Source organism: Myzus persicae, unplaced genomic scaffold (genome assembly GCF_001856785.1).
Source record: "Myzus persicae strain clone G006 unplaced genomic scaffold, MPER_G0061.0, whole genome shotgun sequence".
Taxonomy (NCBI): domain Eukaryota; kingdom Metazoa; phylum Arthropoda; class Insecta; order Hemiptera; family Aphididae; genus Myzus; species Myzus persicae.
The window spans coordinates 964-73,052 of NW_019102121.1; the positions used below are offsets into that span (position 1 = coordinate 964).

General features: G+C 27.7%; 8 protein-coding genes across 19 annotated transcripts; 4 read left to right on the forward strand and 4 right to left on the reverse strand.

Moving 5' to 3' along the window:
- Nucleotides 1–3,396: 3,396 nt before the first annotated feature.
- On the reverse strand, nucleotides 3,397–9,492 carry LOC111031346 (putative RNA polymerase II subunit B1 CTD phosphatase RPAP2 homolog). Its single transcript, XM_022311251.1, has 9 exons — nucleotides 9,124–9,492; nucleotides 8,838–9,004; nucleotides 8,186–8,709; nucleotides 8,010–8,127; nucleotides 6,481–6,645; nucleotides 5,775–5,887; nucleotides 4,523–4,628; nucleotides 3,515–3,616; nucleotides 3,397–3,410 (listed from the first exon to the last, which is right to left on the reverse strand). The coding sequence occupies exons 3-8, from the start codon at nucleotides 8,230–8,232 to the stop codon at nucleotides 3,563–3,565; spliced, it is 603 nt and encodes a 200-aa protein (XP_022166943.1). The 5' UTR covers nucleotides 8,233–8,709; nucleotides 8,838–9,004; nucleotides 9,124–9,492; the 3' UTR covers nucleotides 3,397–3,410; nucleotides 3,515–3,562.
- An 8,377-nt stretch (nucleotides 9,493–17,869) lies between these two features.
- LOC111031338 (putative fatty acyl-CoA reductase CG8306) lies at nucleotides 17,870–22,297 on the forward strand. 5 transcript variants are annotated; one of them, XM_022311231.1, is made up of 10 exons: nucleotides 17,871–17,997; nucleotides 18,732–18,822; nucleotides 18,985–19,230; nucleotides 19,303–19,557; nucleotides 19,632–19,777; nucleotides 20,350–20,459; nucleotides 21,044–21,242; nucleotides 21,431–21,682; nucleotides 21,829–22,086; nucleotides 22,144–22,297. In XM_022311231.1, the coding sequence occupies exons 3-10, from the start codon at nucleotides 19,036–19,038 to the stop codon at nucleotides 22,280–22,282; spliced, it is 1,554 nt and encodes a 517-aa protein (XP_022166923.1). In that variant the 5' UTR covers nucleotides 17,871–17,997; nucleotides 18,732–18,822; nucleotides 18,985–19,035; the 3' UTR covers nucleotides 22,283–22,297. The 5 variants fall into 5 exon arrangements, with proteins under 5 accessions (XP_022166927.1, XP_022166923.1, XP_022166925.1 ...); XM_022311233.1 differs by having other exon boundaries at nucleotides 17,878–17,997; nucleotides 18,727–18,822; XM_022311234.1 differs by lacking the exon at nucleotides 17,871–17,997 and adding an exon at nucleotides 18,015–18,535.
- A 1,732-nt stretch (nucleotides 22,298–24,029) lies between these two features.
- On the reverse strand, nucleotides 24,030–26,012 carry LOC111031348 (putative riboflavin kinase). The gene is made up of 5 exons (XM_022311252.1): nucleotides 25,817–26,012; nucleotides 25,604–25,711; nucleotides 25,105–25,256; nucleotides 24,819–24,921; nucleotides 24,030–24,749 (listed from the first exon to the last, which is right to left on the reverse strand). Exons 2-5 carry the CDS (start codon nucleotides 25,707–25,709, stop codon nucleotides 24,658–24,660), a joined length of 453 nt encoding a protein of 150 aa, XP_022166944.1. The 5' UTR covers nucleotides 25,710–25,711; nucleotides 25,817–26,012; the 3' UTR covers nucleotides 24,030–24,657.
- Nucleotides 26,013–26,281: 269 nt separating this feature from the next.
- LOC111031345 (protoporphyrinogen oxidase) lies at nucleotides 26,282–28,198 on the forward strand. Its single transcript, XM_022311250.1, has one exon. The coding sequence runs from the start codon at nucleotides 26,490–26,492 to the stop codon at nucleotides 27,951–27,953; it is 1,464 nt and encodes a 487-aa protein (XP_022166942.1). The 5' UTR covers nucleotides 26,282–26,489; the 3' UTR covers nucleotides 27,954–28,198.
- Nucleotides 28,199–32,569: 4,371 nt separating this feature from the next.
- On the reverse strand, nucleotides 32,570–36,155 carry LOC111031326 (zinc finger MYM-type protein 1-like). The gene is made up of 5 exons (XM_022311215.1): nucleotides 36,080–36,155; nucleotides 35,544–35,615; nucleotides 35,320–35,391; nucleotides 33,945–35,202; nucleotides 32,570–33,845 (listed from the first exon to the last, which is right to left on the reverse strand). Exons 1-5 carry the CDS (start codon nucleotides 36,153–36,155, stop codon nucleotides 32,948–32,950), a joined length of 2,376 nt encoding a protein of 791 aa, XP_022166907.1. The 3' UTR covers nucleotides 32,570–32,947.
- Nucleotides 36,156–39,257: 3,102 nt separating this feature from the next.
- LOC111031336 lies at nucleotides 39,258–46,491 on the forward strand. Its single transcript, XM_022311226.1, has 2 exons — nucleotides 39,258–39,411; nucleotides 45,513–46,491. Exons 1-2 carry the CDS (start codon nucleotides 39,352–39,354, stop codon nucleotides 46,257–46,259), a joined length of 807 nt encoding a protein of 268 aa, XP_022166918.1. The 5' UTR covers nucleotides 39,258–39,351; the 3' UTR covers nucleotides 46,260–46,491.
- A 7,100-nt stretch (nucleotides 46,492–53,591) lies between these two features.
- Nucleotides 53,592–65,206, reverse strand: LOC111031324 (synaptosomal-associated protein 25). 8 transcript variants are annotated; one of them, XM_022311210.1, is made up of 9 exons: nucleotides 65,100–65,197; nucleotides 64,972–65,042; nucleotides 59,345–59,509; nucleotides 59,206–59,247; nucleotides 57,423–57,471; nucleotides 54,707–54,824; nucleotides 54,498–54,626; nucleotides 54,046–54,190; nucleotides 53,630–53,720 (listed from the first exon to the last, which is right to left on the reverse strand). In XM_022311210.1, the coding sequence occupies exons 3-9, from the start codon at nucleotides 59,462–59,464 to the stop codon at nucleotides 53,658–53,660; spliced, it is 666 nt and encodes a 221-aa protein (XP_022166902.1). In that variant the 5' UTR covers nucleotides 59,465–59,509; nucleotides 64,972–65,042; nucleotides 65,100–65,197; the 3' UTR covers nucleotides 53,630–53,657. The 8 variants fall into 8 exon arrangements, with proteins under 8 accessions (XP_022166897.1, XP_022166902.1, XP_022166898.1 ...); XM_022311206.1 differs by having other exon boundaries at nucleotides 64,968–65,042; nucleotides 65,100–65,196; XM_022311205.1 differs by having other exon boundaries at nucleotides 53,592–53,720; nucleotides 64,968–65,206.
- A 1,080-nt stretch (nucleotides 65,207–66,286) lies between these two features.
- Nucleotides 66,287–69,395, forward strand: LOC111031323 (uncharacterized protein DDB_G0271670-like). The gene is made up of 6 exons (XM_022311204.1): nucleotides 66,287–66,730; nucleotides 67,062–67,259; nucleotides 67,361–67,555; nucleotides 67,679–68,320; nucleotides 68,957–69,110; nucleotides 69,194–69,395. The coding sequence occupies exons 1-6, from the start codon at nucleotides 66,649–66,651 to the stop codon at nucleotides 69,330–69,332; spliced, it is 1,410 nt and encodes a 469-aa protein (XP_022166896.1). The 5' UTR covers nucleotides 66,287–66,648; the 3' UTR covers nucleotides 69,333–69,395.
- Nucleotides 69,396–72,089: the final 2,694 nt, after the last annotated feature.

Here is a 72,089-nt window from a genome sequence, read left to right on the forward strand (position 1 = left end):
ATGATACAATTTTCAAAATATTTAGTCTCTTTTTAAATTACCTATGCAGATCAATTTTCAATTATTTTTTTTAGTTTTTTTCTAAATATATTACTTAAACAATTTTCGCTTATTCAGAAAGTTTGAAAATTTAATACCTACTTAGTTCATTATCAGTTTTTATTACATCAATTTAAAAATATTAAATTCTACATGAGCATAATTATTTTTATACTTATAACTGAAAGCATTAATTCATAGCATTTGTTATTATTTCAAATTCAAATTTTTACTAAATTATTTTTAACTACCTATTTTGTTCAATTTATACACCTAAAGTTTGAAAAATGAATACAATCGGTTCCTCATAAGTAGGGCAGAAGAATCGTAGCTCTAAAAATCACCAAATATGAACTTAAATACACAAAATATGCATTTTATAATGAATATCTTTGAACAAAAACAAAAGAATTTTTCTGTAGGTACTTATAATTTTAATGAATACATTTTATTTACAACTTTATTTAACAACTTACAAGTTGTAAATAAAATGTATTCATTAAAATTATAAGTACCTACAGAAAAATTCTTTTGTTTTTGTTCAAAAATATTCATTATAAAATTTATTTAACAACTTACAAGTTATAATAAATTATTTGAATTATTTGGGTTTATTTTATAGATTTTCTTATCTGGATACTTCTCAACTACTAAAAAACAATTGACAAAATATTTTATTTTCAAATATTTAAGATTAACACACATTTCTACTTCGGAAGTTGCATTAAACAATAAGTTGTTTTTTCAAATTTTAAAACTGAAAACTTTTTCTATCGTCAGCTAACAATAATTTAAACATTTAAAGAGAATGTTTAACATCAACAGAATTTATAGAATCATACTCAAAATATGCTAAATCGCCAAGGCTCAAATTTTCAGGTATTCTGACCATTGAAATTTCTTCTCCAGATTAAATTTTTGTAATTTAAACTTATGTTTGGTAACCTTTATTTTCCTATAAAACATCATTCCTCTTTTCTTGAAACAATTTTCTCATTGTACTGGGTAGGTACTTGATTCAATTTTAAAGTCATTACGTCGGGGATAAATCCAAAATTAGATTTTATAAACACTCAATTTGTGGCTAGGCTAAGATTTGAAGTGAATTTTTCCAACTTCCAAGTACTGGTTTATTATAACAACAATATCTTTTTAACAGAAATTGTTATTTGTAGAAAACAATATAAATAATAATGGTTGTGTTCCTACATAATATTATATATTGATTCATGGTTTATATATAATAATAGTATAATACATTAATTATACCCATATGATAATTAATGAGTATTTCAGTTTTCTACGTATTAATTTAATATTATATTATTATGCATAAGAGCATAATATCTGCAGACTATTATTTACTATTACGATTTATAAAAGTTCAAAGCAAAAAAAAAATATTAAAATATTAGGTATTAGGTATAATGAAATCAAAATCAGTATAATATCTTGAGAATTGGTATAAAATGCTGACAGAAAATTACAGTTACCGAAATTAGTCTTTAAGGGTGAATTTTATGTTACATATATTTGCATATTTCAAACTGTTTTACTAAAAACAATATTTTGGTTAAAATTGCAAATTTAATATATTTTAGCTTATTTTGTATTATATGTAACATGAAATATACATTAAGCTAAGTAAAGACAAATACATTTTAGGTAAATTAATTTAATACAATTTTTTATTATTAGTTAATACAATGTATATTGACCATATTTTTTGCAATTTTTAATTATTTAATTTGTAATGATATGACTTTGATACATACTTTCATTTCATGAGAATCATTAAATTTAAATATTCTAAATTACTTATATATGTTAGCACATACCATGATGTTTTATAATCATAATTAAAACATAAAATTTAATTTTATAAGGAATGTTTTTAGACATATTTAAACACTATAAAAAGCATATCGTTGTTGACATACAAAAATCTTCCAATCAGTAAACCAAATTGTTCAAAAATTTACTAAAAAAACACATTTGTAGAATTAATATTATATGAATTTTCAATGTTATGCCACATTGAAGGTTTTATTATAGATTATATTTTTGTAAAGCGTACAAAGGTGGTTTTTTGAATAACATTTGGTGTCATATTATAAATGTTTAATCACACAGAAGGTATTTCATAGATAAATTATAAAAGGTAACACTTAGAAGGTTTTATTCAGATTTATATGTATTAATAGCTCAAACTAATGCCCTGCAACATTCTGCTCCATCTAAATTTTGAATAGTTATAAGGACAAATGCAAGTTCTCTTGATTTTCATGACATATAAGCTTACCCAATGGTAAATTCTCTAAGGTCTACTCCAGTATTACCTGAAGAGAACATGTAAACTTTCCAGAGTCTATAATAACTTTGTTTATACATTTTAATGTAGTATTTAAAGTAATATAAACAATGCCCATTTTTAAAATTTAATATACATTAGAATTTCATTAAAAAAAAAAAGTAAATTATTTAAATTATAATAAGTACAAAAAATAATGATAAATTGAATCAATTTCAAATTAAATTAAAATATCAATTTAATTTTTAGAATTATAATATGAATATTCAACATATACATAAAAAATGTAAGGTATCTAGTTTATGGTTTGTAAGTTTCCGATTTGCTTGTGACATGATATTAAAACAACTAGGGAAAATTTACATATTTCCTTCAGACAAACATAATGTTTACTGAGAGAATTAACTAGTTTTAAAAATTCAGGAGTTAACAACCGCCCGTGTATAAATTAATTACTACTTGTACAAAATTTGATTTTTATAAATTAAAATACTACAAATAATAGTTTTCTTCAGAATATAAAATTAAAAATGTATGTTTTCATTCAAAAGAGTAAATTATTAAAAAAATTATAACTAACAATAGTAAAAATTATAATTTTTTTTCCAAAAATGTCTTTTTTGAAATAATGAAAGTTTTACGTAAAATAGAGTATCCCGTTAAACTTTTTCATTTTAGACTTACTAAATTAATTAGTCAATTATAAAATGATTTATAAAGATGAAAATATGTTAACAATGTATATTCCAAAAATATAAGTTATAAAAAAATCAGTAATGTATTTTTAAACTTTCAATATATACAGCATTAAATTAAATACTATGATTTATGAGTTAGAAGTGCCTTTCAACTGTGTTATATTTTAAGTCGTACACAAATAAAAAATTATATTACATGCATAAAAAATAAGTGCAATAATATTGCAATTTATAAAAAAAAAAATACATTTTAAATATCACAAAGACTTTCTGATACATTTAAACTTTTGTTATTTTTTGATGTAAGTATTGTAATTTTGTAGAGATCACAGTCATATTTTCTTTTTCTTCAGTTTTTCATGCTGAAATGTTTAATTTACATGTTATTATATCCTGAAAATTGCATATTCTGAGACAATAAAATAAAATATAATAAAAAGAGTTATTTTATTTTTAATATACATACCAATGTAATTCATAGTTGGAGTTCATATTCGTATCCCGTAATCGATTTTTAACTATTAGTTTTTAATGTTAAAAGAGCTTCAAGTTGTTCTTCAAGATCAGTCTATAAATATAACAATTATAGTTTATACATTTTTAATGTTGACATGGTAAATTATATAAAAAAATCTTAACTTATTAAATTAAAATTCATAGACTAAATTTCAAAATTTTAATTTTGGTACACTTAGTTTATTTGTTATTTATTATTTACTATTAAAATAATAAATTTTATTTTATTATAGATAAATTATTAGCAATGATATACATATGACTACATTAATATTACATAACATATTTTGTACAACTTTTAATACTATTATTTAATTGATTCAAAAATATAATAAACTAAAAGTGATATGACAATATTGTTTAGTTTACTATCTAAGTATGAATTTTCTAAGAAATAAGATTCTTATGCAATTTGTTTATTTTTAAATAAAATCAATATAGAATTGGATGTTTTAATTTTAAAAAATCAAAGATTTAGACAAGATAAAAATGTTATTCTGAGTTAATTAAATCAATCACCTAATTTCTTTTATATGAAATATTTAGGAAGCATTATGACTTTTCATCAACCACACTTCATTTTCTTGTTAATTTATCATAGTATTTGCAGAAGATAATTAAGAATTTATATTCAAACCCACGAGAGAACCCTATTGTTTTTTTAGCCCATGCAGACTGACAGCTGCAACCTTTCCGAGCTACTGTTTCCCCACTTTGTTTATTGTATACAGTTATTGATGGTTAACGACCATAATCAAACATGTTGTTATCACAGCAAATTGGTGGGAGATCAACTTTGATGGAGTTTGGTCGCTGCCAGTTTCTCTTGTGACCGGAGTAAATTTAAAAAAAAAATAAATAAAAATGTCAAAAATGTACCATCATAAACCAAAACCAATAATCAAAATAGTATCTAATATAAATCATTTTTTAATTAAAAAATATTTTGTTAAATTACCTCGGTATCGCTAGGTGTAGGAACAGTAATTAACGGTGTTGATGATTTTGTCTGACCATCAGGCATGGTGTGCAAATTGTATGGAATATTCTTTTCTGTATGTATGCTACAATAAAACAATTTTATTTTTATTTTAATTAATTCTGAATACATTCTTTTCTCAGTTTTAAATCCCATTTACTTGATATTAAATAAAAATCGTATAAATCATATGTATTTATAATTTCTAATTGTACATACAATTTGTAATTAATTAACATAAAAGTACATACAATTGTGTTTTGCTTCTTAATTCATTATAAGTTTGAATATTGTTAGTTAATTTGTTCCCCTTTGTAATAACTAATAATATTTATCATCTTTTAATACGGACAGACCATACACAGTCACGTGTCTTTTAAAATTATTATTTAATTTAAGTTTAGTTTCATATGCTGAGTGAATTGACAACATTGACTGCGTGCCACTCGACTGTAGTGAAGTTATTTATTTTGTTTGCATTGAATATTGTTATTAATTCTGAATTGCCATTGCGACCTTTTTTTTTTATTATATATAATTTTTATAGTAGCTCTTTAATATCAACATCCTGGTAATTATTTCGAGTGTAATACATATGAGCCACCAGATCTTACTATTATACTAGGCTACTAGACTATGAGAATCAATTATGTGACATAGAATATTTAGATTTCATATTAATATTTAATACTTAAAGTTCTATTGTCTTAAGAATTACATAAAGAATGAATTTAATTTTGAAACATTAAATTAAGGTTATTCACCTTAAAAATGCATTAAGTTAGATCAAAGTTTTTATTTTATATTATGCATATTAAAACTACACGAGTAAGGGATGGTTATTTTTTGATTATTTTATTTAAGTGCTTTCCTTTAGTATATACATTAAAGAAAAAAAATTAAATTCTATTCTTTGTTTTAATAAGATAACTTCTAATTCACAAATCAATAGAATAATGTGACTTTTCAGCTCAGTTGATTTAGAGTAAAAACCCATTTCTTATTTGTATGTATCTTTTTATATCATACATTTTAATATTGAACTTTATTTTTTATCAAACTATGGTAAAATTATTAGGTATTATTGTTATTTTATTGTATGTACTATCCGACACCACTACTATTGCAGAGACCAGTCATAATATATGGGCTATGTTCATTGTTCATGTACTTTCTCGGTTTAAAATACAAAAAATTAACAAATATATCTAAAAAATAATTGTTAACATACTTAAATAATTTAAATTTTGGTACTGAATCTTTGTCACGCAACCACAACGGTGTGGTAAGTAGTTGATTTTGTAAATATTTTGAACTTTTATAACATATATTGGAGCAAAATTTCTGAAACAAACAAAATGATTATTCTAGTAGACTTACTTTTATCATAAGTCTAGGTAAAAATGCAGGTTCAAAAAACTTATCATAATTTTGATTATTCCCATGTCACAATTGCCAGGTAAGTTAATTTTTTCATACACACAATAAATTGCAGCGAAGTATTAAAAATATGATGTGATAAAATCAAATGGAAAAAAACCATTGGCTTATTTTTTTAAGACTCAAATCATATAATATTTCATCGTATTATAATATAGACAATCTAAAATCAGAATAGGCATTGGAACTTCCAAATCAAGTCCAGATGATAGTTTGTTGTGGAGAACAAACTGTCTACTGTCACTGGACAACAGACAAAAATTTTGCATTGCACAATATGCAACCAAAAATATGTCTTACACAATTCATAGACTGATCATAAATATGTTCCACAAAATAATAAACAACAAATCGCAAACTACTACCACTTCTATACAGATGCTTCCAAAACAACAAATGAAACCGATTTCTCAGTTCCCACAAAATCGCCTCTTTTCCAGCATGTACACTAATAATAAAAATAAGCAACTGTTAAAAAGTAAATATTGTATAAATACCTTTCTTTCTGTGATATCATACACCTTTTTGAGGGTTAGTGATATCTTATATTTTTGATTTGGTATGTTTTCCAACGTCTTTTCACACATAACGTATCCACAATGTTTTAATATAAATCTTTCTTCTACTACATCTTCATAGTGACAAGCATTAATTGAATGCAACTAAAAAAAATGAATTATAAACAAGATAATATATAAGAGATTAATTTGTTAAGAAATATAAAAATAAGCAATTGTACATAAATAAAAATAATTCAGAAGTTTTAGTAAATCTCAAAAACTTGTTGACAGTATTGTTTTTATTCAATTAAATAAACCTTGGAAGTTTAAGTACTTACTCAACTTGAAATTTTAATGTAAGAATAATCATAATAATAATAATATTAATTTAATATAATACTAATCATAACAATAATAATATTAATTAAAAATAATACCTATATTTCCTGGTACTTTTCTGCTATATGAGACTACAGATGTTACCACGACTACCACACAAGACTACTAAAAATGGTACTTTCCTATTATATGAGACTACCTTATTTTTCTTTTCTTCTTTGATACATTTTTTAATAATATATATTGTGGGGATCGCCATTGGCCACATTTGAATTATTTAAAAAAAAAAAGATAAAATAAAGAAAATATTTTAAAACATAGTAATTATGCATGATGTATTTTACAAGGTACAAGCCAAAGTGCCAAATTTGCCGAGGCATATGGAAAACAATAAAATAATAATAATAAAAAAAAAGTAAAAGTTTCCTAATATAGACCTTCAAAAATCCACTGTGGTGCAAGAATTCTACCTGCATTATTTTTGCGCTTGGGAAATAAGCTTTCATCATTTCCACAATTTTATCGGGTCCTCCAATTTGTCCTTATTTCCTTGCCTCAATATTTAGAACACAAACTTCCTGCAAATAGTTATTCCAATCTATTACTATATTTTTATTTGTTTTCAAATTTTGTTCACACCATTTTATTGAAGTTAACTCTTAACTCCAAGAAAAAATAAACCGTAATATAGAAACAAATGGAAGAGGACTGTGTTCAAACCCGAGACAGACATGACGACTAAAGCAAAAACAACATATGTAATATAAAGGAAACACCAATTACAAAAACTAATAGTATAGGTAATGATAGCTAGTAAATATAATCCCAGTTTATGGATATCGCTCAACTATATTGTGGTAATCGCGATAATAGCTGAAGTCTCGTATAACAGGAAAGTACCAATTTCCCTACTAAGAAACAAATTTTACTTAAATGCTAGTTTTACACATTTTTTTAAGCAAAAATGCTGTAACTATTATTATTTATCTTTACTTTTGGAATTTAACCTTATAAGAAAAAAAGATTTTCTTATGTTTAGCAAAAATATCGTAATCACAATTTGATAAGAAAAATGTCCATGTTTTATTTCAAATATGGTTACTCTCACCAAAGTAAAATTACTTTAACAAATATTAGATACAACATAAATTAACTTTCAATGTTGTTATATAATATTCTAACTCTACCTTATTTAACAGGTCTGCTTCTTCCAATCCACCATCAATTAACTCAACCACAATTTCTAATGCTTTTTTCTCACATTCCTTTTTTATTTTTAAAGTTTCAAGTATATTTTTTGATGACCTAGAAATATAAGAAAACAAAATAATAAATCTTTAAAATTAACATTTAACAAACTTACCGTTCTTTTTTCTTTTTTGTAATATTTGGTTTTTTTAAATTATCCATATCGAAAAAAAGTATCGTTGATACCTTGGTGATACTGATGTATGTAACAAGAAATAACAACCTTATCTTCAGTTGACCACTTTATGTGTAAATAATTTGTAATAATTTTCTTACAAACTTATATTGCAATAGTATCTAATACATTTTACTTTTAGTTTTCTGAAATTTCGTAATTAATATACCAGACACTAGTCTCAAATACAATTTCAAACGGCATAACTCATAAAAGTACAATAGACATAATTACTAGTAAATAGTTATATACTTATATACATATTATACAAACATCTATAATTCGAAAAAAATTATACGGATTAATAATAGCTATGATGTCTATTTAAATTACATTATTTATACAATTATATCAATAAGCTTAGAATAATTTGTTCATTAGATAAAGATATGATGTGTTATCAAAAAATAATATGATTACTGATTAGACTATCCATGCCGGTGGCGGTTGTACCACAGAATAACCTAGTTAAAAAAAAATAATAATTACAAATTACTTAATTTTTACTTTCTAATTAGGTAGTGACCAGCTTTGCACAACGCTAGCCAGTGTACACTAGGTATACAAGTAAACAATGAATAATGATGCTTACCTTTAAACAACGTTGGTATTGCGTTAATTGAGAGCCTTGACTTTTCAGCATTTATATACATTTTATCCTCAAAATGTAAGGAACATATTCTATAGTTTTTGTACAAAACTATAGGTTCAATAGAAGGTAAATTTATTGGACCACATTTTTCAATCCAAACGTCACATCTAAATTTGGTTAAAACAAATATATGTATAATATTAAATATAATACACATAGAAATAAAATAGCATTTGATGAATTTGCTTTTTGATTTAACTTCCAATAACTAATTAATATTGCTTACCTTGCAAGATCCTTCGGAAATCTATGGAATTTTGTTCCTTCAATTTTTGAGGAAGAAATGCTGGTGCAGTACAGCAAGCAACATCTATTTCCTCCCGAATACATTTAAAAAACAAAAATTACGATTAATTTGATTTAATTTCTTAATTAATAAAATAATTAAAACATTAATTTCAAATAAGAGCGCAAAAGTAAAACTGATGTTTTGTAAACAATCGCAGATATATGGACAGCTGATGTCGAAAGTTAGTAAACAAACCCTTATCAGTGTGACCAGACAGAAAGAATTTTACATTTTTATTATATACATGGATACACTGATATTCCACAAAGTTGAACAGATTTTTGAGTGCTCAGCGTGTGTCCATTCTGGTTATTCTGTGGTTGTACACCGAGCCCCTCCACAGTGGCACACTACCACACTGGCATACTTCGGCACACTGGCACAGTTCGGCACTTGGCACTTATGATCAGTTCGGCGGCGCTAAGAGGCCAAGAGGGCTCCTGCGACCCGCTCCGAATTTCGATGATCGACGATGCTAGGCTAAGCGAGAAACGAAAATGTATTGCCATTTGCCGGGCACCGGCAATTGCCACTGAGGTATCAATATTATAATACGATAATAAAAAAAATCGTGAATATAGGTACTTATGAATATTATAAATCCAATGTCTTATAAATCGGTCTTAAAAAATGGGTCTAAGCCATAGGTATGATGAGGTTTCCTTTTTTTCTAATTTCCAGTAATATAACTTGTGAAGAACCATGTATTTATTTTGGTAACCGTAGATGTTATAATAAAACATTTTATGAATTTAAACCTACAACATTATTTGCAAATGTTCGTTTTTTTGAAGAATTTCGTACAAATTTGAAATTAAGCTGATAAAAATAAAAATAGTGTGCCAAGTATTTCAATATTTTTTAATGACGATAAGCATAACATAATATAATATAATAAGAACCTTGTATAACATTTACTAGTTTTTTGGCCGAGCGAAACATTTTTTATCATCATAAGTTTAAAAAAACAAATAATAATCGAAAGTTTTATACGCCTACAAATAGTTCAACACAATCCTAAATATTTTGAAAATTGTATGGTGTATACTATATGATAAACGCTAACACAAATAATTAGTGAACATTTCACGTACCAACGGTCATTTTTTTTAGAGTTACACTAAAAACCAAAATCTATTTTTTGAAAACTGGTTCTGTCTAAAAATTCCCGTTTTTCTTTCATATTTTTCTTTATTTTTCCTGTTATTTTTGAAAAATATTGGGAATTTTACATTTTGACCTAGCGAATGCACCAACTAGATTCACTTTCCTACCAGAAAAAGTTGCTGTTGAAGAAAATCGAAGAACTTTTATAAGAAACTGGGATGATAGACACAAAACAAAAAAATAGATATAAAAACATGCATCATTGTAAAATCAATACATTAATCGCTCCTCTCAGAATCTAAAATGATAGCATAGGTATACATATAAATCAAAATAAACTAAAAAATAAAAGTCCAACATTCAATACAATATACAACTTTATATAGTAATAGCACAAAAAGAACCAAAATATTTTTTAAACTATTCTTATCTAGTAAAAACTACTATGAATATTAGAAATTCTTAAAGGTTTTAATTTTTTGATCGCATCAAAAAAAAATCGGATTTTTCAAAATTTAGTTTTTGTAAAAATTATTCCTTAATCCTTTTGCTTTTTTTTTTTATTATTATTATCTCGATTATTATTAAAATACAAAAGTCTTAGCTTTGACTCTCTTATAGTTACTGGATAATTTTTGTTACCAGGAAGCACCTTCGAAATTGATGATCAAAGTATTTTTTCTATACTATAAAACATGTATATATAAACGTCGTATCCACACAAAAAAACACAACATTATTGCTAAGATCTATACTTACGTAATACCTCATTTCCCTATAAGAATCTAAATTAAAACGAAAATTAATACAAACCTATATATTGTATAACGATATACTTTCATTTCTGAACTGTCGATTGATTTGTGATAGTATCAATCTAAATCTATTTAAATGTAATTTTACAAAACTTTTTTAAAATTATTATTTACCTATATATTAGAACATTGAAATAATTTGAGCAGCATATTTTCGTTTGTCATCGTCTTCACATTATATTTTACATTTTGAATCGATACCTATTTTAAGTTTTATTTCTGTATATAATATCTCACATAGTCGCATCCTATAATAATGTCGATTTTGGGGAACTTTTCATAATATCATATAACCATGAATATTATGTATTAATTTAATTAATATTAGTAATGTATTGGTATGGTAAAACTTTTATAAATATAAAAGTGCCTCTTTATCAAAAAGAGTTTATTATGCACCATGTGATGGAGATGTTAAAAAATAAATCTTATTGTATTGGTTTTACAATGATGTGTGTTTTTAGGTGTGAAAGTTCTATGGTGGAAAAAATAATAATCGGGAAAAAACAAATAAAAATGGACAATGGCGATAAATGGGAATTTGTATGCAAATCCAGTTTTCAACGAATTCGATTTTATTTTTTTGTTGTAATTAAAAAATAAATAACCATAAACACTTAAAAATGACACCAGAAATATTCATATCAGCAAATGTCAAATGATAATACTTGACATACTATAATTTTCAAAATATTTTGGCTCGTTTTGGGCTAAAGATATTTTTATTTTTATCTAGATTTTTTAATTTTTTATTTATGATCAAAATCTGTTTGTGGGAAAAAGTTATTGGAAATTTAGAACAAGGCTCCTCGTAAGTTATTCTCACAGAAAATAGAAAATAGAAAATTCAATTTTACTTAATTTTATTCAAATATAGGTATATTAAATATATATCAAAAAGTAAAATTTATTTTAACATACCCATTTTCACATGACTCTGTCGTAAACTCGTATAGGTACATCTTAAAATTATAAATTGATATGAATATTCTATCTGAATAATATTATGAAACGAATGTTACATTTTTTGTGTAATTATATTTCAGATAATTTTGTTCTTAAAGATGATTGATAATATTCATTGCTCCGCTGAGAATCTAAAAATACTATTTTAATAATTTTTAACTACAATAATGGGTTAAAATAGTTTAATATTCATATTATTTTCGCAATGTTGAGGAATTTTATCAACATTTTAATTTCGAACGCTTTTGTAAAATGTATTTTTTAATTGCCGTGCGAGGCCCTTATGAGGGATATTGTACTAAATAAGTCGAACAAACTAAAATAAGTCAAATTATCAAATATCTATAAGACTATAAATAGCTCTAAAATAGACAAATATTTAAAAAATGTTAACATGTATAGAGAACTCAAATTTAAATGTCTGAAAATTTTTTACTTTTGACCTAATCTAAAATAAACTTCATCTAAGCTTAAGAGAGGTTTGAAAGGAGCTAATTAATTACCCACTCTTGATTTTCAACAGAGAAGTTTTGTTCTTATTAAAGTGCTGTAATTATAGTGTTTCATTACATAATCTGTACCCTAAGTACAATGATTTTATTGCACACACAATAAAAAAAATCAAATTAAAAATAATCAACATATAATATTCAAAAATGTAGAACAAAAATTGTGTTACTCCCTTATTTGATTCCTTACATTGCATATAATTATATATTTTTACCTAAGCGGGAAGCTATTGTACTTACGACCAACTTACTGTTTTTGAAACACTGTGGAATATTTTTTTTTTTCATAATTTTATTCAATATTAAATTTCTTTTGATATAAATATATTTTATTTAATATTTTTTATTTAATTTGATATCAAAAGATAATCGAATCTCACTGAGGAGATATAGGTTGAAACTGTATAGTACCCACTACCTATTAGTATAATATACCTATAACGTATTTATTATATTTACTCCCCACCCATTTTAACTCTTTATTGTATTATTGCCTTAAATGTGTACGGGTTTAGAGTACTTGTCTCGGACAAGAGAATGAAGCCCAATTAAGAGGACGACACACCCGCATGTGCTGTCTCCGTCTTACAAATGTACAACATAGCAAAAACTGTTTCTCGCACCATATTTGCTGTAAAATTACCAAATTTTCACAACACGTAAAGAAGAACTTTATCTGTGCAACAGCGTGCTTTTTTTTAAATTACACTTTCCAATCATTTTTTATAAGCAAATGAAAAAAACAAAAACAAAATGTTTAGAAGCAAATAACTTTTATTGTATTTATGTTATCAAAAATATTTAGACGGTGTTGCATAGATAATTTTCTACTCGATATGTTCAGAAATTTTGGAGCCACTACTACAAACACAGAAAGATAAAAGTTGTCCCGCGCAAAACAGTTTTTGCTATGTTGTTCCTTTGTAAGACGGAGACAACACATGCGGGTGTGGCGTCCTCTTAATGATTATTATCTTTATACAAGCCTTGTAGGCTACAGCTTATACACTTATCTGAGTAGATAATATAGATAGTATCAAGGAAAATTGCAATCCACTTTGAATAATACAGTACAGAATAATTTTAATGTTAACAACACTGTACGAGTATATGAAATTTCTAAAAAATGTAGTTTATTCTATGAAAGTTCTCACAGTTTTAAATATTATTTTAGACACGTTTAATTTTTGCAACTGTTGTATTTTTTTTACAAATAAATAATAATATATATGTCCTTGCATTTAAAAAAAAGATGAGTAAGTATTTCATAATTACTAAGAAGTGAGAAATAATCAGTAGGCTAGGTAATGATTATGACTTGTATGAGTTATTACACTTACCTTGGGTAAATAATAGTTAATATATTATATTATATGCCACATGCGTTACCTAATTTTGACATTTAGTCATAATAAAATTAAATAATGATGTGGACAAGAAGATTAGGTACCTACTTAAATCACGATAATATGCTATAATTATTTGAGTTTCTTAAATTTAATTTGGATTGTGTAAGTGAAAGGTAATTAACTATTAATGTAATTTCATAATTAAAATTATGAACATGCTCAAGTCAACATCTAGTATCTATAAAGTAAAACTTGTAAAAACACCTAATATAATAAATTTAATTGTATATTTATTTTGAACAGTGAAAATAGATTGGTTTTTTATGTAATGATTCATTAAATGGTTTGATTTAAAATTGAAATACGATATAATATTCATTAAATGATAAGAATACCTACCTATATATTTTTAATTGAATATTAATGATGTGATAATTATAGTGTTCAAAAAATATTTGTTCAATCATTTTTAAGTGGTTGTGAATAATATTCATGAGGATTCTGAAGTCGGGGATTTTTATTCCGCAGTTTAAATGTATCACATTAGAAAAACAAATTTAATAATTTGTACTTTTCAAATAATGTTAATTTTTCGTTAATTTCTATGATAATGGTCAATTATACTGACTACCGAGAACGCAGAACCACCGTTGGGCGTTAGTATAATAGCCGTCGGTCACTATAAAAACTACCAACGGGTTACGGCTATCTTTATTCAGGCTATATTAGTATATTACCCACTATATAATATTATGTATATTGTATCTTTAGGTCTTAGGTGACAATAGCTCTAAGCCTGAAACAAATTATGAGTCTAATTTTTTGAATGTATGTATTAATATTTGTATAATTTAATACTTTGAAGTTTGAATAACTAATTAAGATAGAACCTTTCTATCTTAAACCGTGTTTTATATACTATAAATTAATATAATTTATTATTATTATCTTTTACGTTATCTGTTTTCTTACTTGTATTGACTATTGGATATTTTAAATTGACGATTAACCGTTGCTGTATTTAATGGGTACGCCGTTTGGTGTGTCGTGTACTTGTGTGTACGATAATGTGCAATTATTTTAGCATTAGGTTGCCAATTACTAATTTATATGCAGGCAGGCAGTCTGCATAATGCAGATGTAGGAACCTAGGTGATTAAATAGGAAGTTAATTTGTAGATGATGCGATTTGTTATATTTATATTAGTTATACGATCTGTTCTCTCAGTTCTTGTAGTTAGGATTTATTTTTATAGAAAGTAATGGAAACATTGATTAGTATTTTGCAAGCTTTTCGCATAGTCTATCAACATTCCCACCCATCACAATAACATTTAACAATAGAATATACATTAAACCTCAATAAATACTATTTTTACTAAGTCTCAATGTCTCATATTTATAAATATTTTCATTTTCATTTATAAAAACATAGGTATAATTTTTTTTTTAATTTTCAGGCATTGGTATAACATTTGCAAGAACTTTTCTACGAGATTATTAACCAATTCTCCGTGTATAGCCAACTACAAAGTTAAGACACATAGAAATAGTTCTAAAAAAAAAAACGTCATATTAGTAAATTTACTCCTTACTTCAATTATTGTACTTCTATGTGGTTCTATATTAGATGTGCAATAAATAATAATATAACACATTTACACCCAAGGGCTGCTCAAGAAACATCGTTGGGGGGGGGGGGCAAGTCATAATTTTACTGTCGATGTCATAACATGTTTTTTCGTAATTTTGTTTTTAACAACAAACAATTTTTTAGAAATACGGGCTTGGGGGTGACCATGGCCCCTAGACCCCCCTGAAGCCACCAAAACTTAAAAGTATTTTTCACCTGCTAGGCTATAATTCTTTACAGGCGTCGCTGAAAGCCACATAGTGTAACATACCTATACTCACGTGTCAGAACAGATGATTTGTAACCAAGAAATTATATGTGGTACCTACATCAAATATAACATAACTAATTTCTACAGACTACAAGGCTACCTACGACTAAATACCTATTACAGGAAAAACTGTGTTATGGTACCTTATGATTATCATTTATGAGTTACGGTCTTACCTAATGCATGAGGTAGAGGAATTTGAGGTCATAATAATCAGCATTGATATTAATATTTTTTATTCTCAAAAATATCAACACCTTGAAACTTAAAAGTGAATATTATAAAATTATTATTAGGTACCTAATAGGATATTTTTTTTTTTAAACCTCATTATAACAAATTAAAATATCACAAAAATAAGAAAGAAATAGACAAATCACACAGCCAGTATTCCCACTAAACGTAGGTATTTACCTATATTTTTTTAATTATTGCCATGCCACTTACCAGCAGTACGTATTACATCAACAACCGATGAGAAGTAAAAAATATTAAAAATATAATAAACATTAATTTGTATTTTATAATATTTGTAAAATTAATATAACCACGAATACGATGTTGATGTATCTTAGACCTTAGTTTTATACAATTACATGCAGGCATGCATGGCGTATAGCCATATGATAAATTAAAATATTTGAATAGAACACGCTGAACGACCAGAACACTTTTGTCTTCAAATCGGCACATCCATACATCAAGTAGGTACCTTATGTAACTCAATAAAAGTCTTTGCAGACATCGTCAATACATTATAGAGTTTAACACATTTGCCTATTTGTTTCCGTTTTTTTAATCATAATAGATTGGCATTAAAATGTCAATAATATGTGAGTTAAAACAGGTGGGTGACGCAATGCTGTACCTACAGTAGGTTACAAGTGGGTCACTGTAATAGATGTGTTAAATTTAAATTAAATGATATAGGTAACATTTTTCTATACGAAAAACGAATCTGAGCGATGACAATTTATCGGCTTAGGATGTCTTATATTTTTATTTTTATTTTTAAAATTTCTGCTGTAGCCGGTGCCCGGTAGGTTGAATCAATATTATTTGAGTATTATCATTTTTGTTTTTTGAATATAATATTTACTTTAGAAGTTTCAAGTACCCACGGGCCACAAATATTCTATACTTACGTGAAACCTTGTTTTAAATTTACAATTCTTAGCTATAAAAGTGGAATATTTTATAAATGTTAAGCTACAAAATAATTTGTATGCTTTCAATTCAATGAATTTTGTCAAAACTTGAACTTTAAATGAAAAAAAATCATGAGAATGTATTTTTAATAGTTTTCAATAAATGTTGTAACATATACCAGAAACCTTGCATTACATCTCCAAGCTTTTTGACCCAACGAATACAATTTTATTGGCATTTACAGAAAAAAAATTTAAAGCTGAGAATCGTAAACAGCTCAAAACGAGTCAAAATATTTTGAAAATTGTATCAAGTATAGAATTGAAAAAATAAACATATGGTGTAAATTTCAAGTATTTACAGCTATTCGTTTTTGAATTACAACAAATGAAGAAATTTGCTACTTGAGAAATCAAGGAGCTAATACAATTTTTATTTGATTTTAATAAGGTGGACATTTTTTTGTGATAGATATAGAAAAACTTATAATGAATGTTGAATTGAATTTTAAAAACCCTAGATTAAAAAAAAACACTTTTACTATATAATAATATACATAACTTCTAAACAAAATTTTACACAAAATTTTACACTTTTTTGGAAAGCATCATCATATAAAAAATTCCCGAAAATCGGTTGAGAGCTTAACTGCTTAGTGCTTACTGCAAACTGCTAAACCGCATTCGGCCCTATAGTTTATATTCCTAATAATAAAATAAATATACATTATGTTACGCATTTACGGTATATTATAGGCTGTATAGGAATACCATAAAATCAATTATGCACGCAGCGAGCGTGTGCGATTTCACTCAATTTCTCCAGAGAAACTTTACCGGTGTCTTATCGGTTTAGTTTTTGTTAACGTTATCGTAGAGACGTTATCATTGCGGACTTCGTGTATCGTGTATCGTTGATTCGATTTTATGTATGTACCCCGAATTCACTTGTTTGATGTTACTTGTAAACTCTGTACTTCGTATTTGTTATTCTACACGCAGCCCGCTGCCATGTAAGTAAAATCCATCTTTCCATCAGTTTCCATCTCGTCTCTCTCTTAATGTATATAAATTATCTACTTGTGTAGTTGTGTGTATTCCACCAGTAAACCGTAACCCGTATGCACACTGGTACTTGGTCGATTTACGAACCGGGATTAAACCGGTCCACGCAATGCGGAAATGTAGGCGTGTTCGGCGTTTCCAAAATTTCATTAAAACTCGGTGCAGAACACGAGCTGTTATCAAAATAATATGTCTGATGTCATAAAACTGTACCCGTTGGTCCCGTTGAAATATTATATTATAATCGCGATTGTACCTTTATGAATTTTGCCAATGCTTTCGATGCGAACGCCATATTATGCACATTTCGTGGCTTCGTGCTTTTGGGTTGGCTTCCATAGTTGATAATCATAATAATGACTAACGGGTGCCTAATAACTACATGGTCCGCAAACCGCATCCTACCTTTACCGCTCTTCCACCGCCCCTCCTCCAAACGCCCGACGACGACTACACACGTTTTCCCGTAGCAATAGGCAGATGAAAGTACGATTTATGTTTTGACGGTGATGTTCTTATTACATTAGAAATACCGGATACGAGTTGTATGACCCCATACCACACGGAATCCAAACCTGTTTTTTTTTGTTTTTGTTTTTTATTGTCCGTCATTATTCAGCCACTATAATAATATTCTTCATTTTTTCATATTTTACTTGGTTAATGATTTCGCTCAGAACAGATAAATCACATCTACATCCATTACTATTGACTTGTGTTCAATCTTCTACCGACACTCTAGTGTCCAATTGCTGATATTGTGCTATACATCTGTAAGTAGTTTACCATGTACATTTTTATCTACTTACAGGCTAAAATCAATTTTGTGTTTTATGTCTGACGGTTGTAGAAATCATAAATATATTGCTAACATAATTTAACCATGCGTAAAACACTTAATATATTCATGTTGATATCAGTATTTTTTTTTATAGTAATTTTTGCACTTCATATTTCATTAGAAGAAATATTTCCAACCAAGCAAAATGACGTACGAGACAGTTAAAACATTTTATACAAATAAAAACATATTTCTAACGGGTGGTTCTGGTTTTGTTGGGGTTTCTTATATTGAAAAAGTACTCAGGAGCATGCCAAATGTTGGAAGTATATTTGTTTTACTTCGGCCACGGAAGGGACAAGGCATCCAAGAAAGATTGGATACTATGAAAAACAATTCGGTAAAGTTGAATTTATAAATAAAATTTTTTAATAGTATCAGGTATAATTTTCATTTGTCATTACTTTGATAGGTATTTGATGTTATTAAAACTTCCGATGGTTTTGATGAATTATTAAGTAAAATAAAACCTGTATGTGGAGATATATCTGAGGAAAATTTAGGATTATCAGATGACGATTTCAAAATGCTTTGTGACAATGTTAATATTGTAGTTCATTGTGCAGCCACATTAGATTTTGAAACTGATCTCAAGACAGCTGTAACTGTCAACTTATTGGGTACCAAACGTATAGTAGAGCTGAGCAAAAAAATAAAAAACCTTCAAGTAAAGATGCATTATATTTTTATTATCTATTACTAAAATGCAATATTAAAAATAATTTCTACTCTTTTTTTTAGTGTTTATTGCATGTGTCTAGTGCCTATGTTAATAGTAATAAAAATTATGCAATGGAAAAAATTTATGATGCACCAGCGAATTATAATGATATTATTAATTATACTCAAACTACAGACACTGAGAAATTAAACAGCGGTGCTGAAAAGTTAGTAATTAAGTTAATATTCTACATAGTTAAAGTTAAGCACATTTAAATAAATATTCAACAGTTTTAAAACTAACTATTGTATATTGGCATCTAAATGCTAACCATGATTTTCGAAAAAAATTAAGATACAATGATTTACAGTTATATGACTATATAAAATGTTTGAAAATACAATACAGTATTATATAAATAACATTTATGATTGATTTCACTTTCAGAAAAACGTATAGCTGTCTTCTAAAAATAATTCTATGCAAAGTATATACATAAGCAAAATGACTATAAATTTCTTTCAAATTAGTTATCAGCATTTTTTCAGTGTCCAAAGTTATTTTTTTTCATATAAATATGAATGTTATGCACATTATAATTATGGGATTTACTTGTACACTAATTATTTATGTTAATTATTATTTTAAGAAAATTATTTTTTCAAACTGGGCCACCTATATATTATTTTTTTTCAGTATAACTGATAGTAGAGGAGGCTTTGTCTGAACAAAACTACTCCTCTGCTACCACCGATTATTGACCTATGTATTACTTATGTATGATTTTTCTTTCTTTAGGATCATGGGAGATCACATTAATACTTACACGTTCACTAAAGCTTTGGCTGAACATGTTGTTAATGATGCCAGAAATATTATTCGTACCTGTATAGTACGACCAAGCATGAGTATGTAAAATATTTATTAATAACTTAACTGAAGAAAATTGATATTATAGTTATTTCACAGATTTAAGGGGTCAACATTTTAAGATTTTTTTATTGTAAATTGTAAAGTATTTAAAAAAAAAATTAAATATATTGATATTTATTATGAAATTATGGTTGCTCACAATTCAATAACAAGCGCCCGAAAAGCTCATTTTTCTTAAAATTCAATGATTTATCTTTTTGTTGCATTTAAATGCATGTTAAAACATTACTATGTTCTCTAGAACATTTAGAAAATTAGAGTCCAACAAGAAATAACTTCGAAAAATTAATTTTGTTCAGTCCATATTATAACTATTATGAACAATGATCATCAAAATACTGCTGTGTATGATTAAGGTCAAATATTGTATGTCGTGTTTGTATGAAATAGAAATATTTAGTGCTAAATCTTACTTTGGGAATAGTTAATACTATCACTAAATTTCTAGTTAAATTAATTTGTATTGTGATTGAAAAAAAGTACAATAGTTGTGTGGATTACGCTATACAAAATACCTACTAATTATTCAGTTAAATAATAAAAATATTGTGCTTCATAGTTGTTGCTGCATGGAAAGAGCCTGTTGAAGGCTGGACAGTATCAAAAAATGGTCCTCAAGGATTCATAATGGGTGCTTCAAAAGGAGTAGTAAGGCGTTTACCAGTGAACAAGTCTTTAATATATGATTATATACCAGTAGATGTGGTGATAAATACAATGATTGCTAGTACATGGTTTAGTGCTCAATTGCCAGATAGGTAAATGTGTATATAATAACAATATAAATAATATATGTATTTTAAATTAATATTGTTTTGTACAAATTATAATTTAATTATCTATTTGATAAAAAAAATGTATTATATTATTTTGTTTTATGATTAACATGAGTGAAATTTAAAAATTCCATTTTCATTTTATGATATTATTATCTTATTCAATTTAGTACACCAACCGTAGATGGGCAAACACCAATATTTCATTGTACAACAAGCACATGCAATCCATTCCGTTGGAATGATATTTCATCGATACTGACAACTACTTTACATAATTATCCCATTCGTGGAGCTGTGTGGTATCCAAATATAAAATTTTTACCCAATTTATTCATGTATTGGATTTCTTCAGCCATTTTTCATTTTATTCCAGCTTACATATTAGATTTTGTTACCAAAATCTCTGGCGGAAGACCAATGTGAGTATATTTTATTGAATACACTGAAATTTATCATAATATAAACATTATCCATCATATACATGGCTGTTTTATATTTATTGAAATATATGCAAATACTTCATAATTTTAAATGGTTATAATATTTTGATGTTATAATTTACCAGCCTTGTACGATTACATAAAAATGTGAACCGATCACTCAGTAAACTTGCACCATTTATATTTAATGAATGGAAATTTGATAACGCTCGTACGCTTCGCCTACAAGAAGAACTGAGCGTGGATGACCAATCTGTATTTTACATCGATCCTACATCCCTAAATTGGACTCCATATTTTATAAACCTTACATTGGGAGTACGGAAATATTTACACAAAGAAAGTGATAAAACAATGAAACAAGCTTTGAAAAAAAATTTTTTGTAAGTGCTTGAAATTTTAAATTTTATTTTATTTTAATTTAACATATAATTTTACAGTTTGATGTTGGCAAATACTGGTGTACAGTTATTGGCAGTGACTGGAATTTGGTATTTATCTTCATTCATAACCGGTACACCATTCTTATCCAACTATTGGGCTGCATTAATAGTAATTATTTTTGGATATATTTTTTAAGTTCACTAATTAAAATAGTAATTAATAGTTTTTAATATGGATTTGGCTTTGGTTTGTAATTTCAAAATTTTACTATTGAAGTAATTAGAGAATTTTTTATAAAGGTATTTATTTAAAGTTGTATTAATTCAGTATTATATTATTAATTTTTTTTTTTTATAGCACTAATATTTAAAATTTTATAATATATTCTTTTTATACTCGTAATTCTTAAAGTATTAAATTTAAGTTGGTTTTTGTTAATTTTTTTTTAATTTCTAAATATAATAAATATTTATGAAGACCAATGTTTTGTATTGTATATTTATTATTTTCCCTTTTCATCTCCTTATATTTCAGCGTTAACTTTTGATTTATAATATTATATGTGTGGTTAAGATATTTTCACTGACATAAATCAAAATGTTAAGTTAAGACTTAAAAAAAAACACAATTTAAGATCAATATTTTTGTTAATCATTTAATATTATAAAATTGATTCTTTTTAAACATCTTTGTAATTTTACATAACTATTAAATACTCTATCATCAATTAAAATTTAAAAAAAAAATTGTTTTATATATTATAACCAATTCTAGAGTTGGACGAGTGCTTGACTTTGAGAAAAATGCTTGAGTTCCTTTGGAATACTTGACTAATACAAGCTTTTTATTGCCTACAATTTTACAGATGCTAATAGAGCAGGCAACTTAGAGTCTCTTGGTATTCTGTAGAGCCAATGGCCAATCCCTGCTAAACTGTTTTATTGAAAAAATAAACATAACTATAAATATCTCGGAATCCCAATATTTCCAGTATTCTTACCAATCGATAAAAGTTTAATAGTTTGAATTTACAAAAATAAAAAAATTTTATTTTCATTATTTAATTTTTTTCCTGTACTTACTAAATACTTAATAAACTAGCATTTCAACAGTGTTGGGTAATGACATAACATTAGCATTATTTATTAGAATTATTTCTTAATAATAAAGACAAAATGGAAATTACTTTTAATAAGTAAAAGTTGTTTTTCTCTAGTTGACTGGTGGCTAGGATTTCAAAACATTAAATTTAGGAAAAATGTTGAAAGTAGTTTGAAAATATACTAAATGCTATCCCACCACAGCAGAGAACACTTATGTTGATTTGTCCTGTGTACCTCAGTACACTTAAACCGAGATATACCTAAATGGCTATATTTTGCAGTAGTTTATGTTTGTTTTTTGCTCCCAGGCATAGTTGGCTTATACACCTAGTATCAGTGGTTTAAGTAAGGGGAGGAATCCCCTTTTTTATTTAAGGCAATATATGCTTCCTCTTCAATTTAAGTCTCCCGAGTTCGAGAGGACCCCTAACAAGAAATTTATTATTAAATATGATATTAAATATAAATAAGTAGTATCTTAGGTAGGATCATTTCTCTTGGGAGGAAATTTGTTTTTACATCCTATTAACATGAACAAATTGGTGTGTGAAAGAAAAAAATGATTGCGGTATAGACATTGTGGGCTTCTTACAACTGTTTGGTTAGATATAGACTTTGGTGAGAACTTGGGAATCCTCTATAATTTTTGGTGACGTTAGTCCCTCTTCAACATTTTGCCCACTTTAATTATTGGCTAGTAACTAATTTATACTTAATAAATAAAGAATATCCTTACTCAGAAAACATGCATTTTTATTTAAAATAATAATAATAAAGTTTATTGAGTGATTACCAATATTATTTTACAAATAATTTTAATCTTGTTACTAAAAAAATGATTTAACAATAATTATGTATTTATTATACATATCAACAAAATAATGTGATGATACAACCTTATAATACACGAAGGAATATATTTTATGTCATATACTTATCATAGGTGTACGCAGAGAGAAAGTCAGTGCAGCAAACAATTTTACCAGCCTATTTTTTCGTATAAGCGGTCTTGGGGGATGGTGGTAATGAAATTTATATTAGTGTACACTGTACCTACTGGCTACTGCAACGTTATGATGGGACAAGGAAAACCCTTAGTATTTTTGTTTTTGATCAATTACATTAGATATATATGTATATAAATCATATCATATAAGTCTTTAATGAATGTTAGAAATAATAATAATATACTGTAGTATGTTTTAAAGATAGACTTATTTAAACACAGAAAAGATTAGCTTGATAATTCAATACACTTTTTGGATAACTAACTTATTTTTTATTCAGTATAATATGGTGACTCAGCTTGAACAGTTGGATCTGTTTGGTCCTAACAAATGAATTCAAACTGTTCGGGGGGTAGCAAGAGCACACTGCCTTGGCCCTACCTGCACGCGCCTATGATACTTATACTCATTACAATATGGAATAATAAATTTAAATTGCCTTACAATTTATAGTTTTAGTTTATAAATCAAAGTATACGTCCGTTTTATCATTTTCATCTAATTTTTGTTTTGCATGTTCAATATCAGAATGAATAGTATTGACTAGTTCATCTATAAAAAAAAAATGTAATTTAAATATAATTTAGGTTTTATGATTTCAATAATAATAGTTGAACTTACCAACAGAGTTGAAATTTAATTCTGGTCGAATAAAACCAATAACCTTAACTTTTAAATTAGATCCATAAAAATCTTCATCAAATTGTTTAAGTATATGGATTTCCTATAAAAAAGTAATTAAAATGTATGAGCTACTTTCAAAAAGACAAATTTGGTCTGTATTACAAGTTGTTAACTACAGAATTGCAATTTTTAATTTTTTTTTTTTTGGATTTTCAAAATAATGTTTTATTTATATGATACTAGATTACTATATTTAGTGGTCAAATAATAGATTTTAACCTACCATAGACTTTTCAACATTTTGATAAAATGGATTCCAACCAATACTCATAACCATCATGTAAACTGGTGATTTGTCAACTTGTGCCCATCCAAAATATACTCCAGTGCTTATGTTTTCAGGTAAATCTTTGATTACATCACGACTAAAATTAGCTATAAAACAAAAAGGTAGGTACTTAATTTAAACATACTTAGGTACTTACCTATAATACCTAAAATGTAATTATTATTGTTTAACAATAACAATGTTTTTTAAATTTAAATTTTAAACTTATTATAGGCAATCAAAGTATGAATAATGGTATGTCTAATAAATATTTTGAAATATTAAATCCATTTCATAATTGTATGTAGGTATACCTAGCTATATTTTTGTTTTATATAGAATTATTAAAATCAACATCACATTTAAAAACCCCCTTTGTACAGATATAAAAATTAAACTATGATGAATAATGAATACTATCTATTTTTTAAATTATGATTCAATTTATACTGACCAGTAGGAATACCCAAATCCTTTGATCCTCGGCCAAATCCTTTAACAACTATACCACTTGCATAAAATGGTAATCCATTTACATTTGTTGGTTCTGTATGACTCATGGCTTGTGAGTAAATTTAATTAATTAAATATTATAAAAATTATCACAAAAAAAAATATGCCACATACATATACAATAAATATGATGAAAATAAAATCAAATGCATACCTAATGAAGTTTTAAATTAGGTATTATCTAAGTTTATTTGATAGATTAAGAAATAAGAATACATAAGGAGATAGTACCTATATCGAGTATATAAACTCAATAGTCATTAGTCAACTATGTAACATTTCAATAACTATTACACAACACATTATATTATATAAATGATATGATGTTCACATACACATATTTTAAGTAGTTACTTAATTATGCATAGTTTATTGTAAAATTAAAAAAAAAAAATGTTTATGATAATTAAAATTAAATGAACGACCAATAGGCAATGGCTAATAATTACTAAATAATAATTCTAGCATAATCGAAACGAAATTATAATTTATAATAATTTATACACAATCATATGCGATAGAGTGATAATAAATACACAACTGTTATCATGTTATCACGTTATTAAAAAAAAAATATTGTTATCTAGTTATAATGTAAAAAACCTACATTTTTGATTAATAAATGTAAATAGCAATATTAAAACACACATAAGATGCATTTAAAAATTAATAACATTGTTTTTAAATTTCTATTTTGATGTCAACATAATAGATCTCAAAAATCATATTAATTTTATATTTTGTTTGCTCATACTATTATTTCTATGTACCTGCTGGTACTAATATTGTAATTGGTATTTATTTTTAAGTAAATCATAATTTTAATCATGACCATAGCCATTTTAGGTGGTGGACTCGCTGGTCTAAGTGCTGCATATTACCTGAAACGAGAAGGAGGAATTGAAAAAAACCAATCAATACAAATTATTGAAGCCAGCAATCAAACGGGTGGCTGGATCCAGTCTTGGAAAGACGAAAACACCAATGTTATTAGTGAGCTTGGTCCGCGAACAATTAGAGGTCGCGGAAAATCAGCCAACAATACTTACAGCTTAATAAAAGATTTAGGTATTGAGGATCTAGTGCGCAATGTAGGTATTGATGCTTCTGCTAGATACATATTCGCAAATGGAAATATACATCAATTACCTATGAGTGTCTGGAAAGCTCTGTTCACAGTAAATCAACCATTCACTAAACCATGGATTTATTATGTCTTACGTGAGTGTTTGTCATTAAATAATAGCAAAGCTAAATTACCAGATGTTCAAAATGATGATGAAAGTGCTTACAACTTTTTTTGTCGTACATACGGACAAGAATTTGCTGACTACTTAATTTCACCTTTATTGTGTGGAGTATGTGGTGGAAATGCTAAGCAAATGAGTGTTAAGTTTATGTTTGGTGCCTTATATGAAGCAGAGCGTAAACATGGAACAGTTGGACTAGGGTTATTAAAAGAACAGATAAGTTCCATTTGGAATCGTGAGAAAGTAAAAGATACAAAGGGAACCAATATTGTTAAACCTCCGCCATCAGTTTATTATTTAGATGGAGGCCTACAACGTTTAATCCATGCTTTAGATATTGATAATGAGTCTCAAGGAATTCATACAAATCTAAACACTCAGTGTACAGAGATACATTTTCACGAAAACGGAAATGGTGCCAGAATTGAGCTTTCGAATGGCAAACAGTTGGAATGTTCACATGTTATTAGTGCATTACCTGCACATAAATTAGCTTCACTCTTTCATGTTAAATCTCAACATTCAACATTTATACAGCTATTAACATCTATACCCATGGTATCTATAGCAACAGTTAATTTAACATATGATGATCCTAAAGTGATGGGTCCTTACAAAGGTTTTGGAGTTCTTTCTTCGCCACTTGAAAAATTGTCTCTTTTGGGTATAATATTTAATAATTATATTTATGGACATAGCGATCGTGTTGATCTTACAGTCATGATGGGTGGGTATGGATTTGAAGAACATTTTGTCAAAAACTCTAAATGTTTGTCTGAAGAAAAACTTGCTGACACAGCTGTAGGTCATGTCAAACGTGTGCTTGATATTCAATCAAAACCTAATACATATAGCACACAAATATTAAATGATTGCATTCCACAATATACAGTTGGACATTATGAACGTGTAACAAAAATTCAAGAATATATTAATGTTAGGCGTTTACCGTTGACATTAGTTGGTTCTTCATATGCTGGAATTAGTGTTAATGATGTTATATTTGCGTCAATGACTGCAATGCGAAAATTATGTAAATAACAAATTGAAGATGTATTCTTAAATGATTCTAGAAATGTATTACTTGGAGATAATATTTTATTACTGTTTTTGTTTTAATTTACAGATAATTATTTATTTCATTTGAGACAGTTGTTAATTATTTTTTTCAGTATTAAATCTTAATCCTAATTTAGTTATTATGGTTATATAACTCATTAACTACTTAACAATACAATTTCAGGAAATCCATGACAGCAAATATTTTGTGATATAAATTAATTTATCATTATTTTAATAAATTGTTATCCAATAATTTGTTTATATTTTCTGGGTGTCTAACATTGGCCAAGGACTTATGTATATTTTTAAAAGATTAGCTTATGATACAGTCAGTGTTGGGTAGAAATGCAAATTACAAATTACTTAAAAGTAATTTCTATGGAATAACATGTTTTTTCCCCCTTATTAAAATGAGTTATGAATGTAGAATATATGACAAAACCTAGGGGCTATTATATTCGAGAATCAAAATTACAGAATTAAAAAGTGGGTAACGCTCTTCTGTACAATGAAATTAGGTTTCTAGAGGGTCATTGTAATGGATGTGTTAAATTTGAGTTCATTGACATAAAATCATTGTAGATAAAAATCAATTCTGAGTAAAGACTCAGCTTATAATATTACTCTAGGTCTCTAAGTATATTTTATGATATTAATGTGATTAAAGTATTTTTTTTTACTATTAATCATTAGAACACTAGGTCAAATAAATTTTTGCCAAAAACGTAACATTTGAAAATGTCATTGTGTATATTAGGTATAATAATATATTCTGAAAGTTTCAAGTACTCGCGAATAATATTTTTAAGTTATAACAAAATAACTAAAATTGTTATTGCTGGTTTTAATAAGAAATTCAACCAAATTTTGAACTTGATAAGTCTATAACAAATAATCATTTTAATATATTTTATTTATGAAAATCTTTGTTTAAAATTTACAATTTAAGCTATAAAAATTGAACATTTTAAAATTGTTTAACTACAAAATAACTTGAACATTAAAGCGATTTTGATAAATTTTATCAAAATTTGAACTTTGAATAATTTAAAAAAAAAATTGTGCCAATGGATCTGTTATATTTGTTAACTGCTATTATAATAACTAATAAAGAATCTTGTATTACGTTTACAAGCTATTTGACCCAACGACTAAAATTAAATTGGTATTTATTTTATAGAATAAAAAACTAAACAATTTTCAAATTTTATAAATAACCCAAAACGAATCAAATGATTTAAAAAATTTAATCATGTATACAAAAAGGTTAAAATAAACATTTGATGACAATTTCAATGAGGTGCCTATGGTCAATAGTTTTTGAATAAAAACAAAATGAGGAAATTTACTAGAATTTGATAATTTACGGGTGAATCCAATGTCTAGTATTAAATGCTATCAAATCTTAAATACATAATACAATGTTTATAAATTTATTCTAACTCGAATTACTTTGCCAATTTTCGTGATTTTGTTGAATTTTGTCAACATTTTAACTTCAGACGCTCATAAAAAATCGTTGTGGATTTACTCTCAATTTTTTTTTAATTTCCACTAACAAAATCTTACGAGAAACGTTGTTTTGTATTTTTAAAATTTTTGAACAAGTAAAAATGTTTACGTACCTACAATAATTTTTTAAAAAAACAATTAACTTGACATTTTGTTCTGCCTTTAAAAGTATAAATAGCTCAAAATAAATTGCAATATTTCAAAAATTGTATGATTCACATTCAGTAAAAATGTCATATATCTATATAGTTATTTATTTTTTTTAGTCATGAAAACAAAATCGATTTTTTCGAAAACTTGTCTTGCGTAATTCTCAGTTTTTCCTTAGTTTTTTGTAGGTTTATTCTGAGGCTTTTGAAAACTATAGGGAATTTTTTACTTTTGACTCCCCAAAGTATAATACCTAACAAGATTTAATTTCTTACCAGAAAAGAATAAAATAGATGCTGTTAATTGTTAAAGAAAGTCAAAGTATTTTTACTGTCCTAAAAGGTGAGTAAAGGTGCAAACCAACCACATCATTGTAAAAGGTGTACATTACTCTAAGAATTTAAATTAAATAACATTTGTTTACGATTAAGTCTACTTTTTGAACGAAAAAATAACGAAACGTGATAGGCGTCTGGTTTATACGAATGGAATTTTTACTCAAAACCAGTAGGTATTTGACAAAATTGATTTTGCTTTTTTGGTGTAACTCAAAAACAAATGACTTTAAATACTAGGTTTCCTCATAAGTTGTCCATAATCAGATTTAAAAAAATATTGAAAATACATTGTGAACAATTTCAAATTATTTTGTAATTAATTATTCATAAAAACTTTACTTTTCATATCGTAGATTTAAAAATTTAATACAAGGTATTCCTTCCTGGCTTCCTCATAAGTTTTTCTATCAGTAACAAAAAAAAAGTTAAGGGAAAAGTTATATTCATTTTTATAGATTCTATATAGAATAATTTATTAGCGTTTGAAATTGAAATTGCCAATTGGTATGAATTTGAATAGGTATTCATGCGCGTAAAATATCGATTTATCATATACCTATATACGATATACCCAACGATTTCCGTAGACTAACTTTCACCAAATGTGTATGTGATCAATTTCTTCCATGGTACTAATACAAGTAATTTTTAAAAAAATTTTTGAAACTCTTTTTAAGTTTTTATAGACAATTGCAATTTTCAAAATTGTTAAGTTTTTTCTTGTAAGGTTGTTAATGTCGATAAAAAATGTCAGTGTCAAAAACTTGAAAAAAGAATACAACGTTAATCATAAATTGTTATCATAACTATTTTAAGATATTAAGGTCTAAGGATGGTACATGTTGTCATAGAGGTAGGTATGCATGATTTTTTTTATAATCATTTCAATTTTCAATTTCGACAACATTTATGAATATCACGAAAATGTTTACAAATAACTGAGTAGGTAGGTAGTTAAAATTTTATGAAATGTTCAACTTTTAAAGCTTAGGATTAAAAGTAATGAATTTTTACAGAAATATTTCTATGTACCTATTGAATTTCTATATATTATTTTTTATTGAATTAATTGCATACATATTTAAGACAATTACATATAACATATATATTTGGTATATAGATATGTACCTATGTCATATTATGTAATAGGTATCACACCAGGTTAGGTTTTTTACTATGCGTCTATGCTTACCACTGAAACATTTATCATGTTTAAAAGCTAAAGTTTCTTTTGGTGAGCAATAATTATGAAAGAACAAACCCGTCTCGTCTATATTCAAAATATCATTTGGATCGAATTGTTCAATAGGTAAAATATTTTAATAATTTTAGGACAGTCCTCTTCCAGAATATCAGCACTCTTGTCAGTCATCAAGCATGACTTTTAAAACACAAACTGTTATGCCTTGATTTAAATTTATCTAACCATTCAGGAGTAGCTCAACAATCTTCAAACAAAAGTTTCTGAGCCAAATTAATTACTTTTTCTCTGATTAACTTCTCGATTTTTTTATAATATAATTTCGTATACCCACCTATAAAGTTACATATTAAGTCCATTTAAGAACGAGTTTTATCAACATCTTAATCAATCCACGTTTTCATTCTTCCATATTTCTGTGTTCCCCGAGGAGATTATTTGATCATACTTGCTTAATTTTTTTTTCATCAATTTTTTAATATGGCTGAAAAATAACTTTCCTAATTACCATGTCTTCCGGAAACACCTTCTTTTTTACACCTTTACCGATTTCAAAAATTTCAAATTCGTTGACAATCAATAAACATTTCACAATCTTTGCATTCAAAAACCAAGAAAACAGTCTAGCCTCTCTCCGAGTACTTATGTTTAACATATAAATCAAAAAATATAGGTAGTGAGGTAGCAAAAAAATACTTCGTTAAATTATTTAAATGGAACTTTATATAAAAATAATTTTTCTAACAATTTACAATTATTATTGATCTGAATTTGTAATAAGAACTAATGCCTAATAAATTATATAAATTTGGTTTTTTTCTGTTTACACCCATGTCAATATTTGAACTGCTGTAGTAAATTATAAACCAGCTTAATATTTTCTTCTTCATTCCTAACCTTATCTACATTAACATGTCATAACATTGTATTTTAGAAACATTAGTTATTTTTAATTAATTATTTAATATTCGATCCCTTATTACACAGTATAACATAGAATATAAATATGTTTGTTATCGAATGCTTTATATGGAGATAAGTTTACACATAATTATTAATTAACAATAAATGTTTTGGTTTCTAAAAACTAATTCGTTCAATGGATGTTTGTTTTGAAGAAGTTTCACTGTATAATTAGGCCGATTGGTATAAGTCGTATCACTCGTATAGCATAGGTATGTGTACTAGTGTACTAGCCACTAGGTAATAATAATAATTGGGCATATTAAAAAGTACTATAAAAAACCTATCCTTGTTTAACTGATTTTCTCAGAATCTAAAACAATAGTAACACATAAATATTATGTTAAGCTATTAATGTACTTTTTGTAAGTATTTCGGAATATTTTCGGTAATTTTTTGTAGATATACAATAGAACCTATAGTATACAGTGCCGCAACTAGGTTTTATAGGGCCCTGATGCTAAAAACTTTATGGGGCCCCTGTACTTGCATTATACAGTATAATGAAAAAAAGTCAGTGCACAGATAACCTTTGGCAGATCCCTAATACTAGACAAAATGTATGGCCCTAAATTTTTAAAACTTTTAAAGCTCTATACTGCTTGACAAGCAGTATAGTAATGTGGCTATATTAAGTTCATCATATTTTTAAACACATCTCCAACAATACATCAGTTATCAGTAGTCAAATAGTCAAATAATTAATAAAAAGTAATTCATTTATTAAACAATATTATATTCAAATTTAAATAACAAAAAATAAACAATCAATAGGTACTATTATAATTTATAGGTATTATACAAAGATTTTACTTTAAAAAGTTTTTTTTTCTTGACTTCAAATTAGCAAAGTCATTTATCAATTTTTCAATATCTAGTTCTTTTGTCCTTGATTTTTCTATGTTAAGTATACTTATGCCAGTTAATCTATCTTGCGAAATAGAATTCCGAAGATAATTTTTTAGGAGTTTTAATTTGGAAAATGACCTTTCGGCCGTAGCTACAGTAACTGGGAGACTTAAATATATAATACAAGCTGTGAGAATTTCACTGTAAAGAGATGAAAGATCATATTCAATTATAAAAGATGTCAATTCTTGAATAGTTTGAATTTTTGTATTTTTAATAAATTCTTTTAATGAAATTAGTTGTCTTATTAAATCTGATGTCACATCGTTATTGTAAAATGATATGAAATCATAACAAGATTTAACTATTTCTGACTCTTTCATAGTAACTATATTTTGTGGAAGTAAAAATTCAAAATTTCTTGAAACGGAATGAAGTCCTTTAAATCGATCACGTAACTGAAATAAAGCTGTATCAATGAGAGGATAAAAAATTGCTATACGAAATTTTTCTTCAGGCACATCTAATCGTTTATCTCCTTGAATTTCTCCACAGTATTGTTTTGAATATATTTTACGGGTTGTAGGTTTTGTTATAGATATACCCCATTTATGGCATAATCCAGTAGCTGATACAACAAGTTCATCATAACCATCTCTCATTTTTTCAATTGACAAAATTGTTCCTTGCAATAAATCACATGCCTTGTGAAGATTGGTTTGTGGTGATTGTAATACCTTTGATACAATTGATAAAGGTTTTAAAATATTTTCCCATATGGTCATTAACATAACAAATTCAAATGATTCCATTTTTTTTTTCAGTGATTTGGCTCTATTTTTTTCATCAGTTTTGTCACTTGTTAATAATATATTAGTTAACGATTTTAAAACATTTATAAAATTAAATTTTAGTGAATGCACCGCGTTGTGTCTTGCTTCCCATCGAGTGGCACACACTTTTTTTAATACTTTATTTCTTATTTGATCTGCGGTCTTCTCACCAAAAGCCAATGATGTCCATCTAGGTGCACTCTTGCTAAAGAACAGAAATATATCTTGTACAATATCAAAGAATAAAGCTACTTTTTGAGAGCTTTTAGCAATATCAGAAATAACCAAATTGAGGTTATGAGCTGTGCAATGAATGTAGGAAGCACTTGGTACAATATCTGAAATCCTTTTTTGGACACCAGTATATGCACCACTCATAACTGATGCCCCATCATACCCTTGACCTCTACATCTTTTTATGTCCAATTTACAATTGTTCAATATTTCATAAATTAAATTAACGTGATCTTCAGCACCATGCTTGATTAATGGATAAAATCCCAAAAAAGATTCCATTATTTTAAAAGATTTTTCTTCATAATCAACTATAACATATCTTATAATTAAACTAACCTGGTCTACTTTTGTGATATCTTGGGTTGAGTCCATTATTATAGTAAAGCATTGAGTATTTCGAATCTCGTCACAGATTATTTTTTTAACATTTGATGCCAAAAGTTCTATGAGCTCATTCTGTATTTTCCAACTAAGATATTTTATTTTCATCTCTTCATTGTAAAGTAACTTGTTCAATACAGGATCATATTCAGCAATAAGTTTAACGGTGCGTAGAAAATTTCCTTCTGAATCAGTATTTTTTTTCCCTTCATTTCCTCTTAATGCACAGTTTCCAGCAGTAAGACTTAGAATAATTTTTATTAATCTGGTCAAAACATCTTTCCAAAATTGAGCTTCAATCGATATTTGTTTTTCTACATTTTTTTCAATTGTTTCATTTTTAATCCAAAGTAATCGTATTTGAACAGCTTCTAAGTGTTGATGGGATTTTTCATGTTTCATTATTTTAGTACTCAAATTTTGCCAGTCACATATACCATGAATCCAGTTATACTTGAAATTTGCGTTTAATCTGTTGGCAAAGAGCCAACAAGTTTCACAGTATACCTTACTCATTATAACTGAAAAACATAACCATTGCCTTGGAATTTTCATTCCAGTTATAGTAGTCAAGTGATAATAATCAATTGAAAAAGAACGACCAGAATTTTTCAAACTGACATTTTTCAAAAGATATTTGTTTGTTGGCTTACATGGACCATATGCGATGATTTGTTTCTTTAAGTTAGAATCAGTAATGTTGTCAGAGAATTTACCTCTATCAGTAGGGTATTCTGAATTCAAATCAAGTGTAGTATTTGCCACTAAAAAAACAAAAACAATTGATTAAAATAAACAATAATAAATAAGTTTAATAAAACAAGTCAGTAAAATAAAAATAAATAGGTAACACAATAATAATAAAATCAATTATTAAGTACCATTTATTGCAGATGATTCAGTGTCCAATATAATATCTGATTCAACCCCATGTCCTAGATGGTTATTTTCATCTAAAATAAATTTTAAAAATATTAAGGATTATTTACTGTTATTTGCTTAAATTGTTATATTATAACCAACAATGTTAAGTTAAAAAATGTAAAACTTTTTTGGAAGAAAAAAGAATACACAATAATAATAAAATCAATTAATTATTAAGTACCATTTATTGCAGGTGATTCAGTGTCCAATATAATATCTGATTCAACCCCATGTTCTAGATGGTCATTTTCATCTAGAATACATTTTAAAAACCTTATGGATTATTTACTGTTATTTACTTAAATTGTTATATAAATCAATGTAACATATTATAAATGCTTAGTTAAAAAATGTAAGACTATTGAAAATAAATGTTTGAAAAACATATACCAACTATTCATTATATTTTTTTATAAATTAACATAACATAAAATATAAAAACACAGTATTTTACAATATTTGAGTATTGGTAATGCAATATTTTTTTAATAAGGAGTTATAATATGAATATAGTTAGAAATGCTGCTAGTAGCTACTAAAATTACAATATTCGCAGTAATTTATTGTATTGGTTTACTATATTATATCTAGTTATGTGTATGCTTTGCAATTTGTAATATAATAAAAATAATTAAACTAAAAAAATGAAATATTTCTAATAAAACTTACTTTGTTCAAGTTGATCCGGTTTAAAATAATTTTTAATTTTTTTATTACTTTTTAAAATAATTTCTTTTTGCTCTTTATTTTTCTTCCTTTTAGCCGCACCACTAAGGACTTTTGGTTTCATCATTCTTCACAGAAGTTTAAATAAAACAATAACGATTAACAATAAACTTGACTCAGTTACAAAAGTTAAAAATTAAGTATAACACACAAAAATGATCAAATTCAACGAGTATCACCGCAATATTATCATTAAAGTATTACTAGATTTCTTTATTCCATCGTGCTGAGGTGCTCAATGCTCATGAAGTATTCGAGAATTTATGTAATAATAATAATCATAAAGATAAACGATTAACGAATTACAATTTTAGTAGGCATTAAGTATACCTACTGATTACTGATATTATATCATAATAAATGTGTTGTGTGTCCATGGCCCGAGCGTTTGTTTGTGTGTGTCTATGTTGAGAGTTATAAATAAACCTATTTTTAATTTTCAAATGTGAATTACCATCGTACATGTAAACAAAGATTATCAGTTATCAGTGGTCACAAAATTATCGGATATTTATTCAACATTTGGCGGTTGATTGTGACATTAATCTATTATAGAAATATAGAATGTACATTTTCCATTTTTTTTTTTTTAAATAATAACTTGCTTAATTTTTCGCTTTGATGATGGGCCCCTCACCATAACATAAAACCTGGCCAGGGAATGCATTGCATACCTTGCCTCCCCTATTGTTGCGGCACTGATAGTATAGTATACCGATGTAGACGAATGTGTGTTAAAATCATTTGAATAAGTGGGTATGTACCTATTCGGGATGTGCTCGTAGTTATATGTTAAAACAAATTATTATCATAATACGATGTTGAAAGAGTGGCTATATATGACGTAAGCGTCAAAGGTGTAAAAATTGCATATATTATTGCTCCAAAATTAGTAGGACCAATATAAAATTATATCAACTTACCCAATATTGTCAAAAGCGCCAATGATACAAAAAAATTGATACAATTTTTACCAACATTCTAAATAATAATTGATATAAATCATTATGGTTGATTTTTTTAATTATTATAATTAATATTTGAAAACATTAATTATCAATATAAAGTTAAATTATAATCATGATGATAAAATAATATGTAGGTAAAAATCTAATAGAACTAAAAAGAAATTACCATAGTAATATTTTTATAGTAAAATTGTCTACTTAAACGGGTCGATTTGTTAGTCCTATATTTTCTGCTTATTTCTTCCATTGTACAATTATTCTCACATGAGATGTCCTTAATTTCAAATTTGAAGAAGAAGAATTCATAAATAAATAAGTATTCACTTTGTAATTTTAGCAAGACACCAATAATTACTAAATTAATATGAAGTATGATTGTATGAACTGAGCAATGGCCAATGAACAACATCAAATTATAATATTCATTATTAGGAATTTCACCTCGAAGGATAGCCTGCAGGATAAGTACTATACAATCTAGAACCAATGTGTATTTCTAAAATGTAACCACTAGCCATTTCTCTTAAATATCTATATTTTTGTTTAAAATGTCTTTATTTGTAATTGATTTTGAAAAATTAATTTTTGGTATACCTTACGCAAAATGCGAAAGCTCATTAAGTCCATACAAAAAATATAATGAAGTTATAAGTTATTACTGACACTCTATCATAATCAGATAATACATTTGACAGGTAAGTATCTGGGATTTTGCACACTACGATTTACTTTTTGATTATCTTGTTTTAGTGCTTATAACTTTTGTTAAAAAATCTACGATAGATGTACCTATACTATATTACAAATTATTATAATTTATTACACGCAGTGCCTGATTTGAAGGGGGCGTGAGGGGACGGAGTCAATCTTCTGTTTAGAAAATATTCATGCTTACCCCTTCTATTTATATCCTTATCAATAAAACATTTAAATATGCAGGGACTCACATTTTTTTACACTTTTGCGCCCCCCCCCCCCCCCCCGCTAATTTTCTCTCAATTTAAGCTCTTATTAAATGGATATAATTAGTATTATTTAGCCAGTTATGATCAACATTGCATATCAATTATAATATAATTCATTTAATATGATTTTAGATTAGCATGGAATAAATCTCAAAATGAATTTATATTATATCTGAATTGCGTTTAAAATTAACATGATTTTCCTATTTTAAAGCATTTTAACTGGTAATTTAGTTGGAATGGGCAATTAGCCCATAATAAATTCCATTAATAGAAATTGTATATAAAATTATACTTGTAATTATTTTTTCTTTTAATTAACAAGTTTTACTAAATTATATTGAGTATATACCTATTTACTACTTATGACAATATGGCATAAATAAAAATTATAGGTACTGTCTATGTTTTGTCTTTTTCATGTATAATTATCGTAATTTCAAAAGGCTAATTTTAATTATATTATTTGGTAGGGACCAGCTTGTTACAAAGCGAGGAAATATAGTATTTTTTATATTAAATTACTGTTATATCATCAATAAATTATACCCAGTTGATAAGTTGATAAAGATGTTTCATTAATTTTTATTCCAAAATAAATACGATTTAGATTTTAATGTAATTTGGTTAACAGAAATTTTAATTCTAGTCTCTAGGTGCCTATATATATGTGTGTTTTAATATTTAATACATAATATAAAATTAAATTTTAGGTTGATGTTTTATTATTTTGTCTTAAAATAATTCATTATTTAATGCGGTCAGCAGAATGCAGATACAAAATTTAATTTTAATAATGGGTAGGTATTAGCATTGATTGGTTTTTCTAGAATTAGTAGAATTTTAATTTATACTAATGAACATGTGAATAAAATGTGATATTTATTTAATCGTTGTATACCTAGGTACCTACTTACCTTGTTTTTATTATGTGAATACTGACAAAAAGTGCACAGTTTTTAAAAATATACTTTTCTAGAATATAAATTTATTTAGTTATTTGTATAATTGTGGTTACCAGATGGCATTCTGTATTTTCTATTAAAAAAACATGGGTAATTATCGGTGTATAACAAATGCCTAAAGTAATGCATTGGGTATGTCAATATATGAACTATTATTCTAATATATTAAAAAAAAAAAAAAAACAATGAAAAAATAAGAACGTGCACATATTTTTTGGAACATTTATTTTCATGCAATTATCTTCATGTATGAGGAACACATATAAAAGTATGTGTTGTTGATGAAACGAAAATATTGTGTCAAGAGTTTTTGTTTTAGTGAGTAAACATATAATATATTTCAAACGTTCACCTGACTTGTCAAAATGAAATTTAACACATCAATTTTTATATGTTTATTTTTTTCTGCTATAATTGCCATTAAGGTAAATATTAATACGTTGACATTGTTTATATAAAAATATAGATTTAAATATAATACGTCTAGTAGGTATATATTGTACCTACAGTGCATTATCTACATATAATATTTTATTCGTCTGTAAGTAATATGGACCATTAAAATTAAAATAGGCACTTTAAATATAAAGATGCCTATAGGTTCAAGTAGGCTGAGAGTAATATACCATATTATACTAGGTACTTACTACTTAATGTACCTACGTTATCCGTTTATATTAATTTGACATAAAATTATATCATAGGTGCCTAATTTATTTATACATACAAAAAAAAATGTTTTTAGATTTTAGAATATTTAGGTTAATTTTATAATACATAATGATATCTGTACATTTTACATAGGTTAATTACGTATAATCTATATAGGTAAATCGTATATACCTATCGTAAACGTTACTGTGAATGTTCGCAGTTGGTAAATGCAGACAGTCACTGATAAATGTCATTGTACATCAAAATCAATAATGAATGTTGCAGTGCTATATACCTATAGGCGCAACTAGACCTCTAAAATTTGGATAAGAAGTAACAACCCAAGTAAAACCCCATACCTCTTATTACTAAAAATATCATAATCTTACAAGTTACAAATCTACAATAACCAATAATTGAAAACTTTTAACCACGCTTTCAACTTTGTATACACATTTTAACACGCTTCTTATTAGGTAATGATAACAACAAAATAAAAACAATAGGTACTCTCTTTATTAATTTATTAAGATTTAACCGATACCTAAAACATTAATATAAAATTTATAGGGGGCTATAAATAATAAACAGTCACCACGGCTTAAATCTATTTAGTGCTTTTTGATGTGACCTATTGCCTAAAAATAGTTTGTAACTCTTAAGCAATCATTTATTCGTAATGTGTATCTTAATGTTAACCGTCTATCAATTATAGGATGTGTAATAATTTTTAACGAATTAATATTATAACTTTAACTCATAATTATGATCAAAGTACCTAGTTTTAATATTTTTTCAGTAAGTATTTCATAATTTAAAAACATAAAATTGATGGTATTTCAATATAGTAATAACAGTTAAACCTCAAAAACCAAGGGGTGCTGAATAAGAACTTATTAAAGTTGTGAAGACCATTTTGCAATCCCTTGTTGGGTCAATGGTGTATTGATTACACTTTTACTGTTTGTAAGAATTCACATATCACTACCTAGTGATGTCGTCATGACGTCATATACTCATGTCGACATTTATATGTTCAGAATTTCTTTTCTTCAAACGTGCTTTCAGGGATAATGGGAAAGTCACAATAATAATAAGTGGTGGCCGGTGGACAAGGGTATAGACGATGCAAATATACAAAAACAAAATAAAGTGCACCACAAAAGTGCAAGAGTAGAACTGAATTTCTGTCAGTGTCAGTGCCATGTTTGTTTTTTATTACATTATTTTCCCCATTTTTTTTTTTAAATAATTGTTTTTATTAAATAAAATAAAGTAAGAATAAAAATAAATCCAACAATAATAGTTGAATGATTAAATTAAACATATTTTAGGAACATATTTTACGTATTATTATTTATAGTCTCTATTATATTATGTGCCTATAAAGTATAAGTATATGTCAACATTAGCTAAAACTGTATTGTGTATTAATGTATGCCAACATTGACCAAAATCATCATATAAATTCACTAATACCTACCTACAAGAACACAATTTTTAATTTGTCAACATTTGATAATTTGAAATGTACCTAATCTACATAATATAGTGTGCGTAGAATGTGTAGTAAACATTCACTGGATGACTGTTAGCATTTACCGACATTCACGGTAACGTATGTAAAAATATTTAGATATAAATAAATCACAAAATACTTAGAAATTCAAAATTGGTCATCAAATGTTGGACTTTTGAATAAACACCTACTAAATATATTTTATAGTACTATCAAAGTTAGGTACCTTCCTAATTTATAAATTAATTAAAAGTTTACTAAAAAGTAAACGAGGACAATTTTTTGTTTTATTCATCACTTTACAATGTGGTCCTCTTTTTATAGTGATTTAATAAAAAATGAGTTATTAATGATAATTTAAAATACTATTGATGATTCTAATTTTTTGGCTGTAGTATTTTTTATTAAATTTTTATATTATAGCTGTGTTTTTTTATAAACAAAATAAACAACGCGTAGTATTATTTAAGTTTTACTGCACATTTAAGTATATAAGTATTATGTTTAAAGTTGCAATATATTATAAATGTATAATTTTACTTAGGTAGGTATATAACTATATAAGTATATTGGTTAAAAGTAATATCCTTCAATTTAGTGTACCACAGTATCTATATCGATACCTATGACTACAATACTGCATATATATAGCTATATACTTACTCCAGTAATTGTCCCGTAAAACTGAAGATGATAAAGTTCTGTATACCAGCGGTTCCCAAACTTTTACGACCACGGCACCCTTAAAAAATTGTGTGTGTTTCGCGGAACCCTAATGTCTATTCCAACTCAACTACAATTTTTCTAAATAAAAAAAGGAAAATCAATTCTCTAAACTCTCAAGTCTAAATAATATTTTAATGATACTGTTAATGACTTTTCATTATTAAACTTAGTTTAAAAAAAAATTTTCAATCAAAAATATTTTTAATAACAAACATTAAATAAACATAATTTTCTCAATATGCATCTGGAGGAACCCTTGACATAGTCCCGCGGAACACACTTTGGGAAACGCTGCTGTATACTATACTTTATTATGTTTATTTGTGTCTTTAAGATATTATAATTTATTAAGTAGGTAGATTAGGTAATGAGGAGTCATCGAGAACGGTAAAGCGGGAGTCACCTCCACACTTTTTTAAAATTGTCTTAGCCTCTATATACACAGGCGTAATGTGGGGTAAATTCTTGAGGGGGGGGGGGGTCTGAGGTTAAACTATAAATCTGTAAGGTAAAAAACACTATTACCCATTCGGTTAAATATATGAAGGGACAGGGTCTCCTTTGACACTCCCCCCCCTCAGATTACGACTATGATATTATAATGAATTTTCCTGTAACTAAACTGTTTCTGATTACATCAATATTATATTTTATTATTCTATGTGGTTAAAATTGAAAATAACTTGTTAAGAGGGTGGTAATCGTATACCCGTATTAAAAATAACAGAGTAAAAGGATTATTATGAACCTGCAATTTGCTAAATTATGCGTTAGTTAGACTGAGAAAACATAAATTACGACGTCATCCTACATAGGTTTCCACCCAATCCCCCCCCAGCCAAAATAATTCTATCTTTAAGGATTATCCTATCTTTATAGGTATATATAAGTCTAATGAAAATTCCTATACACAAGTATAATGTATAAGCTGCTGTACCTATTAGAATCCTATGATTAACGCTGTAAAATTAAGTGGACAAAAGCCGAAACCTACCAAACCAACATAGGTGAAACTTGTGTTTAAAATTTTGGGTAGGGGAGGATTGTAGCTCAGGTCTATACTGGATACTCTTAAGATGCTTTTACATTATGACAAAACCCCTAAAAAATGTCCCATATATTATGATCTACTATGGTAATGAGTAATGACACAGTTCATTATGGAGGTTAAATTAATTTTAGTCTTTAGACAAAAAAAAATACATTTAAAAAGTCATGTGTATAAAATATAATATTATACTCTAAAAGTTTCAAATAAGTAATAACAAATAATACTTTTAAATGACAACAAAATAAGTTAAAACAGTGTAATTTCCTCCAAATTTGTACATTAAATACCTATAAAATAAAACTGTGTTTACCTATATAGTTTTAATATTTTTGGATACAAAATAACCAACTTGTGTGCAACTTTATTTAAAAATAGTGAGTATTTAATACTTAATACTTTTTCGAGTAATAGTGTATAGGATTGTATGAATTGTGACAATCTCGTCCATGTATATTTGATATCGGTATCTTATCAACAAATGGACGTAATAAATGTAGTACATACTATAATATAATATAACAAATGTCAAATAATATAATCTATTTGCAGGTATTAATTTTAGCAAGTCGTTTACTTTCGTAACTAATACTGAACTTGCGTTTTTTTCTAACGGTGATTACAGGTCTACATTATACAAAAAATAAAATGTATAGAAAGTTAAAGGGGCGAACGTCTGGTTCTTTATAATAATTTTAAGTACAATTTTAGATCAACTAATAAAAAAGACAATTCTAATCGTTGGATATGTGTAATACAAGAATGGCGTCAGTCGCAATTATTAATAAACTTTACTGTGAAGAGAACAGCGGATTTGTGCATATGATCGTGACAGCATACCAAGTTGCTTATAAACTTATGTTGAATTGTTGAAAAAAATGCAGAGTCAAAGTATCAAAAAACATCTTGAGACACCCGAGTAACGAAACTTATGCATTATTTATGGCTAAACTCGAGTCAAAAGAAGTATGTAATAAAGACCCAAAACGAGAAAACAGCTTGTGTAGATGGTATATTCAACGAACCAAATCAAAAATTTTGGGCTCTTGATGGTGATATGGATCACAGCACTATTTAATAACAGCTTCAAGTAACGGGAAATACCTAAAAAATGGACTGAAGCACAGGTTACAACGTTGCTGAAACTAGGCAAAGATCCGGCAGAGGCAAATAGTTACCGGCCAATTTCACTTTTAGCTACCTGTACAAACTTTTTGAGAGACTTGTCATGAACAGAATGACAAATCTCATCGAGAACAGGTTTATCCATAAACAAGCTAGTTTTAGAGCAATTATCGTGCACTAGTTAAATTCTGAATATCACGCAGTTTATCGAGGTTGGGTTTGAAAAGTGGAAATAACTTTAGCAGTTTTCATTGATCTCACGGCCAAATATGATGCGTTGAACCATGTGATACTTAGAAACAAAATCTATGAGATGAAGAAAGGATATGGCATAATAGAAATAAAGAATTATGGACCGCAGGGAATTGACGAATCATATAAAATGATGAAGTAGAGAAAATATCAAATTTTGGCTTGAATAAAGAATCTAAGTGGTTCTCGACCACACGATAGAAGAAGAAGGAGAAGAAGACTATAAAAATGTTCAAAATCGTACACTGATATGAATGATTCATAAACTTCAGCAGTCGGAGAACATAATCATAATGCATATACAAATTGAATATCAATCACCGAATAGTAAATATAGCTTGTAAACAAAAACTTTAGAGGGTCTCTATGCAAGATCAAAAAATAACATTTAAAGAAATCGCTCAAAACGACGTATCGTCATACTTAAAGGTAGTTGATATAAAAAGGTTAAGGAATAATATGTATAAATCTCCAACAAAATGTATTCCTCCTAATAGTTAACTAGTTAACCTATTAGCTATAACATAATATCAAACATAAATCATTTTCAGATAGTGCTTTCTAAAATGTTGAACGTAAAACCGTGAGCGAAAACAATGCAATTATTTTTAGGCAAAAATAGGAAACTATTTCATCATATTTAGTCGAAAAAAAGAATGTAATTTTCGGGCAAATGGATTAAAACCATGAAATACATCCTCAGTTCATGCATTAATATCGTGATATAAGTTACTTTAGTATGATGTATCGTGCATTCGATAACTACCTTCATCTTTCTACACATGCCTGTGTACTGTTAAAAAAAAAAATTAGCATCTATAAGTCCCGCTGCATATTTTATGTTGTATGTAGGTATTAAGATTTTAAGAGCTTATAAGAAAGTACCTGCCCATATAGGTAAAAATGTAGAATTTCTAGGTTTTTAAGTTTAATTATTAAATCATGTTTAGATATTAAATTAGACCATCATACAGTCTGGACTCTGTATTACTAAAATGTAAATGTCATTCCCAGGGTAAACAGTAAGTTGAATTTACGCCATAACAAATGCTTAATACATATATATAATATTCAATTATATAGCTTCACTCATGTAAACTGGTGCAGTATATCGTACCTAATCGTACACTGCTAATGGTCATGTGAATGTATGTAATGTACGTAATCAGTACCTAATTAATAATCCCGTTTATGAATTATAGGCAAATGATATTGAAGATGTCGAAAATTCGATCGAGTATGGCAACACCGATACTCAACCTGAGGTTGAGGAAAATGAACAGGGGGTCGAAGAAGGGACGAACAACCAGCCGCAAGAAATCCAAGAGGCCGCTTTTGAGTTCAAACCTAGCAAACGGCTGCAAGAGATGGAGAATAACATGTCGAATAGCTCTAAAGCATTTGTCGGGGATGGGAAGGTGAAGAAGACCCTGACTGACACATACAAAACAACGATGGCCACAGATGTGGCCAAAGCCGGATTTGATAACGCAAATCACCAGTGGCTGCTGATGCTCGAGGGCCCGGAAGCATCTCGGGTGTTCGGCACATTCGGCAAGAACTTCAACACTATTGTCACGTCCACCGGCGGCGTGGACATGATCAACATGCTGGCCACCACCGTGCACGTGCTGTTAGCCAAGGCCGGTGAGGAGAAGATGAGCTCAAAGCTCAGCGACATCATGTCGATGACGTACTCACTGTTCACGTCTCCCAATATGCCTGAGATTGTTAACAAGACCGGTGGGCTGGTAATCACTGCAGTGAACAAACCCGGTGCTGCGTTGTTCACCAAAACGTACTGGACTGAGGTTAAGAAACTCTTGACCGAGAAGAATCTCAATCAAAAACTGAAGAAGTATTTCGCCAACTTAATGTCCATGATGAAATCTTTAAGGGGAATGATGCATGTCCCCAAACAATTGAAACGTAGACGCACTATCGCGTAGTAATAATATTATATACATCATTCACATGTACAATTATAATAGGTACATATATACATTTACAAACGGTATACTTAACTACATAATATATAATTTATATAATAGTGTGGCATCGTACTTTAACACATAACACCACCACGACCTAATACACGGCATGTCACCCCGTTTGTACTTTGTTATAATAATACAATTACTATTATAATTATTACTACTACTATTATTATATTATAATATATGAAAATATATAATATAAGGTATTATATAATAAATATTTATGTGATATTTTTACGACAGTGGTATCGTTGTATCAAAAGTATACAATATTATACAGTCATATGCAGTTAATATAAATAGCTATATTAAACGCACGTCTCCAAAGGAGTTATGTAAGGTTTTTAACTATTGGTGCCAAAATGCATGGTAGTCATCACCATAGGCGTAAATGTGAATACAAATTGAGGGGGTTAGAAGTATAAACTCACATAATATATTATACTTACTAAGTTAAGTTAGGAAATATTTGAGGGGCCAAGCCCACCTAAGCCCTACCAATTTACGCCTATGATCATAAACAGGCCATATATTATATCTATTATCTACTTATATTTTTCTTATTTTTCATTAACTAATTACATTTAACAAAATAAAAGCAATTTCATAACAAATCGTATATTTATAAAATGAAACGATAATTATCACTTATCAGAAACAAAGTTAAACAGAATTAAAATTAATAATAATTTTTTTAGGACCGTAACGGGGGTAACAAAAGTAAAGTCATTTATTAGGTATCAGGTATTGGAAACCGACCTCTGGTGAACTAAATTTACAAATGTTGAGTGCAAAGAGCAAAGTGTTTCACTCCATCTGACAAATTTATCAAGATCACTCTGGAGAAGTGTACAATATCCTAAGAATTATAATATCTTGTCATCTGCATAAAACAGTAATTGATAAAGCACAGATTTTGCACTATTGACAAAATATAAAAGAGCAAAGGAGAGAAATGACCTAGCTCTTTGGGGGACACCAGAAGTAGCAATAAAGGGACCCGACTTCATACCAAAAAGCTTCACTCATTGAGGCCTTTGCGTTAAAAAAGATTCAAAACACGTTAGAAGGAGTTCACCAAATTCAGAAAGTCAAAAAACCAAATCGAAAAGCATGCGGAGAACAACTTGGTGGATAACAGAATCAAATCTTTTGGCAAAACCTGTATATATTATTAAATCAACTGGAGTACCGACATCAAAAGCACTGAATATATAATTACAGAAGGTAACATTGCATATAACAGTCGACCGACCCGAACAAAAGGATGTTGCTCATCAATGAGTATAGAATTATTTACCGACGGCTATTACCGTCTACCGACAAAGCATTGCAAAAGGTCTATAATTTTCTTCAACATAAGACGGAGCTAACTAGAAAGAAGATATACACTCCTCCCCGACACAGGATAGGAGAACACCAGGTCTCACTGATCAAAAACCTCAGATACCTTGAAGTTAATTTTGACACTCGACTTTCCTTCCGGAAACATGTCAACCACGAGAAGGCTTACACTGTAGCCACAACCATGGTCATGCTGATGCCAAACATCAACAGTTTAGGCTAGTGGAAGAGAAAACTTCTCAGCTCGGTAGTTGAGAGTCGGTTCTTGTACAATCTGAGCCCCAACTATCAACGACTCGGCCAAAGCCAAGTTGAACCTCTAGAGACCTCGGGGGTCTACAGTCCTAATGGCCATCAGGCCCTTTGTATGGCTGATGCTGTGGAGCCCTAGAATGGCTTGAAAGTCTGGGCAGTCTTCTTAAGGTCGCCCACTTTCCTGATATTCTCTATGAACCAGTCGGTAGTCCTCGAAAAGCTACAGACCAATCACCTCAAGATGACAAAATTTCCGTATCTGCTTTAAGTATTTTACATCTTTGAAAAGGAAGCTTCCTTCGCTGATGTAACTTACCGATGAACGGGTGTCTACGTATACACACATGTTTTTCTACAATAAAGATGCCGCAATGTACAAACAGTTCAGCCCCCATGTAGAGGCACCACTTTAAAAAAAAAGGTCTATAATTGTCTACCTCAAAAGAGTTGTTAGATTTGGGAATAGTAGTTATGAAAAATAAAAATAAAACAAAATTTTAATTTAAATCTATAGTAGGAACTGGGAAATATATTAAGTACCTCTACTTAGTTAAATATTGAATGGAAAATTTTATAAAAATATTGCTTCCATTATATAAATTAAATAATAGTTATCTATCTTATGTATATCTTCTCTACATCGTGATCGGAAATTAAATATTGATAATCACTAATTATGTATTAAATGAGTGTAACCATTTAGTGATGGTTTTATGAAATATACCAAAAACCACAATATTAAAAAATAAAAATAATACTTTTCAATATTTCATACTCATAAAGTCATAACCTCAGGGGTTAGTGAACATATCTTCCAGATATCAAGAAATATTCTTCAGCCTAGAGATAAATGAGAAAGAACCAAAAGTGGTAAAGAAATAACATCTGTTGTTGAAGAAAAAGTCACCTACAGATTATCATTGAATATAGACGAAACATTGCGGAAGAAGGTTAGCTTACGGAACACATCACGCTAGGTGAAGCTACAATTGTACAGAAGATAAAAACACGAAACGTATAGGTTAAAAGATTCGACATCAATTGAAGATTTAAAGTATACTGAGCTGAAGTGCGAAGAAAATAAATTGACAGACCCCTGCTTTTTAAAGACACGATTTACAGACAGGGATTTAGAAGCAGCATCGGCAGGAGCGATTATTACAAATGAAATCCCAAAATTTGGTCGGTTCTATAATAAGATAATTTTTTGTATGCTTTACAAAAGCTTTAAAACATGCTTAGATACAAATTTATATTTAGCATGAATAAAGGAGAAAGCTTTGTAATCAATAGGGTCGAATGAATATTTTAACAAGGTGTATGGAATATATTTTTATAATGTATTGGATTTATTAGTTTTTTGAGTTGTATAAACGAGCAGGCGCTCCAAAGAGCGAGACACCTTGCAACAATCACACTAACGCAATTACGAAGTCTTGACAGTGGATATTTATTGTTGGTATAACAGTAAAGAGGAATTAGGAAGAATATATACACCACTTATTAGAAATTTTAGAGAACCAATGGTGATTTGTAAGAAAACATGTTCAACATTAGAAATGGGTATACTAATTATTATCCTAGATGAAAGATTTTTCTTTGGGGAAACGACTAACGAGGAGTGAGGACACTTCCCTCCACCTCTTAAAGGTGTAAACAAGTAAGAGTAAGACTACTAATAATATTATTCTAGTGAATCTCTGAGATTTCAGAAAAAATAAATGCGGATTCTATCTATCTGCCCCCCCCCCCCCAATATCCACGGGTGTGAGAGCTTTCTAGACTCTCAAACTCGACTTTCAAGCATAACCCCCTTCAAAATAAGACTGCCAAAGAGCCAATGCTTATCACAAATCCATATCACCAAACCACCTCCAACCTGCAAAATCACCTCCTCTCATTTTTGAGTTTTGACCGATGAAGTCATACAGGTGTGACTTTTATAATTTTAACGACCCTGACTCCACTTTCAGTACCCACTCTCGGCGAGACTCGTGAGCCTCAAGAGTTGCACTAGCAATAGTATTATAAAAAAGTATACTCAGCGCCAGCATCAAGGTTTTAGAGTTTTATGTTATGTTACCTTTTTATAATAATTTAAATTTCTTAATTTAATTTTTTTGGTGACCAGTAGGCAATTACCATTAACTATAGGTAATATGATTTAAATTCTGAGAGTAGCTATGAATGTATTGATTGACACTAAAGTAACCGAGGATACATGAAATTTTTACCTAGTAGTTTTATATTAGCATTTTTCCATACACCGCACAATTTTCAAAATATTTTGACTATTTTTGTGTTATTTATATACCTAAGAATTGGAAAATGTCGACGTTTATTAATTTTTTTTAATCATTGTAGATAAAAATATTTTAGTCTGTCAAAAAGCTTGAAAATTTAATCTAAGGTTGTTCATAAATTGTTGTTAATGGAAACTATAGAAAAAGTTTACCGTTATTACGCAATCATTTTTTATGAGCATCCATCTAATCTATTTATAAAGGTGGATTTTGTTTTTGATTTAGTAATGAGTATTGTGAAAAAAATTGATTGAAGAAATCATTATTTGTTGTGAAATACTGTTTGTTGATTATGAACCTACCTACTTTTACTTTGTCATATTTAAAGGATCCTAATCATGAATGCAACCTTTAGTCTCATGTTTATAAACAGTTTTAATTAACGACTCCGATCAGCTTTGCAAAGTGCAAAAGGTCATTCTGCAATGGAGAAGATTAAGTCTTTGAACATTTATGGATAAAACTTTTTACTTCACTTAACTATGTTAATTATGCCGATACCATAAATAGGGAAGTGCTATTATTAGTTATTGCAGGAAGGAAAGAGGATAAATTGATACTCTAGTTCAGCGGTTCTCGATATGGCGCCATAAAAAAAAAATATAATTATTAATTTTTATTGTCGTAGCAGTCACGTAAATGCAACAAACGTCGAGCCACATAATATTTTATATAGATAATTCCTTATTAGTACTTGTAATTTGTCAATTTAAAGTGTCAATATTTATTGAACCCTGAAACTCAAATACAGTCTGTACCCTATAGGTACTTTAACTTCCAAGAAACAGCACAAGCTAAAGAAAAAATAGATAAATACTAAATAGGTAAGTTGCATTACAATTATGACAATAATGAAATGTTACCTAGATGTATTTTTAAACATGCATTCTATTTCGGCCCACAAAAATATGTCAATTGTCTTTTTTCTTTTTTGGTAAAAAAAAAAACAAACAAACTAAATTTTACAACACAATAAAATAATGTAATTAATTTAAGAGTACATGCACACTGCATAGTATAGATAGATAATGAATATAAGATATAGAAGTTATTACACTCAAAGATAGGTAGATAATAGATATAAGTATATAGTTTACAAATAAAAGTTTCATAATAGTATAATTAGGTATTATGTAATATTACAGATCTAATAATAATTGTTTTAAATAATATTTTACAGGTGTATTTAGATATAAAGATTATAATAATATATATACTTATGTCTTATTCAATAATACAATCAAACATATCAGTGCCCAACCATTAATGATGAAAATGATAAAATAACTTGTGAAACAAAATGTACTTTTGATGGAAGTAAATATTATACTTAAAATAATATTAAATTACATTAATTGTTAACAGTTGAACACAACAACAATTTAAATAGAACTGAATACTATATATTTAATCTTTAATGCAATGAACTTATTCATAATTTACGAAATTATAATTTATTAATACCTATCACCAATAGAAAATTGTGTATGTGATGGTTATATATTCAAGACTTATACTGTGATGTTATCATAGTAGGTTTGAGTGTACAAAAAGTTTCTTAGAAAAACAAAAGGTTCTACCACATGTATCAACAACTTTATTTTCCTAACAGAACTAATAAACAAATGTATCAAAATTCCTTCATTTGTAACTTTAAGTGGTTTTTGTAAAATTTAATTGACAAAGCGTATAAGTAGGTGTATTCGGGTTTTTTTATGACTTGACTATTGTGTAAGACGTGAATAAATATTTTTAAATATATTATTATTATAAGTTGTTAATAATGATTAAAATATACATAAGAATTATAAAATAGATACTAACAAATATAAAAGTTTTTAATAAAGATTTTAATGTGTAACAATGTAACAAAGCAACTTTGGTGCAGGAGACTTCTACTATTAATTAATATAAATAATACGAGGGAAAAATATTTTTATAATATTTAACTTTAATCCTACACTAAAATTTTGAAATTAGAGCGTAAAAAGCACACAGCACTCTATATATATAATTAAAAAAAAGTAACAGTATAAATAATTGAAGAAATAACACAGGTTATTGAAATATGTATAACCTATTGTCTATTTGAATTAATAGATATTAAAATCATATAGATGAAGATATGTTTATCAATATATTTTATAAAGGAATGTATAGTTATATCCAATATATATCCTTAAAAGTTATAACGACCAGTTTTCATCAAATATAAGAAATTTTTTAATAATTTATCTTCTAGACGAAATAGTTAAAGAGAAAAGTCGTTAAAATTAATAATTTAACTTAATGGAATTTAGTTGATAGGTACAACAAAACAAAATAAAATAAATAAATAAATTTAGTCTAGTTTATTATCACTTTTATTATTAAGAAAAATTACACTAACAGTTTTAAATCTAATTAAATATTATTTATACAAAATAACAACGTTTTTAACCATATCATAACTGTGTTATAACAATCGCGCACACCAATAACCCAAAAATCAATAATTATTGAACTAAGAATTAGTTTTAATAACAATGCACATTAAGCACAATGTGGTAATATTTTGAGCTATAACAAAAGTATAAAATAAGTATTGCACTTTTCTAAGGTAATAGTTATAATGGTAATACGCAAGTGCATTTTTACTATGCAGTCTAATGTAAATAATAAATATTATACTAGATGTATTATTTTAGTAATAAAGTATATAAAAATGTTATATAATATAAATTTGCGAAAAAAATATTTCAATTGTTTTATAATTTGGTGTATAAATATGTATTATATTATGTAGAGAATAGACAACAAATATTACTTTTTTCCCACAAATTATAATTAATTTTATATCACTCTATGAAATAATGGTTTGATATTTGCTTCAAGAATCAACAATAATAAATATTAAATTTATAAATATCAATAATAAAAATAATAATTATGATTTGGTTAAATGTTTCAATACCTTAAAAACTTATATGTTTATATAAATGTTGATAAGTTTAATGAGAATTACCAAGTTATTTTGGATCTTTCTAAATATTATTGCTGTATTTAAACCTAGTAATATTATATTACGATGATTAAACTAAAAAAATTTAACAGTAAATGAAAATGTAATTGTTGGACCACATAACACAGCTATTTATCTCTGTAACCAAATTTGCTGCCAGCCTTTTATTCTTAAACAATATTAACAATAGTAAAAAAAAGCTAAAAATTATTAAACTAACTAATTTTATATTAATCAATAAGACATAAAAATGTATGTAAAATATTTATAACTCTAATAATACATAACAATAATTCACGATAAATAAATTATATATTTTTTTATAAATACAATTTAAAGAATTATCAAATAAAAAAAAGTTATATTTCTGATAGCTGTAGCAATAAATTAAAACAAATAGCTGTAGTAGTATAATAGCAGTTGTCCTAGCCATATTTTCATATTAAATTACTTGAGCAGTTCATGTGCTCGTTGGTTCGCCACTGAAATTCTTGTTTCATTAGATCCAGCCTAAACAAATAATTAAAGTACAGTAAAATATTAACAAATTTGTGTAATTTATTTTATATTTATTTATATACATAAAAATGTTATTAGTTTGGAAAATGTTGAAGAAAGAAATTTAAAAATTAAATTATACAGGTGTGATACCAGTATATCACATCATAAATGTATTATAAATATAGTTTTTCTTAAGTTTGGAACATTTTAATATTATTCAAACTTATATCAAATTAGAAATTTTGATTTTAAACTAATTTAGTTAAATCTTAACGGCAAACAAATATTCAAATACATCAAATGTAAACTCCAAACAATAAAAACCAAAAAATACCTTCATGTTTATTCGTGAAACTTGTCTATTCTGATTCTCCAATTCGCTTCCCATATCCAGTGCCATGTTACGAAGATTTCCAATCATAGTATTAACTTGACCCATATTTTCTTCCATTTCATTTTCCCGTGCATCATTTGTAATTCTATTAATCATAGTAACAACATCTTAGTATAGCCACAACCATTAACCATAAAAAAGAAATAATATCAGAATAAATGGTATTTATAATCAAAAAAACAACTTTTAAGTTATAACTAATGGAGAAATGTAGTGTGGTTTTTTTAAGTTTTAAACAAAAAAATGTATTTAAATAGGTATATAGTTATATAATGAAAATCTCTAAGGAATCTTGTACGACCAGTATAACTTAATCAGAGCATTTGTGATAGTAGGCAGTTTATAATTTTAAATGGTTTTAATAATTTGAAATAGTACTATAAAAAACCTACTTTGCTATATAACCTCCTTGGGCACCCATTCCATTACGTTCATCCATTACACGCTGTGGTTGGTTGTTGACCACTTTACCATCATCATTACCTCGCCACGTACCTTCATCTTCTTTAAATGAAGCTGACCTTGTAAAAGTACACATTGGTATTATTAAACAAATAAAAGTCAATGTACATAAAAATATGAAATGTAATTTTTCACATACTTGTTACAAGGCAGCACACAAATTCCACAACATTTTTCCATGCCAGTAAGGTTCTTTTCTGCCTCTTTCATGTCAGCATTAATCTGATCCATGCCTTCTTCAATCCTGTCCAATTGTTCTATGGTTTTTGAAATATTCACACACACACAAATAAAAAAATATATTAGACACTACTTATAATAATATTTAATTTGAATAACAGAGTTGTACAAAAGTGTATATATTATTGTTTTTGTGTGTAGTGATTCTCCTAGAAATGTGATAATTAGACTCTGAACTAAACGCGCAATGCTTACATAAATAAAATATTAAAAGAATATCATAAGTTTAAATTATTATTATAATTTATGAATATATAATAATCACTTAATAAAAATAGAATGCTCATATCAAAGAACATTACCGGCAGTATCATATTATTTGATAATTATTATATTGTTTTAATTTTGCATAAAAAAACGTTTCCTCAGATTCGCATTTAGTTAGTATTTTTTTTTGTTTTGTACAAATTATGTTGTTGTTTCGTTAATTTTTGACATCAATAGGTTATAATTGTAGCTCAGTGGCGTAAGTGGATGATTAATTTAAGTTATTTTAAGTTATGTATAATTTGAAAATTATCTTTTAGATACATTAATTCTAAATTATTTTTAAAAAATTTCAAAATATGCCCTTATGATAGGTCCCAATACGCCACTAAAAAGATTAAATTAAAGCTATTTAATTCTCAATAAAGTGATGACATTTAATAGCGAAATTTAAATAGCATTAAATGTTCAATTAGGCATTTGAATTGACTTTATTTATTAAAATGTATCATGAATCAAAATTGTTTATTATTTTTATTTCACTGACTATATTTAAGTATTAATTAAGTTATAAATGTGAATAATATATAAATTACAAACATTTTTAGAATAATAAAATCCAACTCGATACCATTTATCGCGTCTCAGATTTCAGCATTAATATTATTGTTTTTATACTTTGTTTGTTAACTCGTTTTTTTTTTATTTCATAGCTCTTACCCCCTTGTTCATCCAACATCACTAGAGATTTCATCCCGACTTCATGGCTCTACACAAAAAAAAAAAAACAACAACAACAATAATCACCGACAACAAAGCCTTTGTCGTAATGATCAAGATAGTGTGTCGATGTATATTTTATATTTATTGTCTTCTATCTAAATATATATGCATATATATATGCATATATATATGTATATATATATATATAATATCTATAAATATTAAATGTATTTTTAACGTCTACAGGGATTTTTATCTATCTATTGTTTTTATAATATTATGTCTAAGACGATTGAATTAAAATGATATACAATATGGATTAGGTTATTTAAGTATAACAGGACAAATAATAATCAACATTCAACAGTTAAGGTTTATGAATAAACAAAATAATTATGCCGAGTTCATACAACAACAACAAGTCAACAATAACAACAACACAACAACTTAATTACTACTATAATAATATGCTATGCAAAACGAGGAAAAACGTTAAATATTTGAGTTAAATTTAAGTCTTAAGAAAAGAAATATACAGTGGCAAAATAATGAAAAAAATGGTTTGTAGTTCATACTTCTACATACAGTTACATTCATATTTTAGATTTATTCTATTGTTTATACATCCCCGAATAATGTTTTTAGTTTTTAGTTAAATATATTATCATAATATTAATCGCCTCTAATCTAAGAACTATAACATCACAATTGGGGCAGTTTATGAGGATTCAAATTAAAAGCAATTTAGTAAAATAACCTTAGGCAACATATGTCTTACCGCCTTGTATGTGCAAATTTTCTACGGTTTTTGTGCCAACATCTACACTCTACAAATAAAATATAAAAATCAAAATAATAAACATCAACGCTAGGTTTATATTATAGAATAAAATAGAAAAAATTATTTATAGTGTATAAAAGCAAAATAATTAAATAATATAAAAAATTTTATAATAGCGACAAACAAATGACCATTTTTAAAATACTATTGTCTATTACCATCTATAATCATTAATCACCAAACAATATAAATATTACTGTATTAGCTATTAAAATATATAAATTATTACGTGTATAATTAAAATCAAGCTTGAAAGACATAATTATAAAAGGTATTTTTAATTAAGCAAATACACATTGTATTGAACTCTACAATAAATCACTGATCCCTTTCTTTTATAACAGAGTAAAAAAAAAGCCCATTTTCCTTCCATCTTTTAATAAATTGGTGTTATAACTTTTAGTGTTTGTGTAATGATGTTGTGATTGATGATATATATACATTAATATATATATATATATATTAAGAGTTATAAATTCATTGGTTATGTAATTTTATTAATATCTGTGAGTTTGTGATTTTAGTGCTTAGTGAAACACGGTCGGTGGATAGATAAAAATTACCACCGCCGGTAATGCTCATAATTTTTTATCATCATTAAGTTTTTTTTTGATAACTTAATTATAAAAACAAGTTGACACACAATGTGAATAGCGCGCGTGCACTTTGAAGTGAACCATTATGATATATATGTATGTGTACACTGTATATTTGGATGAATGGATGTTAATGTATGTATATATATATATATATGTATGTGTGTGTGTGTGAGATTGTGTCCTTTAAAAGTAGACAAGATCCCGTAGTAACGGCAACGGCAGCAGCAACAAGAACATCAACTCACCTCCCTGGTCATCGAGTGCAACTAATGTCCTTATTCCAGCCTCCTTGCTCTATGATTGTAGTATTTGAAAGTAGAAGAGTGGTAGTAGTGATGGTGGTGGTAGGTGGTGGTGATCGTGTGGTGTGCGTGTGACAGAAAAAAAACCAATAATAATAACATTATATGAGAGATAGTGTAACCTATTCATTTATGTATACATCAATTCTGGTGTGTATTTTTTTAAATAATATTTGAAATTTTAAAATTATATTCACATACTTTTTATTTGCTTGTGTATAATTAAAAGTTTTTATTAGTTTATTTCTGTAAAATAATGTGTGTAAATTGGTTCTTACTGTATTATATTTGTATTCATACTTGCAAATTGATAGTTTGCCAAAATGGAAAGTTAATACTTATTTATCTTATAAATATACATAGAACAGTCTATAATGAACATTATAACTTTGATAAATATGTACCATCAAATATTGTTGTTTTGTGTAAAAATGTATTAGGAACAAAATATTACATTTTAAAATAGCTCAGTAGATACCAACTAAATTTTTTTTTTCATATCTTGTAAGTTGTAAATAAATGTTTATATTATTTTATTTATCTTTGCAACAATGTTTATCATAGAACCCTGTATAAAGTATCTAAATAAATGATTTTATAATATATATATATATACAGGTGTCTCAGTCAAGTATCAATAACTCAGATTACCGATAAAATGTACAAGAATAGTAATTACTTATCACTCTTGTCAAGTGTTATACACTTAACAATTATAAAAGCCGCTATTTTCTGTAAATATTTTAGTGACTGTTGTGTAGAAGTTTCATCATACACCAAAGACATTTTTAATAACAGTATTTCAATCAAATATACTTGTTAAAAATAATAAATAAGTCAATGTAGATGATAAAAAAAATAATAAATATACTAAAATAACGAAATATAAAGTTATTTTAAATATTACATTGATCAATTCATAAAGAATTTACACAAATGTTTTTATATTTTCACAAAAATGTGTTACAGTTTTATTTTTTTGTAGACTTCCAAGTTATTGAATCTCGACTGTATTATACTTGTTGAAAAATATATTACATTATGTTTGTTTCAAGAAACTGTTGAAGTAATGTTATTTTACATATTTTATATTAGTATGTATTTGTATGAGTTGGCATTTTGTGAATTTGTTTTACTGAATATTATTGTTTTTTATATAAATAATTCACATGTGTTTGAAAATTGAAGAACGAATCTTATCAATTTTTGATTTGAGAATGTAACAAGCAAATAATGCACAAGACAAACACACACCGACATGCAGCAGCAGCAGCAGTAAGCAGCACCAGTAGCTTTATTATTATACAAATTATAATATATGTTATATTTTACACTCACACCTATAAACATAATTTTATTCATGATTATGTTAATATCGGATTTAATGAAAGAAAATACGAGAACAATATTTATAATATTACCCTCGTAATTTAGTCAACTCTCAACATGTTATGTTCATCATTAAAATATTTCATTGCAGTACTACAAAATTCAAAAATAGTAAATATTTAATCAACAATATTGTTGCCTAAGTATATTAGGCATTAAATTCAATGTTATATTATAAATATTTAAACTTCTGAATTTTGTAAGTAACCACAAGTAAGAATTAATAGTAAAATAATGATTAATTCACAATATATATTTTTAGTAGGTATATGGTTAATATAAAGGTTCATTAAATAATAAATATATTATACTAAATAGTATTTAAATACTATCTTACCTCTTCACATAGAGCCAACATTCTTCTGGTACTTTCAAGTGACTATAGTTATAAATGGCAAAAAATAATATTTTTTATTTAAGTAGGTAGGTATACATCTAATGATATATACTTAAGAATAAAGGTAAACATAACTCACTTCATCTGTTACTTCTCCGGCTTTCATTTGCAGCTCTTGAAGTTCAGTTTTTGGTACAGCTGGCTGTGGTGCTCCACCGTCTGGTGACATTGCTGCATTTGATTTTGTTGGTGCAGGCATGGTTGAATTTTTTATGAGGTAGTTTTTTTTATATTTTTGCTTGAGCTGTATAAATATACAATGCATTTGGTTATGATACTTTCAATTTTAAATACCTTATACATTATACTGTTCTTAATTAATAGAAATAATTAAGAATATTTTATACTAAATATTTAAATAATTTCAATTGGTAATTTTTAAATGTATACCTTGTGATTTTTTTTTTAATTATAAAATGGATTGTCGTATTGATAAATGTTTAAATGTCACCATTTAATTATTTTAATTAGCATCATTAAATTATTATTTGGTAAATAAACAGTTAAGTAATTCAGTAGGTAATTAATATCCATACATAAATAATGGAAACGTCATCGAATAAATAGTACAGACGTACACTGTACAGTCATTATTCCAAATTCTGACTCAGGCACTCAGCAGTCAGTGCGGACGCACTGTCTTAAAACGAGAAGAACAAGGATATGACTACTATCGTAATCCCGCTGATACCAGTATAAGATATTGTATGATAAATTGATAACGATATAACCGATTAACGAATAGTAACGATTTTCAATTAGGAATTTTGTTTCATGAAAACTGTTAAGATTATTTCTAGTTTACATGGTTCGTAATAAAATGTAAATGTTGTAATCGGGATGTCAAAAAGATTGGGGTCTTACGTATTTTATACAAATAGATAATTTATAAGATTTAAGATAAAAGAACTTTATAATTTATAGTTATAATATTATATGAGATTATAGAAAGTTGGTATCTGAGAGCATCCTTTAATCTATAATGTTATGTATGTTTTTAATAACTAATAACATTAATTTAAAAACCATACTAGAAAATCCAATAGAAATAAAGCAGACCTCCTTTTCAGATAAAATATACCAACGTATCACGTATAACCTGTAACGTAATCTTATAAGGTTGATTACAGATACCCACGAATAAAAAATTTATTAAAAGTTTAAAAATACAAATAACTATTTTAGTATTCGAATTAATAATATTAAATATTTCTGTAGTCAAACAGAACAAAAATTTAATTTCACGTTTTAAGAATATGAATAGTTCAGTATAATGTTCACTCGAAGAACGAAGGTTGAGCCTCAAAATCATACTACACAAATATTTATTTGGTAAAAAAATCTGTGCCGAATTTTTGTATCTGTTTTCCCCCGCCATAAAAATTACATTTGTTCTGGCTATATAGTAATATGATAGTTGAAGGTTAACACTTGTATACTTCAGTTCTGGTTAGTGCCAACAAATATTTCGTTGTTCTATTAGTTATGAATAACATTTATTCCAAAGTAAATTATAATTATAACTATTTTTAAATACCTAATCAATAGCCATATTATAACCATCATGATCCTGATGGACATTTAAGTATATAATACATAACTATAATGCATTGGCGTAGGAGAGTAGTGGTGGGACGAGCGGCCCCCTTTTCGCTCAAAACTTACCTTTCCTTTCTCGGCCTGTACAGTTTTCTTTAAAATATACAATTAATATAACAGAACTTCACAATTTAAATATTTAATTAAATATACGATTGTATCCAAAAATGTGACTTTTTTATAAAAACTATTGCCTACAAGTGTGTATTAATATTTTTTTTAATAATAAAATAAAATAATTGACAATAAAATAATATAACAGTACCTAAATTATATTATTTGAATAAAAATTAATTTTAGTTTGACAAATTTTACTATCTTTACAGTCTTCGCCCTTCAAAATGAAATCTTAATTTTCGACTTCTTCGTGAATGCATATTTTATTATCATAATTATTATTATATAGGTATTATAAGGCTATATTAATTTGTATTAAATTATTGTAATATTTTATAACATTTTATTGCCAACTATTTATTTTTCACACTTAGTCTTATAAGAAATAATTGTTGTAACAAAATCACATATTTAGATACAATTATATTTAATTAAGTATAAAAATTGTGAAGTTCAGTTGCTATAATTATACATTTTAAAGAATACTGCAGTACAGGACGAAAAGGGAGGGTACATTTTGGCAGAAAACTGAGATAGTGAGATGTATGGATGCCCCCTTGGTTTTTTGATTAGTGATACTTTATAATCGCGGTTATAGCCTATAAAATTAATAAAATAATAAGTTATTTAAAAATCCCCCCTCCGTGATTTAGCTCCCGCTATATATGCTGCAGCTATTACATATCAATATCGAATATCATATGGTAATATATATTATAATACGTTTATGCATACAACTATATCATTGTAAGTAAATGTATGTAATGTGCACCTACTTTAAATGAATAAATGATTAGATACCTAGTACCTTTAAAATTTTTTTGCCATAAATAATTTTTTGAATACTGAGATTGATGACTTGAGCGGTCGAGCATAATGTTAGCAGTTTAGGATTGGATAAACTATAAAGATATATTGATACGTGTTTAATTTTTAAAAAATTATTCTATAGATACCTACCCTCCATTCACGTAGTTTACTGCAGATAAAAGCTCGTATATAAATAGGAGAGGACGGGGGGGGGGGAATAAATAAAATGGGAAGACTATCGTTTCACTTAAAAACATAAAATCCTGGATCCGAGTACTCGCGGTATCAAAACCGCATTGCCATAATTGGAGGGATCGATTCCGATCTCCCTATAGTGGCTTATTAGTCCCTTGATACAGCCATTTTATATGGCCGGTATGCGAGGTGTACGGTGTACTTTAAGCGGTTGTAGTGGCGGCGGGGGAGTCGAGCAACCTTGACCCATTACCGCCGCCGCACCCTTCTATGCTTGTAAGTACCTACATTGCACGTTATTGTTGCATTATACGTTGTCTGGATAACAAAAACGAAAAATGTAAACGAAAACAAATTGAGAGAAGTTCGTGATAAATACAGACGCCTACTGCATAATATAATGACTAATGATTGCAGCTTTATCGCTGTGGTTTCCGTATAAGCATAGAAGACGGAGACAGATATGTATAGTAATAATATGTAAACCATACAGTTTGACGAATAAACTTAACTGATAGTGAAATAATAAAAAAATATTTAGATAACATTTTTTATAATAATATGACCTGGTGAAACTACAAAAAATATTTATTTATAATGTCTATTCCTCATGTATTTATACATTTTTATTATGTGGGTGCGATGTTAAGTGAGTTGTAACTTGTAGCCTGTATAGGTACAGTGGTAGAGTACCCAAGGTACTTTGATGTTAAATAGGTATTTTGCATTTATATATACCTAACTATCTATATGTATGTATATATATATATATTATATATTATATAAAAATATGCAATATACACATTATATATAGATGGTTACGTAAACAAAAAAGTAACATTTTACTTGAAAAACTCTATAATTATACCATCAAAGATATTTTTAGTCGTCGTCATTTTGAACCTTGATTTTAACTTAGAGTAAAATTATTATGAGCAAACGAACTGTAAACTATAATTAAAAAAATTATATCCATGTAACTCATTCAGTCGTTTGTTTAAAAATTAAAATTAATAATTCAGGATAATAAAAGAACGGAAGAAATGAAATCAGCATTGATATTTAAATAGGTAACATTTAAATATTATTCCAATAGGTATATACTAAATATTAAACAGACAATATAATATAGTAGTTAATATGCTATTATTGAAATAAAAGATGTCCATACTAAATAAATTGAATTAATGTTTTAATTTAATAGCTGTGCGGGGGTGCTGTCGTGCTGATCAAAAACCTGAAAAAATTATGATAATTGGTCGAGAAAAAATTAAATACGGATATTTTTAACATAGGTATGTAACATTTTCGGGAGGCGTATCGATATGTTTATATTATAAATGAATCATAATGAAAAAGCCAAGGATCTGAAATCTGGATTCCGAAGAAAAAGTAGAGATATAGGTAAAGTTTTTTTTCTGCATTCATACGACATCATACAACTCGAATAATCTAAAATTAATTATTTTATTACTTAAAATATGAAACACAACCTAATCTGCTGTTAATAATATTTTTACAAGACACACGTATGTCATGAACAATCTTACACGCTGCACGACGGTTACAACTTAAAAACTAATGAGTAATAAAATTATACGTTCTCGTTATCTGTGATCTATGTCCTGTGATATATTAGGTATACAATATTACAATACATCGTACAAAGGTATTCACAACAGTCTTCACCAGGGTCTTTAGTCCTTTTTAGACAACGGGCCCACTATTATTTTTTTTAAATCTCGCTGCCGCTTCTCAATAAACAAAATAAGTTTTATAAATTACCTATTAAAATTCCTGCTATGCTTAAAATTAAGCATTTAAAATGTGCCTCAAATAACGACAAGGTGGGTTGAAGACCCTTGTTTACACTGTATAATGTACAAAGACAGCTTATGTAACGAGTAGGTATTTGATATTTTTTTTAAACGAGGCGGCGGCACGTAGCGCTAGAATAATTCTTTTGGTGCCTACCTATATAGCACATTCCGACCGCCGTCGAGTTATTTCACAGAGCGGTAAGAACAACAAAAGAAACATTAAACATACGAAAATAATTCCATCCACAAACCGGTGCTTACGCAAGCGTATAAAACTAATAATAATATAATATATCATCTGCAACTTACGATGATGATGTATACAGGGTGTATTTGGTAGATTCGACAATTTATGAACAAATAATACCACCGTAATAGCTAACAACAATTGTAAAAACCTGGGATCGTATATTTGTATCTACTGACACACCCTATGTACAGTACAGTACATTAGTTGTAGTACCTACACAAAATTAACCAATTGTGTCGTACTTTTTATAGACTTGATGCAATTAACGATGTCGTACAATTGGGTATAATTGGCAAATGACAATAGCATAGGTACCTATATCGGCTATATCGTATAATATGTACATAATATATTGTGTGTACAACGAGGCAACAGCATATTATTATTAGTGCTTGGCGTTTGCACGTCGCGTAATACAATTAGAAACAAGAGCGTAAAAAAAATGAACTAGAAAAGCCGAACGATTAAACTAAAATAATACATTGTCATTACTAATTATTATTATTATTATTATGTTTTATATCCATCCCAGCATGTACATGGATAGACCTTACAAACGCAGCAATATTTTGATTTTTTACAACAACATTAGACCGCAGACCGAGTTACGTGCGGCGGCGCACCTGTACAACCTGTTCGGCAGATTTTCGAATATTTCTGAAATATTATTATACAGGTAGGGATACAGAGATAGATACCTAGTACCTACAAACATTTTAAAAAGTGCTGAAGCCACGTCGTTTGCTTCACAAGGAACGTGAATTAAACCTACATAATATATAACATATAATAATAATAATAAGTACATTGTGTGTATCGCGATGTATTGAATACTGCCACAAAAATAGACGAGATTTTCGATCGAATCAATTATTTAAAATCTACGAAATGTTTCTGCACAAATGTATTACCTACAACGACGACGACGTTTACTGTCGATCCGCTGCGATACCACCACTGACGTCCAGTTGTAAAGAATGAGTAACCTGCAAGAATGAGTACGGTAGGTATTAGGTACTAAATACGGACCGCCGATTGAGTACTCTTATTTTGTGTGCGATAGATGTAAAACGATTCCGTCCGGCGCGGTCTTGGTAAAGCAAAACACCACCTCGGTCGGTCGTCGCCCAATCGTACTGGCTAGTGGCTGGTGCCTCCCGCGCTAAGCTCATAAATCACGGGCGGCCGTCTGGCGCGTGCGCCGCCTCTAACCGGCGGTGGCGGCGGCGTACGGCGTCGGTGGTTTATCGCCATGCGCCGCGGACGCGCATCAATATTCGGCCGCCGCCGCCGTCGTTCAATATTATCCCAGTATCCCACGACCGTCAGCCTGGGCTTAGGCTGCAGGCGTGAAGCCCATGGTATGGTAGAGTCATTGTATGGTATGGTGGGACGGTGCGGAGGTATCGTCATTGTCCTTCTCCCCGCCGCAGACGACGACGAGCGACGAGCATTCCCGCATCCAGTGTCCTTGGCGATTTCCCTCAGATTGTACGATTATAAATCGTACGAGTGTACAATAATAATCGCGTGAGCGTACAATAATAATCGCGTGAGCGTACGGTAATAATTTCGTGAGCATACGAAAATTATCGCGTTCACATATAATAATAAACAGTGGTTTTTGTATGTGTGCCTCGACATTTTTGCTGCTGCATAGCAGGCTGTGGCCTTGCACTTGCTATATTATAGACTATAGTAGATAGTAGATACTGATTTATTTCTACACGATTGCTATTTCCTAGCATCTAAATAAGATCACTAGCTACTAGTAAAATTGAATATAAATGTACCCATGATACACAGAGCTAGTGGAGCATCTACGTGACTTGAACTAGTGAATAAAAAAGTTAAAATATTTTAACTTCACTAAAATGCTAACTCTAGGCCCTTAGAATATTTTGCTAGTTTACTAGCCAACTCAATTGCAGAGTGCACTAGACTTTTTAACATGTAGATAAACAAAAGGCTTGATAATTGCTATTTGCTACTGGAAAAGCGTAGAATAATGTATGAACGACCCTTCGGCCTTTGCTTCGCATGGAGGTATGCACTAGGCGTAGTGAGTGGGCCAGTAGCCGTAGCGCCACTGGCATAGATTAGTATTAGTATACACTATACATAGAGAGTAGTGATACTGATTACGCCTCGGCTGGGAATAGGCTCTAGTCGTTTTCGAGTGTTCCATCGTCACGTATCGCCGCATCGGTGAACGAGCGTTAGTGGTACATTGCACTGCGTACCGACTTCTGCACGCACACGAGCGCGGAGCCGCTCTCACAAACACATTTTCTTATCCAGTTTTGTAACGGACAGCCGGTCGTACCATTGGAATCCACATTGTTTTGCCATTTGCCTTTGCCATAGCGCGTTTTCAAATTTTTCGTGTTCGATCCAACACGTTTTTATTATTATTGTTTACTTGTTACTTTTTCAGTACTCATTAGTTCAAAGTTATAACGACATTTTTTTTTCTGTTGAACTTGACCGATAGAAACTTGTTTCAATTGTTTTTATAATTATTAAAGTATTGTTCACTGTGGTTTTTCGGTATCCACGTAACTCACTTCCTAACGACAAAAAAAAAACAGAATGGAGACACCGAAAAAATCGCAGCCATCGCATCGCGACGTAAACGAAAAATATGACGCTACGACTTCCAGTCCGCTTAAAGGTATGTTCCGAATACATGATTAAGACCAACGTCCTTTTTTTTGTCACCCAGTCTTGTGAACCCGAAATTACTAACAATAACGTAAACAATGCTCAGACATATTTCTCGTGTAACAAATATACGAAGTTGTGTTCGCCTGGTGCTCATTAACTATCTTGGCACTCTACATTCGTTATTCATATCCCCTACGAACAACTAGTGGTTTATACCAAAAAATTCCCATGTTTTTGCTATTTTGTGTTTGACGTCGGAAAATAAAGACGTCATGTCTTTTAATATAATTTACTGTTATCTAACATAAACATGTCTCTTATTTTGCTCTGTTTACTAGCCTTGCCCAGTCCTAGAACACCTGTCCGTTCCACGTTCTATGACAGTGATGACGATGAATCAGACGAAATGGAAAGCCCTAAGTTTCCACATCTTATTCCAATTTATAGAAGAACTCCTGATGAATATGATTTAGGAGGTGTGCGTATTGGTTGGGACGATGGATATGGCAGTGTGTGTTATCAAGACGATGATTATGGTAAGAATAATATATATTATCTAATTTAAAATAATAAGTGTTAAAATTTTTTTTTTAAGAATTATACCCAATTTTAATTTTAATTCTGATTTAATATTTAGTTTCTGAAAGGAGGTCGAGAAGGAATAAAAAAAATAGATTATTTTCTGAACGTCATCATCGATCTTTCTTCAGATCAAACCACTGTAATTCATCAAACCCTGAATCACCTTCTCCGAGGAGTTGTTCAGATGCAAATAATACTGCTATACAGGAAGAGCTGAATAATTATCTCGAATGTATTTTGAATTGTCTCAGTAAGTAACATTCACTTTACTAAGTTTTTTATTTTGTCTGCATAGGATATTTTTTTTTCTTTAAACTCCACTTTTGAATAGTCAACAATATATTTTATAAATTCCAAATATATTTTACCATAGGTGCCAAAAAGAAAAATCGACAGTTAATGAAAGCAAAAATGGAGGCTAGTGCTTCTGCAAACAGTTTGACAGAAAATAATAATGTTAGTTGTTTATTGGATGACTCTGCTGATGATGAGATGATGATGTTGTGTAGTCAAGCTATTGAACAAAAAATAGCTGCTGATGCTAATAATACTAATAATACCTTGAATAAACCTACAAAATTGATTGTCTCACATTCTTTGTCAATTAATGGTATAAGCCCATTGAAAGATACCAATAATACAACAAATAATAATGTATATCACCATGTTGCCAAAAAGTTCAAACCAGTACACAGCAAACTCTTTGGCGAGGAACCGAAGAGCAATTATAAATCACAGTGTCACACATTAACTTCTGCTACTGTGAACAAATCTGAAAATGATAGCTCATCTTCAGCCATTAGCACTGTTACTAATTCTAAGAAAGATGATTCCTCGTCATCATTGTCGGATGACACTTTAGCCAAAGAAGATGAGTTCTTTATGGGCATTGATTTTTTGGAAATCGAGCAGCAAATTATGAATGACGCTAAAAAAACTTCTTCTGTATCAGCAACTCAAAATTGTTATAAGCAGCCTAACACAAATGTTGGCAAACCATTAGAAAAAAAACCAGGTAATATTTATTATTTAAATAGTACAAAACGTAATATATTTTTTGTTAGAGATTTTGAATCGATTCATAAATTAAAATGTAAATAATAACTTAAATCATGTTACAAAAAAAACTTGATAAAAATTAAAAATATTTTTGTCATCTAGTTAGTATTTTAGTTAACTTCAAGCTAACTTTGCCTGTTGAATATTATTATAGTACCATTTAACAGTATATTATATATTGAGAACTTTAATTAATTTAAGGTATACTATTTTTGTCGAGATTTTTGTTTCTTTAGCAAGCCTTATAAAATTAAAAATATAAAAATTATTGATAGTTAAAAAATATCTCTAAACATTGTTCTTATTTAATTTAATAGTCAGCTTATCAAAATGCTTATATACCTTTTATAATTATATTCTTTGACAACCGTCACTGTAAGTGTATAAATTAATAAATATTAAATTGTATAAAAAATACATAGCTAGGGTAAAAACTTGGATACAGGGTAAAAATAAATTTAGTTTAAATATAAAGCATGAAAGCCAAATAGTGTCGAGTCAACTTTTAATGGTCCAGGTGCTATATAGAACAAAATATAGATGGTTAAATTTCAATAAATTTCTGTATATCTATTATATGATTTTTTTCTAGCTTTAAGCAACTATGCTTCTACCAGTAGTTCAAGTTCTAATTCAGTACTTTGGCGCAGATCTACTTCATCATCGTCAATTGTTAGCAAGCAGCAACAATCAATACAACAACCTAAACAATTCAGCAGTGTTGTTGGGACAGTAAATAACTCCAGGTAAATAACATGATGACTATTTTACTACATTATTATTATTTTTATTATTATTATTATTATTGTGTATTTTATGTTTGTTTTAGCATTAGTAGTGGTAATGAAAAAGCTACAACCTCAACTACTACCAGATATTGCACACCAGCTGAAATAGAAGCAAAGCGAGATCGTGCTCGACGTACACTTCTACTTAAGTTTAAATCAAAAAATAGAAGTGTTTCATAAATTACTTTTAGTATTTGAAAATGTACACTACTTTTCATTAAATATATAATATCTTTTTGTCTATGTATTAATTTAGAAATGATAGTGTTAAAATTTTTTTTTATTAGGTTCGTATATGAGATAAAATATTATTTTTATTTATATCTGTATACTTGAATTGAAAGCAATTATTAAACATATATCAATATTAATATCTGGTTTATTTAAACTAAAAATAATATGTTTAATTGCTGATATCTTTCATTATTCTTAAACTTTGTGCATACTTGTAACCATTTTAAATTGTTGAAGTCCAAAAGAAAAAAAATTTTATAAGTTAACAATACATTTTGATACTAGTTTTATTTTAATATAATATGTTTTAAGAAATACTTACTAAGTAAATTTCATAATTCAAAATAAAAATTTGTAAGAAAACAAGTATTTTTTTTTTTTTTTTGTGATTACATATAGTTTATTGTAACAAGTATGCTGACATATTCAATGTGTTTGAGTGACATAAATAATTTCAACGTTGACTTATTTCTTATTGTACCCTGTTTGACATGAATGTCATAAATTTAGCGACCATACTTTTTCTTCATCTTTAAAATAATTTTGATTATTTGGAATCCAGATTGAACCTGTAAGAAATTAAATTTTTAATGCCAAATGTCCTCAGTGTTTTGGTGTTTGCCTAATAATCAAATAATAAAAATTATAAGTTTGTACAGATTTATTATTTGTAAATAAGACTAATGTTTTCTATTTTCATGAAAATTATAAAATTATGTTTATTAACTTTCATCTGGTTCTGTACACACATCCCGTAATCGGGTTGAATTTGTTTTATTTATTGTAAAATATGCAATGACCATGGGAATATTGTGGTAGATGTGTCATATTAAATATGAAGTTTATGAGCCTAGAATACCTTTTTATGGACAGAAGAGAACTAAGATCTTAGTTTGTGATGGATAGTTAACGTAACTATTCACTATTCAGTTTGTAGGTTTAAAGGTTTAAGTATAAGTGGTTCATGGACTAGACAGTAAATATTCCATTGAATTTTTGAATGTTTGAGCGGTGGCGAAAAATGATTTTGTCATGGGAGGAGATCACTGAATTTTAAAATGCACTATTTAAAAATTAAAAATATAATTTATGGTTGTAAGATCATTGAAAATAAAGGTCAAGGGGGATCTATGATCTTCATCATCACTACCCCCCCTCACCAACACTGCCTTAGAGTGTTGAAATTGTGATAGTTATTGTATTTTATTTGTCACATTTTTGTCAAGATAATGTTCATTGAATTTGTATTACTATCTACTAGGCCATTGATTAATATTATTATCTGTTACCCATCTATATTATTGTAATAGGCTTCTTTTGAATTTTAATCAACGAAATAAATATTTTTTAAATATAAAATAGTATTGCATATTGCCAAATGTATGGCACTCGCATGGATTTTTTTCCATTAATTTTTTTCTGGGCTTTTTTACAGTCTACCGCAGTACCAATGAAAAACATTTTTGCATAATTTTTTTTTTGAACAGCACTTGATGGCTTACAATAGACACAAAAACATAGATTGGTTCCCTGTTTGGCAAGATGCTCATTTGGGTACCATTAGATTTCTGCCACACCATGTTGAGAATAATCAACAAACATAATAAATTATTAACTACTTATAGAGTCATTTGAGTTAGCCGATAGAACAAACTAGCATATATTATTACATTATAATTTTTAATTCCATTTATTTTTTAAACTTTATAAGAACATATCAATAGATTTATAAAATTATAAATATCTTGCATACAAGTTACAGTTGAAAACGAGTTTCGCATAACATTTTAATTTATAGGTACAAAAAAAATTTCCTTTACAATATTGTTAAATGAAGTTGCAAATATTGAATAATAACTTAGATATATTATGCAATATTCAAATATATATAATGTATCTGTATAGTATTATAATTAATAATTTCAATTTTTTCTGTTGAGTATGTGCGTAATAGAAAAGTTGTCGCTAAATTGTAATTTTATAATGTCATAAATTAATATGAATATGGTAATATATAGCTTTGAAGTAACATAATTTAAAAAAATAACCAAATAATCAATTTTATAAGTAGTGAATTATAGATTTGACAAATATTAACAAATATTTGAATACATTGAAAATATAAACAATTGTAGTATTATAGGTACATATAAAATTAGATGTTCAGACTATTTCACTGAAAATTACTATAATTATTATAATTTATTGAAAATTAATAACACAATATAAAATAACCCAGTTATTAAAATTAAATAATTTTAAATAAATGAAAGAAAAATTATTAAAACATACCTGACACTTACATAAGTTGCATAGTGTTTTCTTACTGTTTAATTGTAAGAGTTAAAAAAGGATAAATAATAATAAAATAAAAATAAATAGTAAAAAAATCACACCTTAAATAACAATATTTTTGAAACAATAAAAAAAATAAGTTAACTAAAATATGCAGCTGAATAAAATCTATTTTCTTGATATAATAAATATTATATAATATTCTGCTCAAAATTGTATAGTTTTATGAAAATAATCATTTATTTAGTGTTAAAACGTGATAATCAAAGATTATATTCAGCCACATAGTTAATTATTCCATAATAAGTTTATTTTAACAAAATAATAATAATTAAATTCTAGGAACGCGTAAAACAATAAAAATAATCTTTATATGCATGTATTGTATATTGCAAATATGGTTGTGAT

Bases quoted from the DNA above. Each gene is read 5' to 3' on its own strand.
- LOC111031323 (XM_022311204.1), top strand. From the start codon at position 66,649: ATGGAGACACCGAAAAAATCGCAGCCATCGCATCGCGACGTAAACGAA. The intron at 67,260-67,360 runs GTAAGAATAATA...TTTAATATTTAG, and splicing joins TTATCAAGACGATGATTATG to TTTCTGAAAGGAGGTCGAGA. The intron at 67,556-67,678 runs GTAAGTAACATT...ATTTTACCATAG, and splicing joins ATGTATTTTGAATTGTCTCA to GTGCCAAAAAGAAAAATCGA.
- LOC111031348 (XM_022311252.1), bottom strand. From the start codon at position 25,709: ATGAGTCATACAGAACCAACAAATGTAAATGGATTACCATTTTATGCA. The intron at 24,922-25,104 runs GTAGGTTAAAAT...ACTTTTTTATAG, and splicing joins AAAATGTTGAAAAGTCTATG to GAAATCCATATACTTAAACA. The intron at 24,750-24,818 runs GTAAGTTCAACT...TTTTTTTTATAG, and splicing joins ATTAAATTTCAACTCTGTTG to ATGAACTAGTCAATACTATT.
- LOC111031346 (XM_022311251.1), bottom strand. From the start codon at position 8,232: ATGGATAATTTAAAAAAACCAAATATTACAAAAAAGAAAAAAGAACG. The intron at 5,888-6,480 runs GTATTTATACAA...TGTTTGTTTCAG, and splicing joins ATGATATCACAGAAAGAAAG to AAATTTTGCTCCAATATATG. The intron at 3,617-4,522 runs GTAATTTAACAA...TTATATTTATAG, and splicing joins CTACACCTAGCGATACCGAG to ACTGATCTTGAAGAACAACT.
- LOC111031324 (XM_022311205.1), bottom strand. From the start codon at position 59,464: ATGCCTGCACCAACAAAATCAAATGCAGCAATGTCACCAGACGGTGGA. The intron at 54,627-54,706 runs GTATGTGAAAAA...TACTTTTACAAG, and splicing joins TGTGTGCTGCCTTGTAACAA to GTCAGCTTCATTTAAAGAAG. The intron at 53,721-54,045 runs GTATTTTTTGGT...TTATTTGTTTAG, and splicing joins TTTCACGAATAAACATGAAG to GCTGGATCTAATGAAACAAG.
- LOC111031345 (XM_022311250.1), top strand. From the start codon at position 26,490: ATGACCATAGCCATTTTAGGTGGTGGACTCGCTGGTCTAAGTGCTGCA.
- LOC111031336 (XM_022311226.1), top strand. From the start codon at position 39,352: ATGAAATTTAACACATCAATTTTTATATGTTTATTTTTTTCTGCTATA. The intron at 39,412-45,512 runs GTAAATATTAAT...TATGAATTATAG, and splicing joins CTGCTATAATTGCCATTAAG to GCAAATGATATTGAAGATGT.
- LOC111031338 (XM_022311235.1), top strand. From the start codon at position 19,036: ATGACGTACGAGACAGTTAAAACATTTTATACAAATAAAAACATATTT. The intron at 20,460-21,043 runs GTATGTAAAATA...TGTGCTTCATAG, and splicing joins TATAGTACGACCAAGCATGA to TTGTTGCTGCATGGAAAGAG. The intron at 21,683-21,828 runs GTGAGTATATTT...ATAATTTACCAG, and splicing joins ATCTCTGGCGGAAGACCAAT to CCTTGTACGATTACATAAAA.
- LOC111031326 (XM_022311215.1), bottom strand. From the start codon at position 36,155: ATGATGAAACCAAAAGTCCTTAGTGGTGCGGCTAAAAGGAAGAAAAAT. The intron at 35,616-36,079 runs GTAATAAAAAAA...AATGTATTCTAG, and splicing joins AAAAGAAATTATTTTAAAAA to ATGAAAATGACCATCTAGAA. The intron at 35,203-35,319 runs GTACTTAATAAT...TTGTTTTTTTAG, and splicing joins TGAATCATCTGCAATAAATG to TGGCAAATACTACACTTGAT.